The sequence below is a fragment of the Phaenicophaeus curvirostris genome, chromosome 1, assembly GCF_032191515.1.
Source record: "Phaenicophaeus curvirostris isolate KB17595 chromosome 1, BPBGC_Pcur_1.0, whole genome shotgun sequence".
NCBI lineage: Eukaryota > Metazoa > Chordata > Aves > Cuculiformes > Cuculidae > Phaenicophaeus > Phaenicophaeus curvirostris.
This window is the reverse complement of record NC_091392.1, coordinates 40429530-40499383: the sequence shown is the minus strand read 5'-3', so window position 1 is coordinate 40499383 and position 69854 is coordinate 40429530. Positions and strand designations below refer to the sequence as shown.

At 44.8% G+C, this 69854-nt stretch overlaps 3 protein-coding genes and 2 long non-coding RNA genes across 7 annotated transcripts; 4 read left to right on the top strand and 1 right to left on the bottom strand.

Moving 5' to 3' along the window:
* The first annotated feature begins 5116 nt into the window (after positions 1 to 5116).
* Positions 5117 to 20807, top strand: GSG1 (germ cell associated 1). 3 transcript variants are annotated; one of them, XM_069854954.1, is made up of 8 exons: positions 5117 to 5209; positions 6442 to 6538; positions 7259 to 8202; positions 12618 to 12936; positions 15509 to 15556; positions 18477 to 18629; positions 18753 to 18864; positions 19952 to 20807. In XM_069854954.1, exons 4-8 carry the CDS (start codon positions 12618 to 12620, stop codon positions 20265 to 20267), a joined length of 948 nt encoding a protein of 315 aa, XP_069711055.1. In that variant the 5' UTR covers positions 5117 to 5209; positions 6442 to 6538; positions 7259 to 8202; the 3' UTR covers positions 20268 to 20807. The 3 variants fall into 3 exon arrangements, with proteins under 3 accessions (XP_069711055.1, XP_069711063.1, XP_069711069.1); XM_069854962.1 differs by lacking the exons at positions 5117 to 5209; positions 6442 to 6538 and adding an exon at positions 6972 to 7170; XM_069854968.1 differs by lacking the exons at positions 5117 to 5209; positions 6442 to 6538; positions 7259 to 8202 and adding an exon at positions 10296 to 10455.
* Positions 20808 to 23840: 3033 nt separating this feature from the next.
* Positions 23841 to 44077, bottom strand: FAM234B (family with sequence similarity 234 member B). Its single transcript, XM_069854810.1, has 13 exons — positions 43994 to 44077; positions 37134 to 37526; positions 36117 to 36215; positions 34775 to 34963; positions 33160 to 33290; positions 32307 to 32454; positions 31934 to 32075; positions 31097 to 31240; positions 27157 to 27238; positions 26881 to 27036; positions 26366 to 26483; positions 24991 to 25217; positions 23841 to 24587 (listed from the first exon to the last, which is right to left on the bottom strand). The coding sequence occupies exons 1-13, from the start codon at positions 44028 to 44030 to the stop codon at positions 24582 to 24584; spliced, it is 1872 nt and encodes a 623-aa protein (XP_069710911.1). The 5' UTR covers positions 44031 to 44077; the 3' UTR covers positions 23841 to 24581.
* LOC138719759 (uncharacterized) lies at positions 31741 to 42381 on the top strand. The gene is made up of 3 exons (XR_011337288.1): positions 31741 to 31876; positions 41142 to 41238; positions 41939 to 42381. It is a non-coding gene; the product is annotated as an uncharacterized lncRNA (long non-coding RNA).
* A 7080-nt stretch (positions 44078 to 51157) lies between the features above and the next one.
* LOC138719231 (uncharacterized) lies at positions 51158 to 63927 on the top strand. The gene is made up of 4 exons (XR_011337196.1): positions 51158 to 51569; positions 57530 to 57662; positions 58056 to 58185; positions 59968 to 63927. It is a non-coding gene; the product is annotated as an uncharacterized lncRNA (long non-coding RNA).
* A 658-nt stretch (positions 63928 to 64585) lies between these two features.
* On the top strand, positions 64586 to 69615 carry HEBP1 (heme binding protein 1). Its single transcript, XM_069854299.1, has 4 exons — positions 64586 to 64739; positions 64900 to 65038; positions 67729 to 67909; positions 69175 to 69615. The coding sequence occupies exons 1-4, from the start codon at positions 64662 to 64664 to the stop codon at positions 69344 to 69346; spliced, it is 570 nt and encodes a 189-aa protein (XP_069710400.1). The 5' UTR covers positions 64586 to 64661; the 3' UTR covers positions 69347 to 69615.
* Positions 69616 to 69854: the final 239 nt, after the last annotated feature.

The following is a 69854-nucleotide window of genomic DNA, read 5'->3' as shown; positions in this document are numbered from 1 at the left end:
ATTCTCCATTATCACTACTAGGAGCCCTAAGCTCTGCGGAAAGCACTTGATTAAATCTGCCTCCAGGAGAGGAGATGGAAGCAGCACTCTGTGCTCCCTGATGCTCTCTTCTGTAGGAAGTTTCAGTGCCTACACATAACTTAGTAACTGAGATGGGCTGTGGGGCCTCAGAAGAAGAGACAGAAGCTTTCTGGGGGTGGATATAGGCATTCCAAGCCATGGCTGTTTACCAAGAAGTGATGGAATAAGCTGGCTGAGAACCTGCAGTCATCAGGTCACTTCCCCTAGATGTAACTTTTGGTTATATACTAGTGAGCTGGTTTTTGAGTCAGGGCCCTGGTGAAAGCCTTGGTGGGAGGAAGTGGAGAAGGAATAGTGCAGGAATTTTTCCACTAGGAAATACAATAAAGAGGACCTGATTAGAGGCATAACTCCTCTGACATCCCTGCTTCCATTTGACAGGATACATCCCCAAGACTGCAACATTTGGTACAGTAGGACAGAGGGTCTTTCCTAGAGCTGATTGAAGATTGCTCAAGAGAGGCTGGACTTCAGACACCCATTAGCAGAGCCCTGGGGCATCCTTAGAATTGCAACACAGACAGACTTACCAGGAGTGATAAAGGGCTATAGCACAGGCCAGTGACCTGCTTTGAGTCCATGAAAGGGAAGTGGGTCTGACCTGTGACTGCATCCCGTCATGAACTGAAATGGTAGGGATTGTGAAAGTTGGAATTTTGAAAGTCAGGACTGTGGTGCGTTAGTAAAGCTGCATATGAGGCTTCAGGACTGAAGGGAGTAATTAAGGATGTTTGTTGTGTCCAGCACTCAATTAATGAAAGACTGACAGACCAGCTCTGCAATCTCTGTTTTAATCCAACCTTTTGAAAGCTAATTTCAAACAAAAGCAAACCAGAAAACTCTTGCTTTAAAAGAAAGGAGGAGGAGTGAGAAGCCCATAATCAAATATTCTGCTAACTCAAAACTCCTTTGGTAATAATTAACAGGGAAACTCATGCAGAGAGCTAGAGGTGAGCCTTCCCACTTCTTACCCAGTGCTGAAGACCAACCATGAGTGACTGCAGCATGCTTAAGTAGGGTTACAGCTCTTCCAAAGCCACTGTCTCTACCATTGACCTAACCCTTAATTCTCACCCACGGTCATAGCTTACTTTCCACACGCATCAGCCTGGTGGGGGCAGCCACTACGAGCTGTGTTGTCTCCAGCCAGTCTTTCTAGTTTCACAACCTCTGAGAGGCTGCAGGCTTTTTTTTTTTTTCATGTGTATGTCATCCAGGAAATACACACACTTTTTTCACTCCAGCCCCATCTTTTGCCTGGGTCAGTGACTCTGTAACTCGTGTGAAGGAATTTCAAGCAAAGCGAACTACTAACAAATTTAAAAAAGAACGAATTATAGAAATTAGAGATGGGAAAATCTTGCTAGCTCATCCAGTCCATCTTCTCACATTCTAGCCCAGCGTAGTTCCTTTGAGATTCTTGCCTATAGTACATTTTCCAGTGAATTATTCAGTCTGATTGTGTGTGATTTAAGCAATGGGCATCCTTTACTTCCCGTGAGAGACTGTTCCACAGATGACTACTTTTCACTCTTTGAAAGATGTTTCTGGAGTTTTCTTTCCATTCCAACTGACCTAATTTCTCTAAGCTCTGCCTGGGGTAACACATCAGCCGAATATTCTCCTTCCTTCATGCTCAGCCTGTTCAGGTGATGGCAAATAATTCTTCAGTCAAGCTGTTTAGCCACAATGCTTAATACTCAGTTGTAAAGCTCAGCAATTATAATCCTTGGCTACCTGGGAAAGACTAATGTTTAGATCAGCATGTTAAAATATGTGCAGAACACAGAAGGCATTGCTAGAAGTGTTGCTTCTGTATTATAACAGTCACTTGACACATCCCATCACAAAGTTTGGCTTTGGTTGCTTTTGACTATGCCAAACTTGGAGCCAACAACTTCTAGCTCATGTTTGCATCTCATGTTTTATTGAGTTCTTTTTGTTTGCCTTTTTAAAAAAAAAAATATAAAACCAGTCAAAACCACTTAGCTGCTTCTGAGAGCAAGGCTGGCAGGGGACTATTCTGTTTTATCCACATTTTAAAAAAAAAAACTTGATGAATTTTTCTTTCAAGAACCCATCCTCTGAGCAATGTCTTGCTGTGAAATAAGTCACAATTTTTTTTGTCATGAGCATGCCTTTTGCCATCTGTGACAAATTTTCCTGAGTTTGTCTAAATAACGAGCTTTTGAGTAACTGCAGCTTGAGCCTGCTCAGAAAAAAATAATGTAGGCCAGTAAGAATGGTTGTTGTTCGTTATTGTTTTTTTAGCTGTGGGCCTGATGGTAGCACATGATTTCAGTATTAGGGTTACAATGTACTTGCACAAATGGCCCTGGCTACGGCTCCAAGGAGTCACCTGCCCTCACATGTCCCAGGATGGTGTCACCGCTCTTAGACATGTCCTGCTCATGGCCAGGGCCAACCTAGGGAACTGGTGTCCCCTCTCCATATGTGGGACCAGGATTGCTCAGGCGAGCAGAAACCTGGCTGTGAGGAAACGGGGAGGGGAGGGGAGGGGAGGGGAGGGGAGGGGAGGGGAGGGGAGGGGAGGGGAGGGGAGGGGAGGGGAGGGGAGGGGAGGGGAGGGGAGGGGAGGGGAGGGGAGGGGAGGGGAGGGGAGGGGAGGGGAGGGGAGGGGAGGGGAGGGAGGGGAGGGGAGGGGAGGGGAGGGGAGGGGAGGGGAGGGGAGGGGAGGGGAGGGGAGGGGAGGGGAGGAGAGGAGAGGAGAGGAGAGGAGAGGAGAGGAGAGGAGAGGAGAGGAGAGGAGAGGAGAGGAGAGGAGAGGAGAGGAGAGGAGAGGAGAGGAGAGGAGAGGAGAGGAGAGGAGAGGAGAGGAGAGGAGAGGAGAGGAGAGAGGAGAGGAGAGGAGAGGAGAGGAGAGGAGAGGAGAGGAGAGGAGAGGAGAGGAGAGGAGAGGAGAGGAGAGGAGAGGAGAGGAGAGGAGAGGAGAGGAGAGGAGAGGAGAGGAGAGGAGAGGAGAGGAGAGGAGAGGAGAGGAGAGGAGAGGAGAGGAGAGGAGAGGAGAGGAGAGGAGAGGAGAGGAGAGGAGAGGAGAGGAGAGGAGAGGAGAGGAGAGGAGAGGAGAGGAGAGGAGAGGAGAGGAGAGGAGAGGAGAGGAGAGGAGAGGAGAGGAGAGGAGAGGAGAGGAGAGGAGAGGAGAGGAGAGGAGAGGAGAGAGGAGAGGAGAGGAGCATCAACAAAAACAACAGAGGAGAGGAAGACGTCCAAGTTCTCTGCCAGCTGTCTCGAAAATATTTCTTATTTACATTTCCACTGATGGAGGCCCTCCCTTCCCCCAGGACATGTAGGGAAGCCTAGTCCTTGGCCATGGCACCACCTCATGCCCATGGTGGTGACAGCCACCTGTTGCCTAGGCATTGCTAGATCCTGTCCTGGGGAGGGGGCCTCCAAGGTGCAAGGCCAAGGGCCCAAATTTGTGTCACCACTGCCCTGTCCCCTCCCTGGCACACAAGGAGTCCCACCTTCTGCCCATCAGAGTGTGCAAAGACACAGGGGGGAGCCCAAAAAAAGGCACTCAATAGCAGAACTGTCCATGAAGCCACAGCTCCAAAATCATAGAATCATAGAATTGTTTGGGTTGGAAGGGACCTTAAAGATCATCCAGTTCCAACCACTCTGCCATGGGCAGGTTCACATCCCACCAGCCCAGGCTGCCCAAGGCCCCATCCAACCTGGCCTTGAACACCTCTAGGGATGGGGCAGCCACAGCTTCCCTGTGCAACCTGTTCCAGTGCCTCACCATTCTCATTGTGAAGAAATACCTCCTTATGTCTAGTGCAGTCCCTCCTCAGCTTTCTTGTAGTCCCTTCAGGTACTGGAAGGTTGCTATAATGTCTCTTTGGAGCCTTCTCTTCTCCCGGCTGAACAACCCCACTCTCTCAGCCTGTCCCCGTATGCCATGAAAGAGTGGAAAAGGATCTAAAATACTCATTAAATCTGGGATAAGAGGAGATGCCCACACTCATTGATAATTACCAGGATATCCAGAAGGACAAAAGGTGCAATTGTGATATCTAGCACCATTGTTTTTAAAGTACCCACTGTAACATAACCTCTCTGCTCAGTGCTGTAAAGAAAGCTAGTTTTATTATTCCTTTTAGATCAGCATATTAGACCTTGGCTGCTCTGACCTGTGCTTGCTGCCTTCTCTGTTCTGTCAGGGAAGCCAACCTGAGAAACTTGCTTCTGCCTTCTGGCCACCCTGGTTGCTATACCTCCTGCCATGCTGCCTCTTTATTCATAAATCCTTCTCCCTCCCAGATTTCTCCCCCACCCCTTTTTTTTTCTTGCCAAAGCAAGGAGTTTTTAATAGCTAAAGAACGAAAACACCTCCCACACCTCACCTCAAAAAAACTAACTCTCTGTCTTACTCAAACTCTTTTTGATTTCCAAACCTCTCCTGCTAGCTTAGAGTCTTCCTTTGAAGACTGATCCCTCAAATACTAGCATGTGAGTATAACTTTAGTAAACCATGTAGTTTCAATGGCCTCAAGGGGACAATCCACATGAGTAAATAATTCAGATGTGGGATGGAGACCATGGCATTTAGCAGAGACAGAAAGGTTTTCTGTTGGGTATTGTGGTGTGGTTGAAATCAAGATATTACAAGAGAATATAATGACTTCAATGAGGATGGAGTGCTTACTGCCTTGCAGAAAATTTTAACAGTAGGCTTGAAGGTCTTTAGGGTGCCTAGGTCATATTGATGCAGGTGGATTGACTAAATAATCTTAGAAAACTTGCTCTAGCTCTGTCTATTCTGATTCACCATAGGCAAATGTAGGAAAAGATAAGTCAAAGCAAAGAACAATTGCTTCAACTTACTCATTTCCATACGTGAAACCAAACTGCAGTGTGCTTCAGGTTTTTTGCTGTTTCAAATGTGTTTGCTTTAAAACTGTTATTAAATGTGTTTCTTTGTCTCCAAGATCACCTGCATATGTGATGTACCCTTTGCACAGATTAATTTTAGATGCTTGAGTTTTGTCATTATCAAAAGAGTGTCTCTTCCCACTGGCTTTGTGCTGATTCCAACATCAATAAGGATCAGCTGTGCTGTAGATTTGCATCTGTGGGAATGACACTGAAGACCCAGCTTTATAATGTAAGGAAACAAGAACTATTTTTGTGCTATCAGTCCAGCCATGGCAATGTGGAGTTCAGCACAGCTCAGTCCGCTTTGTTTCTGGATTGATATTTGCACTCTGATTTGTGCTCCATACTACTGGAGTGAAATTGCTAGCAACACCCAATTAAAACAAGCACTGAATGTTTACTCCCCATCACTGCCATTGCTTTGACTGCAGCTTAAATGCACCACTAATGACTTGGCCGATGGGAGGGGAAAATTATGTGTCAGAGCCAAGTACAGGACCAAGAATTTGGGCCATCAGCCAGCTTGTTAGATCACACTGTGTTCCTCTAATGAAATGCATTTATTTGACTCTTACAATAACATTTTTAGGAAATCATTTACTGGCTATTTATTTGTGTGTTGAAGCAACCTAATGAGGTTGGAAAACTAAAGCAAACACTATACTTATGAATCAAGAGCAAAATTTTAAGAATGAGGTTAATTAACCATTAGAATAGCTTTTCTAAGCATATGATGAGTTTTACATTATATTCTGTTGCACAGTCAATACTAGTTAATTGTATAAAATACGTGCTATAGCTCCAGCAGGAGCGCTGTGTACCACTAGAAATGATTGTCTGAATTTCTTTGAATTCTGTTAAACCCAAGACAAGACTGTTGTAGTGGTCCCTCTTGATAAAAAAAAAACAACCCATGAGTCTGACAACCATTGTGTCTGGGTGTTTATGATTCTGTGGAGTAACAGACTGACATTCCATAAGTGGTAGATTTAAAACTGGCAACAATTTTCATAAAGGAGACTACCAAATTACAAAGATACATACTGCAGGAATGGATGCTTTGCCAATCCTGCGGGTGATATAATGTACTGTGATGAATTAGCAAGCTCCGAAAGAAATAACCCATCAATAAAATTACAAATGTGGTACATTTCACGGCATCTAGACAGATCTCAAGAAATTTCTTGGCCACTACATGTTCAATCAGAGAGAAAGAAATAGTGGGGAGAGTCCACAATGACCTTGTAGTATTTCACTGGATGCCTCAGAAAAGCAGATGGGGATAGTGAGCAGTGGATAATGTAAGCGTTTACCTGTTTGAGGGGTTGTATGGCTACTCTCCTGGATTGAGTCCTCTTCAATAGCCTTACATATCTATATAAAAATTTGTCTTTTTTCTTGTCTGCTTACATTTTACAGTTGACTAAATTTCATAAATAACATTTTTTTCTGTGTGCTCAGGTGAACATCCTAGAGTTGCCAGAACTGAAGTAAAAAGCAACCTACTTTAAATAGTCTTATGTTTCCTACTGAGAAAATGAGGCATCTAGAATCTCTAGTGAGTACTCAAAGTCTGTGTTGCTGCATTTGATTTTTTTTTCTTTTCATGCCCGCTTTCTATGTACTTTTTGAATGGTTGATAACCATAAAGATTAGGAAAAAATCCAGTCAAGTAAGATTTGTTTTGAGAAGAAAGTAGGAAAAAAAAAAGGAGTAGGGGAGGGAGAAAAATTGGTTAGGTCCATACTGTTGGCAAGCTTGTTTGTTTGTCTTTAAGATGCATTTACTTATTCCAATTCAATCTTTATTTCTGTTCTGCCACAGACTTGATGTCTAGCAGTGTAAGCTGTTCATGTTTAAAAACAGAATTCACCTTTAAAAGTGCTTAGGCTAGAAAAAAATATGCCTGGTGAGGTCATTTGCAGAGCAACAGTTAATGCATCATGCAAACAGCTAAATAAAGGTTACAATCTGAGTGGAATTATTCAGAGCTCAGGAGAAATCTGGCATTTACAGTCTGTCACTGGGTTTGAGAAGTCTGGCTCTCTCAGTGTTATTGCCACTCAGAGACATCCTGCTTTCTGTGTGGCAGTAAGGGCGGAGACTGCTGTGCTGGATGGTCTTCCTGTAAAACCAGCAAAAATAGGAGCGGTGGGAAGTGTCATGTGCAAGGAATGTGTGGAATGAGAGGTGAGTATGAGGCCATCTTTGTCCAGGTTTCACAGAGCAATGTTATGGGTGTAAATAGCCACTCTTCCTCCTCTCTTTTCCTCTTCAGGTCAGCTGAAGAGCCAATGTCAGGACAGTATATGATCGCTGATATCCCTGGGGAGGAGGGCTGCATGGAGGGCTATGAAGAACCGTGTGCCTCTTGAGACCTGCCAGTTAAGTATTGCAGTTTTAGTGCCCTATCTGGTAAGGGCTTCTCGCTCTTCTTTTCCACCAACTCCCTGGGAGATGAGAGTGTCACTTTGGGGCAGGATACACCCAAAGTATATATGTGATACAGCCAGGATAAAAATACATCACTTTTATAAAGGTCTGGACTTTCTTAGAGTTGGCAGTCTCCATAGAAGCGTTTTGTGTTAGGTTGTGTTTTGCATTTTGTTTCCTTGTTTTGTTTCTATAAGCCAAGAACTTGTCTGATTGTGCAGGAAATCAACTGCTATCAGCATTCACTTCAATGGGCAAGCTTTAAATGAGTCACCAGGGATTGGCTGCTGCTGAGTTCAAAGAGAAAGAGACATCCAAAACCTCTAGCCAAGCCAAGTTATGGTGGGAAATATCAGATACAAAGACGAGAAAACTGGAAGGCACAGTAGGGTGAAAGACAGATACGGTTTGGTTTTCCTGTCCATAATTGGTCAGATTAAGGTGAGGTTGAAATGGAGATTAAAAAAAAAAAAAAAAAAGAAAACCAACATAAAATTTTGCTAAGGGGTGTTTGTTGATCATCAGGAAATGTGCTCTGGTGCTGATGTTCTATGAGCTGTGTGCAATAATCTGGGGATGGAAACACATTGAGAAAGTTAATTTGGCACTTGACAAAATATTGGAAAATATATTAGAAACAAGGACTCCATGTAGAGCAGAAGGTGGAGCAAATGTCCTGCTAAGCTCGTGCATTCATTCTTCTTTTTTTCCTTTCTCAAATGATTTCAGAAGTCTCTCCAGGCTCAGATAACTCAAAGAGAAGGACCCGCCTCCCATACCACAGGCAAGGTAAAGAGGTTGCGTTCACAAAAATGGGAAAAATGAGGAAGATAGAAGGGAAAAAAAAAATAAAGAGAAGGAACAGAAGTCTAAGCTTGGGTGTTACTTCCACCCCAGCAAACATGTGAGCAGCAGAGACTCCCAAAAAGAAGACTAGAGAAAGATTGCCATCTTCTGGAAGGATAAATATCTGCCATTACTCAGAATACTAAATCTAATATAAGCTTACTTTTGAAACTATGCATTTTTTTGATAAATTTATTTTTCAGCCTGAATTCTTATCCATATAAATCCCATTCAGTCTCATTTCATCAATACATATGTTGTCATTCCAGCTTTAGAAACTGACAAAGCGTCCTGGATTTTAATGAGATTCTCATCAAGCTTTAAATTAAGAATACATTAACATTAAAGATTATCGGTAGAGAGATGGACTTTACCTATTCTTGAGCCTGAAAACCAGGTGTTTTTTTTTTTTTAACTGAACCTTTAGAAGCCAAACTTAAGGTGTCCAGGTGAGGAGAGATTGAACAACGTAAAAAAAAAAAATAATTACCTCTCCTTTTAAACAGCATCAGCTCTTATTCTACCTACTTCAGTAAATTAAGTACATCTGTGTCAAACAGAACCTTTTTATTAATCAAAAAGCCTGCAGGCAGTCCATGGAACACAGAAACATTTGGCATTGCTTTCAGTTAGCCCATCTTAGAAATGATTATCTATAATAGAGGAGCTTATGCAGTGACTAGGATTAATATAGCTGCAGAGCTACCGACTGTTCTGCTCAGGGCAAGAAGGGTCGGGAGCCCATGATAGCACAGCCCACGCACGGGACCGTGAACCTACCAACTCCGTCTGCTGCCTGCACTGTGCAGGGGCTGTCACAGGCTGGGCTGTCACCCAGAGCTATTTGTACACCTGCCTCCCAGCCTCTGGGCTCTGGTGTTGGAAGCGGAGGATGAGAGCAGAGGGACCACTGATTTCTTCTGTTCTGGCAGAGCAGTAGGGCAGGCATGCAGGGAATCCACCTTGCTTTCTCCCAGCAGTGGTGGCAGCCTCACATTCTGGGCACTGGGCAAAGCCTGTGTGGGGAAGTCAGGGTGTGTATTTTTGGGATGCTCATCTCCCTTGCAGTGTGATTCAATGCAGCACTGCTCCATGACCCCTAGTGACTGTTAATTCTTGTGAGAGGTGATGCCATCCTTACTTTTCAATGTTCTGATACTAAACAAGGTCTATCAACACCTTCAGGTATTTTGAGAGCCATTAAACTTTCAGGACAAGAGCTCAGATGAGGTTTTGGGTGAGTGTGAATCTTTCTGTCTCTCCTTACTAGTCTCCCAAATTAATCTGATGTGAGGCTTCTGGGAGCTGGGATTCCCGGTGAACTTCCTGCTTTGGTAAAACTGCAGGGGTAAAAAAAACTGTAGGGGTAAAACCCCTACAAGGAACAGATACAATCTTCCCGCAGCCTCTGTCCTTTGAGTACTGGGCTTCTTTCGCTCCACTGTTTCACATACTTCTGTCATGGTGGTGATCCCTTCATGCCAGTCCGCCTTTCAGCAGGCTTCTGCTAAGGGGCTGCTTTTGTCACTAAAATCTGGAGAGGCTTGGACTGGCATCTCTTCAGGGTCTGAATTCCTCAGACCTCAGAGCAGATGCAGTGACACAAACTTTCCTCTCCCAATTTTTTTCCTCTCCCCTTTCTGCGACTGGCAGGTCTGGGCAGGAATACATTCCAGGGATGAGAAGCCTTTGCCATTCTGCTGAGACAGTGCACAGTGCAAGGGGTGACTTGACACCAAGGGTACTGGTAGTTTCTTTACTAAGGTCACTCATCCTCTGAAGCACCAGCCAGAGAGATGCCAGCTCACTCCACAGAAGCTCCTGAACAGCCACCACATGGAGATGGCAGGGATCTTTCTGTGTTTTACAGAAACTTTCTACTCAGTCAATACAGGTCACTCGTCTGCACTTAATCCCAGTGCACAGCACCAATCACTTCCCATATAATCTCCCAGAACAGCTGTGCTGTGATTGCATTGTGGATTACAAAATGACCATTTTCCACAAAACAGCTGCTGGCTGGAAGGATAGAATTTAATGATCAGTGGAGGAGGAGGGGAGGAGACGAAGAAAGGGGGTTAGAAGCAATTGGGTTTCTTGGAGGATCTAGATATAAGCAAAACAGCAGACAAAGCGTGAGTCCCATTTCTGTATTGCTCCTCCAAATTAACTGGACTTCAAGGACTTGCTGGCAAGGTAAATTCAACTTTCTTTACTTTTGTGGCTATCTAGATACCCTAGTCAGTTGTTGTCAGTAAGTGCTAGGCTTTTGTGGAGGGAAACTTTTCTGACAATGTTCTCATGAAAGAGTAGTACATATTTTTTTCTCAATCTTTATGTCTTCTGCATCCTTGATCCAGTTCCTTCATCTGACTCATTTATTTCTTATACTTTTTTGCCTTTTTCATTATCACTTGTTCTGAAATTATATGGTCTTTTGACTGCTATCACAAATCAATTGCAAAGAATATTTTCCCCCCTATTGAAGATTTAAACTAGAAGAATTATTTTTGTCAATGGACAAAGAAAGTGGAAAGATTTTTTTTTCAAATAAAAGTATGAGCAGACCGAAACCTGATGACAGAAAATCTTAAAATCAAGCACTGATAAAAAACTGAAAAACTTTGTGTGCTGAAGGTTTCTATTTTCAGATGAAAAATCATGGTTCTGAGGACAGCAATTTTATCTGTAATTTCCTTTTCAGTCATAAGCCAAATTTTTCACTGTAAAAAACTTTCAGTAAGGAATTAGCCACCAACCTTAGACAGAAACTTTCACATAATTACTTGTTCTGAGTAGGTATCTGATCTGTGAAAATGGTGCTATCCAGCATGCCTTCAGATCATGGAAGTTATGAGTTATGATATCACTAAGATTTTACTATCTCCAGAGTGCATCATCTCTATTGCTGAAAGAAAGAAATGCTCTGGCGAAGAGATAAAAGAAGCCAGAGCATAAAACAATACAAGATTTTTTCAGGAACTGGGTATTTTCTTGCCTTTAATGAGGATGTTTTAGATCAGGTACTGTTTTCTCAGTGATGAGATGGTAATGAAGCCCTGCTTTTCAAGAGGAGCTTCAACACCATCTTTATTCACCATGTTTCTGAGCTTGCTGATTAGCAGAACAATTGCTTCTAACTGCACCACTTTGAGCTGTGGTGCAGTTACAAACAATACAAAACTGAGTCTCGTATCATTTATTTTTAGTAGTGTCCACAACATGCTGGGCCTTTCTCACACATTCAGTGTTGGGTGAGTCAATCAAAGTTATGTCAAGAGGACTGGCGGTGGGCAATGTCTATACAAACTGAATCTATTCGCGGGCAAATAGACTTCGAGAGTCATAAATAGGAAAAGGTGGGAGTATCTGGATGAAGTTGTGCCAAACATAGGGAGTGCCATGTGGGAAGAGGCATACGTTGATTACATGAACGTTGATGTGTGGGTAGATGACATCTAATCAATCCATAGAGTGATAAGTTGGGGTTCTCAGAAGTCAGTGCAGGGTTTTGCAGGAAACATAAAATCTTACGCTTCCCTCTGAGTGAGAAAGACCACAAGACCCTGGTATACAAACTGCTTTCTGAATCACTTTTTCTGATGAGATGAAACTGGGAAGAGTGTTTGTGGCAATGTTTGCTCTTGAAAAAAAAACCCTTTGTCACTTTGTGTGTGAGCAGAGACACTGTCAACCCACCATCCTACCAAATTTCTGATGTGCAGAACAGTGTTCTCTCAGGTGGGAAGTGCTGCTATGGGACTTGAACTTGAGCTGCCAAGTCTGGTTAGCTGGATGTCCCTCATGAGCAGGTCATTGCTTTGATGTGTCACCTTCAGCAAGCCAGAAACCTTTTCCTGCCCTTCACAACTGTGAAATGAATACACTCCCTACCCCCATATGTAGAGTAATAAACTGCTTGGGAAAGTGTTTTGGGGCACTTGGCAACAAGAATTCACATTTAGGTGGACAGACCATCCATCATGTCCCACCTAAAGGCAATTACATGGCATCTGTCAGTTAACAATTTTCCCCTGCCATCTCTGAGATGGAGTGAATATGATACCCCTTTCATTTTGCTCATGTGCTCACACACCCTGATGAGCTCAGCCTTGATAAGACTTCTCTTCCCTAGAACGGATAATGAGTGAACTTTGAAATGGTTGAAATTGACCTATTGCTTCACCACCCTGGCTTCCAGGAAATGGTTCTTTTATGCTGGGTGAGCAGCTGGGATGTTGTGAGGAGGATGGAATGCTCATATTGCCTCTTCACAGGTGCACACTGGGAAAAGCTGAAATTCATAAGGGTAGGTGAGACCAGTGGCTGGTGTGACAGTCCTCATTTGTGTGTTGTAGATGGAGCTGCTGAAGGGACTGCCATGGCGCCGTGCTTTCCTGGCTGTCATCCTGAACCTGCTGGCTCTCACCCTCTCCACAACTGCCTTGCTTGGAAGCTACTGGTGCACTGGGACCCAGAAAGTGCCCAAGCCTTTGTGTGGGAAGAGCAAAGACACCAAATGCATCGGTGTCCCCATGCCACATGATGCAGGTGCTAGCAATGTTTCATCCCAGGATGTGGTGCACTACAGCTGGGAGACCGGGGATGATCGCTTTGCCTTCAGATACTTCCACACAGGGATGTGGCTTTCCTGCGAAGAGAGCATGGAGGGGCCAGGTAGTGTCTTGCTCAGGCAGCCACAACTTCTTGCCTTGTACTTACTCCACAGGATTTTAGAAATGAAAGACAGGAGGCTGACAACATTTGGGAGAAAAGCCTTCTCCATTTTCCTAGGTGGCATTGGCCCTGTGCGTTGCTGTGGTCATCTCCGTACTTCATTGAGATGTTTATAGATGGGGGCAAGGGAGAATGATTGTCTGTAGTGTGCCCTTTGGTCTGGAATAGGGGCTGTGGAGTGCAAGTGGTGATAGCGGTGGCAGTGACTTTGTGATGGCATTGTTCATCCTGATATGAACTGGAGTGAGACACCTTTCCTTTTTCTCTGTATCTTCATTCCTTCACACAGCTTACTTCATGCTCTTGAGGACACATTTGTGCATGACCCCTTAGAAATCTAAGTGGGGTTGTTTTATGCAGCGTTGTCAATTTATAGTTATTGCCGTGAAGACTGCAGTAGTTGATGTTCTCTTTAAGTCACCAAAATCAGAGGTTTTGTGAATTGAACAGGGACCAGGCTTTTCTTATAAAATCAAATAATAAAAAAAAAATGAGAAAAAGGCAAGTACTGCTTTATAGATACAGACAAAAACCTAGAGGATATGAACTCAGAAGGGCTAAAGCTAGGAGGAAAATTGACTTAAGGATTAGAGCTGCAGTATTCTAATTATTTTAGTTGGTTTTGTCATATTGTGACAGGTTTCATTTGTGATTTTTGACTAGCATCTAGGACTGGCACTGTAAGACCTGGAGTGCCAGTGGCTGGTCATACAATCTCTGCTAGACCACTTTGGTGCTGCCTTTCACCCTTGAGTTGCTCCTGCCCAGCCCTGATGAACTCCTTCTGCTGAAAACTGTGCCATGCCAGTACAGGTGAATGCTCTGCAGTGCACAGATGCTCTTTATAGCCTGCCACACACATCAAGGATTAGAACTGACCTGGAATGTGACCAATAGGGAGATCTGTATCTAAAGATACAGTGATGAAAGTCACTTTCATCAGGTCCACTCCCCTGAGCCCACTGCCCTCCCTTCAGGTCCCCCAAGCACAAACATCTCATCTTCTTTAACTAAGCCATTGTTCTAGAATAGCATTTCTAATTTTCTTATCTATTGCTGTCAGAGTTTGAAAATAAAGAACTGGTGAATAAAAGCAGACAGAAGGGGGTGGGAGCAGGAAGGAATATGTTCAAAACTCTCATGTCCTAATGGGAGGTCTGGTTTGTTATGAGCATTTCCAGACATGCTGTGAAAGGAGATGTGTTTATCTGGGACTGGTTTGGGTTGGGGTGTGTTTCCATGGTGCTTGTGGAAATGGGACTACATCCCTTGATAGCTTTCTCTGAAAGAATTGTCTAGCCACCAGGCAGTCCTGAAGTAACCCTGATGCCTAAAGTAATGCAGAGAGCATGTTACATCTGGATTGCGACAGAGCACAGGGTAGAGCACATAGTCAGTCTCAGTCTCCTGCTTCGTGTAAATTAGATACAACCCACACAGCACTGTGGGTTTCTGAAGCAAGAGCACAGACAATGGCAGCAATGAAAATAGGCTACTATGAGCAAAATGAGTTTGAGCTGAGCTGGAGAAAGTATTTCATTACTCAGGATAATCTCAGTGTCAGTTTAGATGAGCCATTTCTGAATAACCTCATTAAAGATTTGGGTGAAGTAGCAAACCATAAGTTAATGAGGACTGCAGATGGCACTGAACTGGGTAGCATCCTGAGAGCTGTGGATGACAGAAGTAATACAGGAGATTGGAAGAGATTAGAACTGGGGATATAAGTTAAGAAAATGAGATTCTTAGATGAAAAGTGGTAGGCTGATACTTCTGGGAGAAAGTACTGTGCTAAGTAGAAAAGAGGACCCTCAAGTGCAGTATGCATTAAGAGACTTAAAAATAAAAATGAAGGACCCTCAGCTGAGGCAATAGTTTGCATCTGGCCAACATAAAAAGCCAAAGCAAATATGAACACCATTTGTCCAAACGGCATGCCTAAAATGTGAGGACAGAAGACCGTATTTCTGTGTGAGTCTTTGCCATAGAAGAGGGACTCATATCTCAGTCATGCAGTATTTCACTTGCGAAGACTTTTTTTTTGCTTTCTTCTTTGGGAAGCAGTGTTAGAACTGCTCTGCTGAGAATGGAGTGGGAATTCACATACTCAGCAGAAGTCGTGGGTCTGTAGTCTGTTAAAAGCTCTGCCTTTAATGGGCCAGACCAGCAGTTTGTTGTGAATGACTAGCAACAGATTTTTATGTTCACCAGAGGCTTGTAAGATTTACAAATTGCTCAAGGTTTTTTTGGGGTTTTGGGGTATTTTTTTGTTTGTTTTTTTTCTGGAAAGGCCACTTTTAGTTTTCCAGAAAGACATTGCCTTCCCCTATTTTACCTCAGTGAAGGTCTGAAAACTTGGTAATAAAGAGAGCAGATGTGAAAAGCTATGACAAGTAGACTCAGGGATGACTGGAACTATGAAATGAAAAGAGAGTGAGAGGAAGATATTTTCTTTCCCCCTATATACCATGCCTTGTTTTGAAAACTAATGCCTTCGTTTTTTTTGTTTCAGAAGAGAAATGCCGTAGTTTTATTGAGCTTTCACCACCAGCAGAGAGAGGTAAGAGCAAATCCCCATACCTCACTGTAGCTGCCCAGTGCACCTCCTTAGGATGGGGGACCTGCATCATTTCAGCCTGTATGAGGACAGCAGGGTGGGTTCCCAAAGAGCAAAGCATGAAGTTCTGGCCCAATGGTTGCTAAAAGAGCAAAGTTTTCCTCCCAGATGTTTGCTTAAACCACTGCCATCTGTGAGGTTAGTGCTGGAAACCTCAGCCCCCCTCCTATATGAATGGGGATTCGTCTCATCTAATAGATTGCCCAGTCTGAGCTTGTCATCCTGCTGTAGTCAGTGGGAGGGGTATGGATGCCACCTGAGGGCAGTCCCTCACACATATGCTGCATATTGACCCAGTGCTTCAATTCTGGGGTCTCGTGTGATGATACTGGAGCTGAATCATCTCTTACTTCTTGGTAAATGATCAGGGCATCTGAAAGTTAAACTTTCAGGGTGAAGTCCTTGCCTCATCAAACAGAAAACTTCATCTGGGTTGGAGAGCTCACCTGTCTTATCATTGTTAGATGTTTCAAATTATCCTGGCAATAACTTTAATATGTCTGGAAATATGTGTGTTCCAAAGAGCCAGGTATGAAATCCTGGCCTTGTGATTGGTAAAAGAGCAAAGACTTCCTCCGTGATGTTTTCTTAAATCACTGCTATCTGTGAGGATGCATATGTACACATGCAACGGAGATTTTACTTACTAAAAGCTTTTCAATTGGTGTGGGCTTGTTAATTATTCCCTGAGATTAAGGATGGAGTCAAGGTGTTTTAGAGGATGTTCATATGTGAAGACAAAGTCCTGGGCTGCAGAGCCTGCGTCAATGTTCAAGCCATGAGAGTCAGGGCTGGAACAAATGTTGGGGAATCACAACAGCTAGCAGGAAGATGAGTACTTTTGGGGAGGTCATCTTCCTTTTCTGCCATATTTCTCCTGTTTTAAAAACACTGGCAAAGACTACTGACCTGCTTTTATAAGGCAATGTGTATTCCCAGGTGTGGGGTTTGGTGTGAGTAGTGTGCACTGGCATTGCTGCACCCAGATTAACCTGCATCACTCTTGGCAAAACAGCAAGAGGAAAACCCTCCCCTGCTCGTTCTTTTGGGAAACAATATTCACACAATTCAAATAGTGCTTGTGTTACAAGATCATTTTGAAGTCTTGCAGACCTTCAGGGTGTACTTCACAATGGAGGACATAAATGCCATTGTCATAAAATTAATGACTTAACTGTATTTACTGAATGACACTTGCATTTACCACAAGTGCTCACTTCACAGCGAGTAGCAACACATTCTAATTCTTTCTCACCTTCTTGTGCTTCATTCCCTGCCCAGGCCTCTGACTCTGTTGCTTCCAATGTCTTCCTTATACAGTTTTCCTAAAGAAAGGATGTTTATGCAACCAGATTATCTATCTTTGTAAATCTTTCTTGTCTGTCCTCCCCCTCCCTCCCTCCTTACCTAATTGAAGTCCTACAAAGATAGAAAGGCCATGTTCTGTAAGACACTGACCTTCTACGAATGAATTGGAAGATCACTGTGATCTTAAGTGTGACACTCACAGTGACACTGTGGTCTTAAGCGTGACGCTCACAGTGACACTGTGGTCTTAACAGCTCCATCACCCACTTTCGCTGCTGATTGTATATAGCAACATTTAAAGATGACTTTGGCCTCCAGCATAGCTGCCATTATATAGTTGGGCCAGCGCTGGAGAAGGTCGTGAGGCTGCTGATTGGAGGCTGGGCTGGCTGAGTTGGGTGTGTGCAAAGCAGCCACACATTACACAGGCAGCATTACAAGACCAGGTTACACAGCATGTGTAGTGAGCCTGGACTTCTAGGGAAAGCGACACAGAGACCTCTGTGCATTGTGCCTGCAGCCTCCAGCACATTTTGGGCAGTCTGACCTTTAATTAACGTCTCCTTGATGGTGCTGTAGTGAGTAAGCTAACTCCTTTAAGCAGCTTATCAATTCCTGTTAAAGATCTGGGTGATTCTATGGCACTAATTATGTTGAGGAATCAAGCCAGTGCCATATAAATAAGTGTTTTCTTCACACTCCTTTTCCCCAGTTGAATGTCTCCTCTATAGCCATTAATAGTTGCTAACAGGGGAGTTCACAGTGCTGCTTCATTTATCAAGTTAATCCTTCTTCCTCAGTGAATCCTGTGCTCCTCCACAGCCTGGCATTAGGCTGCCTTTTCTCATTCTCCTGCAAGTCCTATGGTACAGTGAGCCCAGCTGAGGACTATGGTATCACTTAAGTCCCACTGATAATCCCAGCATAAAAGTACCTATACTCTGTTCAAGCAGAAGGGTGAGTGGTGAGTGTTATTCAGATATGCGCCCCAAGGAGTACAGGTCTGCAAGGGGCCTCCTGAATTCCTGAAGTGAAGTACCAGCCACTGCTGCAGAAAAAACATGCAGTTCTCTTCTTAACCACTTGAATCCCAGGTTAAAAGTCATTTGCTTCCATTGTTGTAATTAGAAACCTGCTCTAAATGTCAATATATTAATGGGTAACAACCTTCTAACATCCATCTCAGATATGTTTGTGGCCACTCTATGATCACTAGGTCTTGTAATAATACTTAACAGCTCTCACCCTGTCTTTTTTCCCATGACTTCCTCCTTGTTTTCTAATGCTGGCTTGTTTACCGACACCCAATTTAGTCCCTCTCAGCTTTTGCAGAGCTAGACTAGCCAAGCCATCTCCTGCAACAGACTCTCTTGTCTACTTAGCATCATTTGAGCCCTTGGTCACAGGCTGAGAGGATTGCTTTTGAGTGTTTGTCGGTTTCGTTCTTTCCCTTCTTTCCAAAGGACATCCTTTTGGGATTGGGTTGGGAAGAGGGAGAGCTCCCCTTTGAACAAGCCATCCTGTATTGATGCGAGGAGTCTCTGGTTTCTGGCAGGAATCCTGTGGCTGTCACTGGGATCGGAGATGCTGTACATCAGCTTGCTGCTCATCAGCTTCATCCTCCTGATGGTGGAGATGCTGCATACTGGCAATCCGGTCTGTGGGCTGAAGCTCAATGCCTTTGCTGCTGTCTCCTCAGTGTTGTCAGGTAAGTGTATTACTGCAGGCTTGAAATTACAGCAGCAGGAGAGCCTCCTCTCCCACACAGGCTGAAGTATGCAGCTCTGGCTCCTGCTGTAACTTCCTTGCTTCACTGTATTCTTGTGTCCAGGTCTCCTTGGGATGGTGGCACACATGATGTATACTCAAGTCTTCCAGGCAACGGTTAATTTGGGACCAGAGGACTGGAGACCACACACATGGGACTACGGCTGGGCATTCTAGTATGTGAGCTCTGAAACCATCTTTACCTCCCTATCCTTTTGAGCTTCAGCCATGCTATACCCTGCCAAAACCTACCTCCTCCCTTCTCCACCTTGTTTCCAAAGACAGATGTACCATGGTTCTCCTTCTACTAATCTCCCGCCTTTGCCTCATACCCTGCTTTAACAAATATTTGCTGAGTTACTTAAATGAGTAGTTTCCAAGGACTAGCAAAACAATACAGTCACACCTAAACAAATGCCTTCAACCCTGCTGACTAATCAGGTTTGCCCCTATACTGGTTTTCCCTGTTTGATCTCAGCTCTTTCCTGTGCACAGAGGCCAGCGTCACACCTGTGATGATGCTCTCAAACATGCCATGTTTTTCTGCAATTTAAATAAATTGCATGCCGATTTGGCATTTTCACTAATTAGCGTCCAAAGGGCCTATTCCTGTTGCATCAAGCCTAGAACATACTTAAAGATGTGTACACTGTAGCCAAGAAGAACAGCTGCAAAAAACCCAGGTGGCTCAGGGTTCTTTAAAGACTAAAGATGCCAGATGCAGCTGATACGCCCTAACTGACTTGAAAAACAGTTGGATGAGCCTTGCAAGCACCCATGGAAAATGCATGCTCAACTTGTGATGCTCTACTAGCAATGACCACATTGATTCTTCAGACTTAAACACTCCAGTACCATGTGCCCGCTATGGACCTCAAATGTCCGCATGACCATCTGGTTATGCTCAAGTAGACACATCTCTGTCCAGGAAGACACTTAGCAGCCCTGCAATAAAGAACTTGGAAATAAGCTGCACTGTCCTGCTCTGACCAGTTACAGACTCTCCTGCTATCCCTTTTATTTTTCTGTTATCCCTCCCTTCCCTTGACAAGGATGATCAGTATTTACCCCAGTGATCTAAGAAGGATCCTGTGGTGGAATAACCCCTAAGAAGTGTAACGTTATGAGCCTTAGTCTTTCTAGGTCATGTCCATGCCCAGCAGCTTCTGCTTGGCAAATCAGGGTGCATCATGGTACATGCAGTTCAGTTCCCAACCTACTTTGCTTCCCACAGCATGTGCTATTCTTGTGTTTCACCTGTAGCATGGCCTGGGCCTCCTTCACCTGCTGCATGGCCTCTGCTGTCACCACTCTCAACACCTACACCAAGACGGTGCTGGAGTTCAAAAGGAACCACATCAAGGGCTATGACGGGAGCTTCAAGGACCAGCCTCAGCACCACCAATGCTTCATACAGCAGCAAATAAGCAGCTACTATGAGCCCCAAGGCAAGCCCTTCCATTCCGTCTCTGAGGCAGTCGAATTCTACTCCAAGCTGCGGCAGAAAGTGCTACAGCAGGAACCAGAGCTGGATCTGGATGAAGTCTTGGGACAGACGATTGCGGAGGATCACTGTTAGGGATGAGCGTGCAGAGGCAGAGCAATAGGGTTTGAGAGGCACAAGAGCTCTGAACCAAACACTAGCACCACTGTTAGCAAGTCCTTTGGGAGCTCTTTCTTCCTTTATGGTTCAGGGAGCGAGAAGAAAAGGTGGGCACTGGGCCAGGACAATGGCAGTGCCAACTATAAGTGGGTCCTCCCTGATTGCAGTTTGATGAGTGTCCTCAGCTAGAAAGGGTGAAATTGGAAGGACACATTATTGGTGCCAGCTGTCTCCAAGCACTTTCAGAAAGAGTTGAAGCACGTCTCCTAATCCCAGGAGTATTGTACCTGGGAATAGTCAGTGCCACCCAGCTGGCAAACTGCAGTGCTGGGCCTCTTTAGGTGGTGTCACATTGACTTTCCAGCAACCCCCCTGCTTCAGTTCTATGGTGAAGGGCATCTATGCTCACACCGATCGGCTGTAATCCTCTCTGAATGCCCTATTTATTCTTCATTTCCAGGCCCAACCTCCTCTTCTCCCTGCCCTCAGATTAAAAGTGCTGCTGCAGTTGGAAGTGTGGGGGGAGTAGAGGGGTTGCTTTCAGACATCTCTCTCCTCCTCTTTCCTATCTGTAACAACTCCCACATGCTCCCTTCTTGCCTTTTCTCCCAAAACGACCCATTCTGAGGTACTCTCCTGCCTATTTCTTTCTACTGTGCTTCTCCATAACCTTTAAGGATCCTGGGCTCAGCTTCTGCTTTTGTTTCTCTTCATCTGTTCCCTTTTCCCCATTGTAAAAATATCACAAACAATCCCCAAATCAAGCAAAGTCAAAGTCTCTCATATGTGAGACTGGTTCACATGACACACTGATGCTGTACACAGTATTTATTTGTTCCACTGCAGTTCACAGTCCAAATACATTTTCCAAACAATATACAGACAGACTCTTTATTCACAGTGGGACGTGTGTGTGTGCAGGCAGGGTGAATTCACATTACGGAGGAGCTAACATTGCACTTCAATATCAGTTCTCTCAGGAAGAACCCCAGGAGAATAACTACTTCACGTAACAGCCGCTTCACCTTTCCCAGCAAGGTGGTGGCTAGACAGGAGGGAAGAAGCACTCGTGTTTAATCCTCATACATTACTGGTCCTCACACTTTCAGTTCCTATTACACAGCTCTATGAACTGACTATATATTAAAAACACTAACCCCTGTCTGGAGGAAAATGCCAGGCCTAGAGCCATTGCTACAGTTCTGCTAATATATACAAAGCTATTTACACAAAATTACCATTAAACATATATAAACTGTTCACAGGCTCTGACGTTAAGAAAGCAGGGCCCAAGGACCAGCCTTGGGGCTTGCAGCTAATCCCAAAGGGCTATCCTGGGAGGTTTATAAAGAGATGCAGGGATGGAGGAGAGGATGATATAGCAAGGAGAGGTGTCAAGCGCCCAGGAGAGCAAACTCATGGAAGATGTGTCCATCTGGAGAGAAGGTCGAAGTCCTGCCATCACTTCACCACTCACAGGGAAGTTCAAGGAGGCTGGGAGGGCACGTGCCAGCAAGAGGACAGAAGAGTCCTTTGCAATCCTTACCTCAGCCTGGTTCTGCCTAGTGTCAAGGGTCAGACCTAGAAAGGCACACTGGGGAAACAGTTCCTATGTTGTTGCCCCGCACTACAAGGAGCACCTATAAGGTTGGTTTTTATATGGTTGTTTCCATTAGAAGAAAAATCATGCAGGTACTCTGCAACTACAACACAAGAGACTGATGGCAGACACAGAAGCACAGTTCAATGCCCTAATCATAATGTGAGCAAACGTGCCCTAGGGGCTGGCAAGAGAATGGTTAAGTTAAGCTCAGAGTAAGTGTAAAACACACAGAAAAGCCTTCTAGTTCTGTCTCTGCCTCAGCCTCTGAATCCTGAAGTAGTGGTGTGAGAATCAGCTTTGCTGTGACTGGATCTAGTGTGATCTTTACAATGCCAGAGGGGATCTGCTGGGAACATATCCCAAAGGGTTATCATGCATTTGCAGTGGGTGACTCAGCCCATTGGACTGTGGTGTGATGTTAGTGACCCTTTGGGTTCATAAAAAGCTTAGAGATGGACAGAAAGACGACATGAACCTTTCACTTCTACATTACCTACATGAACCTGCCCTGAACGTTTGGGTTTGGGAAAAGAAATGAGATGCATCCCAGAGTCCTGAGGAAATTGGCCAATGCAGTTGCCAAGTCACTTTCCGTGATATTTGAAAAGTCATGGCAGTCACACAAAGTCCATGGTGACTGAAAGAAAGGCAACATCGTGACCATCTTTAAAAAGGGTAGAAAGGAGGACCCTGGGAACTACTGACCTGTCAGCCTCACCTCTGTGCCTGGGAAGATCATGGAACAGATGCTCCTAAAAGCTTTGCTAAAGCACAAGTAGGACAGGGAGGTGATTTGAGACAGCCAACACGGCTTTAGCAAGGGCAAGTCCTGCCTGACCAACCTAGTGGCTTTCTATGATGGAGTGACATCAGTGGACAAGGGAAAAGCAATGCATGTGATCTACCTGGACTTTTGTAAAGCCTTTCACACAGTCCCCCACATCCTTCTCACTAAATTGTAGAAATACGAATTTGATGGGTGGACTGTTCAGTGGATAAGGAATTGGTTGGATGGTCACATCCAGGGGGTAGTAGCCAATGGCTCGATGTCCAGATAGAGAACAGTGATGAGTGGTGTCCCTCAGGGGTCTGTTGTCAATTATACAGACAGTGGGATTGAGTGCACCCTTAGCAAGTTTGCAGATAACACCAGGCTGAGTGTTGCGGTTGTCATACCAGGAGGATGGGATATCATCCAGAGGGACCTGGACAAGCTGGAGAAGTGGGGCTGTGTGAACTTCATAAGGTGCAACAAGGCCAAGTGCAAGGCCCTGCACCTGAGTTGGGACAATCCTCAGTTTTAATATAGGCTGGGGATGAAGGGATTGAGAGCAGCCCTGCGGAGGACTTGGGAGTGCTGAGGGATGAAAAGCTCAACAAGAGACAGCAATGTGTGCTCGCAGCCCAGAAGGCCAATTGTATCTTGGGCTGCATCAAAAGAGGTGTGGCCAGCAGGTCAAGGGAGGTTATTCTGCCACTCTACTTGGCTCTTGCGAGACCTCACCTGGAGCACTGCATTCAGTTCTGGAGTGCTAAGTACAGGGACGACATGGAGATGTTGGAGCACATTGAGAGGAGGGCCACAAAAATGATCAGAGGGCTGAAGCACCTCACCTAGGAGGACAGACTGAGAGAGTTGGGGTTGTTCAGCCTGGAGAAGAGAAGGCTGTGGGGAGATCTTGTAGTGGCCTTCCAGTATTTAAAGAAGGTCTACAGGAAAGATGGGGACAGACTTTTTACCCAGGACTGTTGTGACAGGACAAGGAGTAATGGTTTTAAACTAAGGGAGGGTAGATTTAGACTGGATATAAGGAAGAAATTGTTTACAATGAGGGTAGTGAAACACGGGAACAGACTGCCCAGGGAAATAGTGTGGGCTCCATCCCTGGAAACATTTGAGGTCAGGGTGGATGGGGCTCTGAGCAATCTGATTTAATTATAGATGTCCAAGGGGAGTTGGACTAGATGATCTTTAAGATTCCTTCCAACCCAAAGTATTCTATGATTCTAAGAAATATACAAGTGCAAGGGTGACCATCTTTCTCTAGATCAGAAAATTCAGCCACAGAGCTAGTTTGTTTGTGAGTTTGGGGACTGAATGGAGAAGATGGCTGAGAGCACAGGAAAGACTGTAGACAAGGCTAGCACTGCAGGAGCCAGACAGAGGCTTCTCTCCAAAAATTTAAACATTAAAGCAGGCGGTGTCCTTCAGCCACACCATTTGCCTTGAATCACCATGGCCCACCCTAGGCCCAGAACTTGTTAAGTCTAACAATAATGTTAGGACAGGAATAATGTTTGGACGTAAAAAGGAGCGTCCTAAATCTCATTCATAAATTAAACATATAAAAAATATACATATATTGCATAAATTGATACATATATATATATGCATGTGTATATATATATGTATATAAGTTCTTAATTCACATTTCTGTGTTACCTGGAAGGAAGCATGCAAGAATGACATGTGGAGGGGCAGATGCTGAACAAAGCTCCTCTGGTACAGGATATGTCTGCCTAGAACAAACCTGCCTCCAGCAGCATTCCCCAGACAGCCGAAGAAAGGAGAAGTGCTTTTAACCCTCATTTCCTCTACACAGCAGTTTTCCTGAAGATCCACACAGAAGCTTCCTGTATTCCCCATACAGGCCACAGGTTTAACCAAAATCTGAGAAACCACCAGGCTAGAGCTGGAGACAAAAAGGCAAACAAAAGCTGAAGTCAAAACCCATTAACATCCAGTCTGGTACAGAAAAGTGGTAATTCATAGGTCAGCAACTGAACCTGGGCACCACTATATGGAGGACCCTTGTTTGCCCATGTCAAAAGTGATTTCTGCTCTACCTCCCTGTTTCCTGTGAGTCTGTCAGTCCCTTGTGATGACTACATCTTTTTTAATAAGATCCCCCACCTTGTCCAACTGCCAAAGTACAGCTGGGCTTCACAATCTGTCTAGCTTATGCCTAAAGCGGCAGACAATCGTCTTACAACCAGTCTCTCTGCATCCCAAAGAGTTCCAAACTGTGTCTGCAGGAAAGTGATCAGATGTTTTCAAAGGCCTGGATTTCATTAGGGATTCCTCCATAATCTTACCTTCTGAGGAAGGTCAACAAATTTCAACCGGGCAAGAAATCGCCTCACTTCTCCACGGCTGATTTTGGGAGCGGTAGCATCCTTTAGCCACACCATTCGACCTTGACTCATCATGGCCCACTTCAGGCCCAGCTTGCTGACCGAAAGAAATCCTGGCTGCTTTTCTGAGGTTGCAGTTGTTGTCACAGTGATGTGAAATGCATCCTTCTGGAGATCGTTAATTCCAACTGGTTCATCAGAAAAGGGAGAGAAAATATTGGTGAGGAGTAAGTGATCATGTTGCTTCCAAAAGAAGTCTTATAGTTTTTTTTCAGTCAAACCACCAAGGCTATATTCAGTCTGACTTTACAATTGCATGCACCTTAGTTAATCAGGCAAAACAATTTTAAGTTAAAAGTTTTCCATGGAAATAAACTGAAATTTAGACCAGAAATGGAAGGGGTTTGCTCCAGGCAATGTTTTTGAACTTGCCATAGGAGATGCACGTATTACAATAATGTAGTTCACTTTCAGAGAGCTGTCCTTCCTATGCCTGCTAGCAGGTATTGTTTTACCTCTATTGAAGGGGAAATTGGTAAAGCAGGGGCAAGTCAGCTCACTTCACTCACTGCAGAATGATCTGTACAGACCTCAGAAAGCCCAGTTTCTAATAAACTCCTCTAAAAATGATACTCTATTTATTCTTGACTGAGTTGTGGTTTTGCTACAAATCCAATTAGATGTATCAGTATGTAGCAGCTTTTCTATACTTCCTGGCCTACTGGACTCAGCACTTGATGAACCCATCTGTTGTCTCACATCCTGCCATGCTCAACAGGCTGACTCTTGGTTGAACTGCTTCAGAAAGAGCAAGGAAACCCAACAGGGACTGTACAACCTTGTACAGGTGTTAAATCCAGATCTACTTTCCCTGAAAACACAGATTTAAATATTTCAGATTCCCCCTTGCAAAAAATAAAGAGTAAGAAGCAGCACAACTGCTATCGCAGAGAGAAGATAGCCAACAAAGGCAGAAGTGTATCTGAGGTGACAGAGGAAAGTTTCATAGCGATTCTTCACACACAATCTTACATCATAAATAGCTTCATGGAATGCCAGGGAACTTCTCTAGTGCAAAACATGCAAGAAATCAAACTGAGACCCTTCCCTGCTTAAGCATATGCAACAAATTTGGTGAGTCTTCTACTCGCAAAGCAGAAGTTGGACAGGATCATCCTTCCAAAGGAAGATGAAACTTATTTCCCGTTGCTGGCCTATATGTGGTGGACCTCAGACGCTACCTTTAAAGACAACACTACACCCCATTACTTCTCACAGCAATCTTTCCCTCCACATTTCTTTAAGCCTAGGTAGTTTCTCCTCCACTGGTACTCACTTGCTGAAGCAATGACTTTGTCTGTTGCATTGGTGAGGTCTAAAAGGACTGTAGGAAATACAGGATGGAGGAGATAGAGGTGGTGCAGCCCTGGGCGCTCAGGTCTGGGATCAGGATGCTGTTGGAATGAAGGACAGACAAAAACATTACAGCTGGCTAGCAAACAGGGGACTAGCTTTGCTGAAGAAATAAAGAAATTTTCTGGCACTGCACTGTCTTTACATGAATCAAATAATCAAAATCTCTATGGTTTTACAGAGATGATATCCTGCAAAGTTTTTTCCCTATACCAGAATTTGCTTCACAACTTCTGTTTGATAAGGTTGAGATCTGTCTCCCACAAAAACTCCTGTGTTCAGGCTTAGAGAAGTCAGAGTGTCAAAGCAAGAGGAAAAGATCTCTCTGACAGGCTTCTTCTGTGGCAGGTATAACGTTCAATTATATTAGGAATAAAAGACAGAGACTGCATGTGCCTCACAGAGAAACCCCAAAGTGAAGAAAGGATGTGTGCTCACCAGACTTTGTAACACAGGCTGTGCTTCATCAGCCCAGAAGAGAAAAACAGACTTCTTGTCCACAGTCATGACTGACAGTGCATCAAGTTGTTGCTTCTGCCATGGGAGTTCCTGGTTCCAAACAGGGAGGCCTGATTTGCCGTCTATCACTACCACCTCAAGGCAAGGGAGAGATCTAGCATTAACAGGTGTGCAGGTGTGAGTGGGAATAACTGATCCTTTCTACCCAGCCTCCCTCATTCCTATGCTGATACTCCTTGCCTTCACTTGTTTTACCTTTTTGTTCCCATCTCCAGTCTGTGCTTGCAGCATGAAGTCCAGAGTTTGGTCAGCACCAAAGTAACCTGGTACAGGCTGGCTGTAAATTTGGAAAAAGAAACACTCAGCCTCATGGTAGCAAAAACAGGAATTTCAGATGGAGTCAGCACAGTTGCTCTCATCCCCCATTCTGCCTCTTCAAAAGGCAGGATTTACCATGATAAGTAAGATCTTTCATCTACTCAGAACTGTTCTGTCTGGGAGCAACCATTTGTCCGTGGATCAGAAAAGTGAAAAATGATCCAGCAGCCTATGGTGCTTGATAGACTTTCTTCAGAGTCATCTGCGTAGGGTGCATTCCTTGCTGGACTGTGTATACATCTGTTTATCACCCTGTGACATGACTCCATATTATTCTTTCCTTAGCATGAGAACCCATACACTTTTGCTATCGTCATAAAAAGTTACCCAGCCCTTTCAAAATGCATCAGCAGATTTGACCTCCTGTTGAAAGTCTGTTTCCCAGGCTGCTTTAGCTGTGTGAAATGGCTCTGAATATTCTCACCATTAATGTCAGCCCACAATTCTTTGTTTTCTTACTGCTAGTAGCTTAACAAGCTTTTTTATAACATTCAGCAATTTAAATGAAGTCTCTTCCTTCTGGGTGACACAACACTATTACTTGAGTATCTGTCATTATAACTCTTTTCTAACCCTCTTGCTTCCTAACGCTTTTGACTTTCTGAGTTTTATCTCTGTCTCCTTTAAATTCACCACAGCTAGACAGAAGGTTCTGAATAAGCACAAACGATTCCTCAGAATACACAACAATCAGAAAATTCACAGCAAGATAGGATCATCGGAACACGTCCTCCCTCCTCTTGTTTTTGACAGATTGCTGTATTTCATCCAATCAACCAAGTATTAGTAGGCTGAGTTTGATCAGATTCATCAGCCATAAGGCTTGTGACAGAAATACAAAGATGAGATAAATTCATCAATTCTTGTAACAGTCAGTTCTAATGATTAATCTCACCCAAAGAAACATGCCTGCATTTTCATTTTCCTGCACATGGATGGCTTTTGCTCCAAGGCACTTGGTTGTGCTATAGCAAGATTAAAATGCCTGTTAGCTCCCATTACTTACACATGCTTATGAATTCTCTTTGATCATATAAACCCACTGACTTAAAACTTTCATGTTAAAGCATTTTTTCCAGCCCTTTTCTCCATTTTCTTCCAGTTTCCCATTTGAAATGTGCATACCAGAATGGCTCCTGAATGGCAATGCCACAGTACAGGAGTGGTTTGACTATTTATACTTAGTGTATCAAACAATGTCATTTGCTTTACAGACACCTCTGACAACCAGAACTAGTGCTTTCAAGGCAGTATCACAGAAATATAGCTTGAAAGCTTTCCAGTAGCAACAGGAAGTAGAAGATAGTTCTATCCTAGGGGCATAAACTTAAAACCTTTTCTAAGCTGCCTCTTCTCGTGTCCCTTCTGGGTCATATTCAGTGGTAGATCCCACAAACTGAATGAAGGCAGGCATATGTATTTTAGATGCTACCAATCAAAGGCAAAATCCCCAAGGCATTTTCTCAAATGGACCAGAAGGGCAATAATCGTTCCTGCCCAACAGTAATCCCCACAGCAACATGCTATTAATCCTCTCTCATCTGAAATATCCATTTACAACACAATTTTCAACTGCTTACTCAATTTTGTGGTCTCTGAACTTTGCCCTTGTTTTATGACTACTGATTCTCTCTTTATAGTTTTCCAGGGATCTTGCCAAAAGCTGTCAGGAAAAACAGCACATCTGCAGCAGCCAGGCTGTGTTTTCTTAGAGGCTGTTCCCAAAGGGCTGGACTGAGTCTTCCTGGATAGAGTGGTGTGCTTGGGGAATGTTTACCCAGGAAAAGGGGGTCTGTAAGCTTTGTCTGATGAGGAACAAGGTTTGGATTTGACTGCCTGGTGACATCCCTTAGCTGAAGTTGTCCCCCAGCCTGTGTTGCTTATGCAGAATTTACTCTAAGTCCTAAAATAACGACCCTCTTAAATAAATGCTTGTCTACAATATAGTCAGTCCACCAGATAACATCTCATTTAACTCCAAGAAAGCATGCAGTCCAGGACTTTGGCACAGTAGCCATAAACGAGAATAGCTTTTATTATTTCTCAGTGCTTGTCTGGCAGCTCCTCTACATGTGTGGTACTCTGTCCCTTGGAAAGTCACAAAACCAGAAAAACCAGGGCTGGAGTGCAGCAACTTGGAATACCAGTTGCCCAGAGAGGTTGTGGAGTCTCCATCCTTGGAGGTATTTAAAACATAACAGCACACAGTTGGTCCATTAAGAAATTTCCTGTGTACAATGGGTTTTACAGCATCTATGAACTGGCTTTGTTTAGTCAGTATACACTTACCCTTTGAACTAGACCCCAGACATATCCAGAAGTCTGCAGACTCTGGGCCAAAACCACCTTTAGCTCATCTCCTTTCCCCATACCAAATCAACAAGTCATAAGCCATTCCCAAGGCCATTGCTTATATCACCCAACAGCCCTCAAAAATATGGACATAATCTGAATATCAAACCTAGTTGAATACTGGTTTTTTTGTTCACTTAATGAAGTTCCAATGCCTTCTTCCTACAGATGCTCTTGACAGTCAGGTAACACTCAGAGGATCACTGCTTTCTCTCCTCTAGATAGCAGAGCAAGCAATTTGTTTCTCACATAATTTCCTTCACCTGTGCCCAACTGCCCTATGCAAATATTTAATACTGGGCAAGGTGAAATTGCTGGTTATTAACAACCCAAGAGATCTGGCAAATTACTTAATTTCCATGTGTGAAATTAAAGGATGAGCAGTATTATTTTAAGGTTTACATTTAATACAGATGGTGTGCTGGCAGCCATCAGAGTGACCATTTTCAGCTTTCAAGGAACATGAACATCTGTGGGCCATACTCAGACACCTTCTCTAAATACTTAACATCACTAATGCAACTGCTCCTCTCCACTGAGCTGGCAAGTGGTAGCCCTGGATAGCAGATGGGCTGAATCACCCACCAGTAAGCCTCTGAATTCCAATGGCACACTAGGCATGACATCAGTATTGGGTACTTGAATCAAGCCCTTATTTGTGATCGCTCACAAGCATGCAGCTCAGGTTTCCAGCATTCTGTTTCTTGCTCTTCTCTCCCCTGCCCTTCTCACTTGCTCAGCAATGCATTTACACCTCCAGCTCTTAGATTTCTTTGCAGACACAGAATCATAGAATCACCAGGTTGGAAAAGACCCACAGGATCATCGAGTCAAACCATTCCTATCAAACACTAAACCATGCCCCTCAGCACCTCATCCACCCGTCTTTTAAACACCTTCAGGGAAGATGACTCAACCACCTCCCTGGGTAGCCTGTTCTACTGCCCAATGACCCTTTCTGTGAAAAATTTTTTACTGATGTCAAGCCTGAACCTCCCCTGCTGGAGCTTGAGGCCATTCCCTCTTGTCCTGTCCCCTGTCACTTGGGAGAAGAGGCCAGCTCCCTCTTCTCTACAACCTCCTTTCAGGTAGTTGTAGAGAACAATGAGGTCTCTCCTCAGCCTCCTCTTCTCCCGGCTAAACAACCTCAGCTCTCTCAGCCGCTCCTCATAAGGCCTGTTCTCCAGCCCCTTCACCAGCTTTGTTGCTCTTCTCTGGACTCACTCCAGAGCCTCAACATCCTTCTTGTGGTGAGGGGCCCAGAACTGAACACGGTATTCAAGCTGCGGTCTCACCAGTGCCAAGTACAGAGGGAGAATAACTTCCCTGGATCTGCTGGTCATACCGGTTCTGATACATGGAGAATTCTTCTCAATTGCTTTCTATGGAGCACATGTACTTAAAAGTGAAAGGCTGGAAATGACACAGGAAGAAACAGGAGAGAAAAATGTTTCCAGTATGTAACCTGCTGATGTTCTGCAGTTCCAGGGTCCAGCGAGGCTCCAGGTCCTGTCCTCGCAGGAGGATCAAGCCATCTTTGGTTGTGATGAGCAGGCTGCTGCAGTTTGTGTCAGGTGCTTTCATTATCTGCAGGAAGTCAACACCCCCACTGGGACAAATGGAAAGCAGAGAGGAGATTCTGAGGCTTGTATCTGCACATCTCAGCATTATCTGCCTGTCCACATGGCAGTTCCTTCTACTTAAGGTTTGAACTGTTCTTGGAGAAGCCCATCTTTTCCCTAGTGATGGAGCTTGGATTCCTTTGGGGGTTCCTCAGTTAAGTGGGCGAAATTCAGGTGTGTGCTCTTCTAAACATCTTCAGTTATTATAAAAATCATGGACTGTATAGGTTCACAATTGTTCCCGCTGTTTACCCTTATCCAGGCTGACCTTTTCTGCAGTTTCGCAGTAAAGGTGCTGAGAAACACAACACTGTATACAGACCCAGCTTCCCAAAGGGACTCCAGGCCCACAATACTGTACACAGACCAAGCTTCCTAAAAGGACCCTATTAGCCACAAATATCTTTTTTTTTTCCTAACTCCAGGTATGCATAGAGGGTGGAAGAAAGAAACAAGGAGCAGGAGAAGCAAAGGACTCCCTTTTACCATACTCTGCACTTCTTTTGCTAGGACAACCACAGGAGAAGGGGAAAACAATGGGTTCTCCAGAGTACTGTTATCAACTGGGCAATGAAAAGAAGGATAGTATTAAAGTAGGGAAGACCATCTCTAGGAATACTGAGGTGAGTACCCTCCCCTTCCTCTCCCAGCAGAAGCAAGATGACAAGTCCATCTCTTACCTGTAAATGTCAATGAGCTCTGACAGGTTGACAGATCTGCGTTTTTCCCACTCCGGTTCCTCCTGCTGCAGCATTTCAGGAAAGCTGTCCCGGTTTCTGGCTTGGGTAAAGATATCCCTCAAGGCAACTGCTTGAACATTACCTGCCAGGAAGAGTAAAGATGAAGGGCCCTGCCTGCAAAAGTTAACTCCCTACTCCCTAGTCCTTGCACTTTTCCACACCATGGCAGTGAGACTCGTTCCCATGCCCTCTACACCTAGCTTTTACAGTAGAAGGCACAGTAGAAATATCCCAGGGATGCTCTGGGCTATTTTAAGTAAAATGAATGTTTTCTCAGTCAGGTGAAATGCTGGAGAGGCAAGTTGCTTCTTACCAAAACCAAACAGGATGTAGATGGCTCCCCGGCTGGTGATGTGAACCTGGGGGCCAATCACTTTCCCTTCTCCATTGGTGCTGTACTCCACAGGCCCACCCAAAGCAGTCCCAGTCCTTCCAGACACCAAGATGAAAAACATATCAGGCTGCAAAGAGAGAAACGCAGAGATCTTTAGCAGTGCTTTCGTGCCCTTGTGCTCTCAGAATCTCTCCTGATCCCCACAGCATGAAGCTCCACTGTTCTTTGACCCCACAGCAAGGTCTTGCTAGTGGTCTCTTTCTCGTTGCTCAGTCTGGCTTTGTGGGAGTCTTACATTCATGCTTTTCTCTTGACTGCAAAGGCATCAAAGATGGAAGGGACTTAAACCTGAACTCCTCTAACAACATTAATGCTGGAATTGTGGAGATGCATGAATACAGAGGAAATCTGCTTCTTATTGAATCACACAGGTATTTATTTCTTTTGGATAATCTGAATGCTCCGTTCTCCAGAGATCTAACTCAACATGGCTTCCTACACTGTTGCTAAATACTTACTTCAAACCAAGCATTCACTAAACAGAAACACATAATTCTGAAGTCTCAGTCAGGGGTAAATAATTACCCTTCTGTTCCTTCACAACTAACCAGAAATGCAGGTACTGTCATTACTGCTGGACCTCACTAGTCTGACCTACTGAAGAAAAGGGGTGTTTTTCAAGGAAATCTAAAGAGAAAAAAAAAGGGGGGGGGGGGAAGAGATGGAGGAGAGAACTCTTGCAGCTCCTGTTCCAGCCTTTCCACACCAGGCTCCCTGTTCTTCCTCTAGAGAGTCAAGGTACTTTCAGATATCAAGCAGGGACATGCCGTACCTCTGTGTCTTTGAGGGCCAGAACAACAATGTCCCTAATCCCATCTCCATCTACATCCGGAAGAGTTGCAGCCGGTGCAGCCAGGATTCCATTTGCAAGGTGGATGGAGTTCAGGGTCCAGATGGTCTTCCCTGTGGGAAGAACATGATGAAAGAGACCTGCAGCACTTGTGGAACCAGTGGTCATCCCCAGAAGGTCTCATGAACCCTCCTTGAAGGAGGAAGTAAAAGAGATTATTTCCACCATTATCTGAGAAGAGTAAAGTCTACAAACTGGGGCAAGCTGAAAAGTGAAGCAAAGTTCTTCCCTAGCATTCTTCAGACTGCCTTTGAGTCATGCCTCAAGTCCTGCTGTGTTACCTTCTTAGCACCTCTCTAGAAAGACCTGAGCCCAAAACACTTCCTGAAATAACAGAGAATATTTGAGGTTTAGTTTTTTGAGAACCTAAATGAGTGCTGCTCTGCAGGACAGCAGTTGTTTTCCTCAGCCAGCAGTAAAGTCTGTAGGTAGATGCCAGGAAAGAAAACAGATGGGCAGTTCTGATATTCAAAGTGCAAATCCGTGTCAGTTAAATTCCCAGCAGCAAATAGCCACTCCAGCACGGCATGCTCACTCTACTTCAGGGTATGTCAGCAGACGTGATGTCAAATGGTTCAGCAGGCCAGCATGGACCCAGCAGGAAACTCAGTAAAATCTCACTTGCAAGCTGGCAAATAACCCTAACAAAAAGACAAAATGAAATTCAGTGCTTTTAATTCTCTATGATTCTTTTGCCAACACTTCTGCTTTTTCAGAGTTTAAGAATGCTTTGCGGCTGCTGTGTAGAATAAGGTTTGTCCCTGCATGACAAAGGAAATCAGATGCCAGACATAAAAACAATTGTGTACATTAGTAACACTAGTACTGTTGGCAGAGGAGGCAGCCTACAGTCCATGCAAACATGTGGAAGTAATCTAGTCCCTAAAAACATTTGAAAGGTAAGTGCCGCTGGTCATTGACTAGATCTGTCACTGAAACCCAAAGTTTCTTTTATCTCTCCATTCTCTGTCCTGATTCCAAACCCATCCCTATACCTATCTATGAATATTTCTGCCAGTGAATTAATGTGGTGGAACAAACAGCAATCAGAGAATGGAGTTGCACATGACCGAGTGATTAAAAACGCAATATTCATTCACATCTAATTGATTCTTTTATGGGCCTGATTTCTCTGGAAGGCTTACTGGCTCTAGCATATGTCATTATATAACTTCTCCAAGAATGGTGCTCAGCTTTTTAGTGCTGTTGGGTAGATGCTAAGTTGTGCTAACAGCTCAATGCTGATAAAAACAGGCCTTACATACACATTATGCCACGGGGATGCTACAGGATAAGATTAACACTTTTAAATGTTCTGAGCTGGTGGGATGAAGATGCTGCCACAGAACAGCAATGGTACGGATTCTCTCTTACACTGTGTAACAAGAAACACATTAATGCTTTGACCTTTCCTGAGTGTCACAAGATAACACCTACCATAAAGTACCAGCACTGTATCATTCATGCTTATTAATCCCTTAAAAAAAACTAGAAAAAAGTTGTAGCATATTTCTAATATGCTGGTATTTGACTCTACCTGTGGAGGCACTGAGAAGGCTGAGGAATTTTGACGTTCCTGTAACAAGGCAGACGGGCTCTGCAGGTGCCCCCAGTGACAGTCCTTTGCACTGTATACTCCGAGTCTCCTCTGGAAGCTGGATGGACCACAGGGTGCTGCCATTCATACCAGAAAGGGCCACCACAGTTATGGAGGGCCTAGAGACACCTGGAAGAGGCAGGAATGAGAGAGTGAAATCCGTTGGCATCAGAGGCTTTGGTCTTTGCACCTGAGTTCCAGCTCTAGCTCCCGAATCCGAGTGGCTCAAGCCAGCCACATTCACACTGCCTGAAAGCAAAGGTCAAACCCTACCCCAAGGCTGAGTTTATCTGTTTGCAGAGCCTAAAGGCTATCTCCAGACAAGCTGGGCTGTCAGCCAGCAGCACAGACAATCATAGAGGCTGGACCTGAGCTCACAGCAAGAAATGTGGTCAGCTAGACACAGAGGACCCAAGATTCCGGGGAAAATCTTCTCGGTTGTGCTGACTTGCTGGTGTGAAACACTTTGTTGTCAAATCAGACTGATCAGACAAATTGCAGACAAATCAGACTGATTAAAAATCCCCTTTCTCAAAGACACTGAGGGGAAGCCTTAAGAGTTTGCCAACTCATGTGAAAGTCTTGAATAGTCTGTAATTCTGAGGCAGCAGAAGGTGACTGGTAATCTGAGAGCTTTTTCCATTGTTTTTCAAATGAGCTTTATTTTTGTGAAAAACAGACAGAACGCAACCAATTGGTGTAACTGGAGGGTCTTTTCCTAATTCACTGGTTAGTACAAAATAATTGTGAGAAAAGGTGCTCTATGCTATTTCAATTGACATTTGTTCCCATTCCAAATCTGAGCAACTTTTAGCTCAGCTTGTCCTCCGACATAGATGTGGTTAGTGTAATCTCCACCCGGTATGCTCATATCACAATTTAAAATGAGCTCCTACACATATCAAGATAACAGTCCCAGTTGACTCCTGTCTTACTTGCAAAATAACACAGGCAGGCCACTGGCTAAAAGCAAGTCTGAGCCCACTCTCTACATCAAACCAAATATGCACAAACACTGGACAAAGAGATGGACTTGCCTCAGGATGATATGTGGGAAAACAGATGACATTGACCCAGCAGGTATGGAGGCGTAGGATGCAATGAAAATTATGGATAGCATGACAAAGCACAGCCGCAGTATACCTGCAATTTTAAGGAACTCTGAAAAGAGGAATGCAGTGGATTTGCAGTGGCAGGAACTCCTGACATGTATAAGACAAACATACAGAAGTCCATACTGATGTGTATGGAAAGAGCAATGGGAAGAAGCTGCTCTGCTTACCGATGACGCTAGCGTTCATCAAGGCGGTGAAGACAACGAGGATGTCAGGGAGCCCATCACCGTTCACATCACACAGCTCCAGTGGGGACAACACACCACCTGTAACAGGCACAGAGAATCACCAAACTGTTGTGAAAAGGTCACCCAGCCACCACGCAGGGAGGAGGGCTGGTCCACAAAAAGAGACTCATGGACAGCTGAGCCTCACATAATCTGCTAGACCTAATGCCAGGCAGTTCCCACCACAGAAAGGTCTTTAATTGCATGGAAAAGCAGAAAGGTAGCATCGAGGTCAAAGAAAGGAAAGGGAAAAATGGAGGAGCTGACAAAGATTTCTGCTTCCCATTTTCTGAGGTTATGTGGGAGCCACATATCCTATGAAAGGCCTAGATTTGGAAATCAAGGGCAGAATACAAGGAGGGAGAGACATATCTAGATCTGGCAGAAATTATTTCACAAACCACTGTTACTTTACTGCAGAGCCAGAATGGAAGACACTTCAGAAACATTACCAGTGGCTGTATAGGATAACAAAAGTTCCTGAACATTGATTTTAGGATTCAAGCAGGGCAAGAAGACAAAAGAAATAAGGTTAGTTAAGCCAGCTAGAAGACATATAGACTTCTCTCCTCCCAAACACACCCACATTTCAGAGGTGCTGGTAAAACCCAGGGTGTAGAGAGGGACGTGCTATGTTTTAAAGTGAGCTGGGCCATCTCCATCTGGAATAGAGAGCACCATCTGGACAAAAAGGCAGGATGGGAGAAGAGTCAAAATGCTTTTCAGTGTTGACAAAAAGATTTTGTGGTACTGTTATCTAATGAGGCCAGATTTCACAAGCCTTAGCTTGAAAAGTGAGCAGGACACAGCCACGTGTCTGTTACCTCGGAACATCTGCAGTGGTGAGGAAGGGCCTCTGCTCTGAGATGGCTCTCCCAGATAGGTCTCTCCCGCCGATGCCCAGCCTGGGAGCTGCCACCTCCCCCATGCCAGATGCCGTTCTTGGGTCTTTCTCACCTGCTCCCTGACCTAGGTTGCGGTTCCAGGTGTTATGCAAGTCCCTAGGGGGACAGGGAATTAGAAATGCGCACACCAACACAAGAATCATCGAGATCACCACAGTGAGCAAAAAGATCACTGTGCGCAGGTATGGCATGAGGGAGGGAGCAGCCTTCTGCTCCAAACTCCCAGCCGTCTCGGCAGGATAACCCTCGGGCGTGCTCTCTGACGTGTGCTGCTTTGTCATCCCAACCTCCACATCAGAGTCAGGGTCCTGCACCTCGTCAGGGGGGCTCTTCCCATTCTTGACCCCCCCGTTCTTCTGGATGTTGAGTACCAGGTCATCTTCACTTTCATCACTGTCAGCCTGAGTGAGGGGATCGTATTCCCCAAGGTCTGGGCTCTTCTTTCCTGAGGAAAGAGATGGAGAGAGACAATAACGCACAAGATCCTCACTTTTGCAGAATCACAGTGGACAAAAGGCTGCAGTGGAGAGCAATACAGAAGGCAGGACAGTGCGATCTGGATTTTACATGGAGTGAGAGATGTGAGAAAATGACAGGGTCTCTCCATGATTCAGAGTAGCAGCTGAAGGAAAAAAGATACCAACAGTTTATTTACCCAAGATAAAGGTGTGTATATATTTTATACATATACATATACACACACACACGTATGTGTATACAGAATTCACAGATGATTCAATTTTAATGCTTTCCTGTTTGGTGATAAGACACACTGATATCAAGTCATGCTTAATGCTTTGAGTACTCGAACTGCAACACCCTCTCAACTTCAAACTCTGAACTCCTTCAGCATTTGCCAACCTCTGATCCCGATACAGCCTCTCTTCACTTGTAGACTGTGGTTTCTGAGGGGGTCTCCCTCTGCAACTCATTTCTCCCCTGCTCCTCCTGCCCAGTCCAAGCAGCACAGCTGTATTCTAGCATGCCACGTCTGCTGCCCTGCTTCACGATGGATAGAACAGATAAAGCACCACACACTGTTTCTCTGCAGTGCTGGTAAAACTGAGTATCGACTCTCCGAAGATGACAGCAGTATGATTTTGCCCTTTTCGGCCACTAAAGTGCTGGTGTCTGAAGGGACCACAGCTGCTTTTCTGCCTTCTCTGCATGGCTCAGCAAGAGGGAGTGCTTCAGCCCCTGCAGCAGAAAACCACAGTGCTTCTGCTCTGTTCCGGCTCCCACCAGAACCAACAGCTTGCGCTTGGCCTTGCCAAGATAGATAACTTAGTACTGATGCCTTCAGGTGGTGGTACAAGAAAGTATCTCAGCTTAAGGTGTCTCTCTGACAGATGCCTAGCACATGGATGACTTCTCCCCCAAGCCCTGGAGAGCCACAGGGAGTGTGAGGAGGGCAGGTGCAGAGCTCAGTTGTACACACTGGCGTAAGGCCAGGGCCATCTGTTTATGGGGACAGGCAAGATAACGCAGACTCACTGCCCTGAGCTACGAGTGAAGGATCACGTCTCAGGGAGCTCCTGTGTGCCACCAGGCTGGGCATGGAGCCATGGCCGCTGCTCTGATGATTGCAGGGCCTCAGTCTATTTCTCTCTCTCTCCTAATCCAAGTTGCGATTTTGCTATCCCAGATATCTGCTTCATTTCCCTTTGCCTAAATCTGACCTGAGACAGAAGCTAAATTGTGCCCAAAGATGCTTGAAGTGATACATGCAAGGCATAAAGAATAAGCAAAAATACGTGAGCCATAACCACTCTCAGACACTAAGATGATAGGAAGGCTTTAAAGAGCGGAAATTTAAGGGCTTTCATGATTATTCTTAACGCATAAGATAATATGCCTCACTTCTGGTTCTCAGGTTAGTCAGACTCTGTTACAGTCATACTGTAATATCTACTTAGTACAACACACATATTTTACATCATCTAGACTCTGTTTTGCAGCACATGCATCTCATTTCTTTCTTATTTCTCACCTCACAAAAGGACCTTCACTTCCCTTTCCTGTTCCACTTACAAATGCTATTCAGTGTCAATTTTAAAATTTAAGAAAAAGTGTCAGCCCCACTAGAGGCCAAATGCCCCACACTAAGTAAGGCAGTCAGAACAACCCACCCACACTGATCAGAGGGAAAGAAAGATATCCAACAAGATCACATATCTAAATCAAACTCTTCCTTCCTGAATTAGGGGCTTCTACAAAAGACTCATGTCAAAACAATCTGGTGTGCATACATTCCAAAAAAGCTGTTCCTTGTGGAGGTAGAGCACCCAGCTAAAAGATACTACATCCCTATGAGATGTATCCCTGCGTGACACTATTGTTTCACATAGATCTGTCCTAAACATGTGTTCAAATTATGGACTTTTCAGGAAGTCTTAATAACTTTGACTTCCCAGGCTAAATACCATTTACTCTTGGGCTAGCAGCACTCTTACCACTCTGACCTGGCTTGAACTGGCACATCTGGATCTGTAGTGAGAAGCTGAAAATACCCTGCCAGTGAGTCCTTTCTGGAGTTTCTTGTTTTTGCTGAGTACTCTTTCAGCAACTTGCCATCACAACCTAGTGTATAGGCATCTGGGAAATTTCCACTGTGCTGTCCCTGCAATTTCTGAGCAGAGGATTGTGTGCCAATGAGGTCAGCGGCCTTCGTGCTGCTCACAGGTTGGAGCCAAAGTCAAACAGCAAAGTTAACCAGACTGTTCTTGGTTTTGGAAACTGGTGTGCTTTGAGTAAAACAACTCAACAGCATAATTCCACTTCAGTTATACTGTGATTTGTTTAATTATTTTAATTCCAGACAGTCAACTCAGAAGACTAGAACTTTCTGTTCATTCTTGAGGGAACTAAAAGCATTGACAGGAATGAGCTTTACCTGGAATAATTTTGTTCTGCATCTCTAGGAGACAGAAAGGACCTTGAAACTATGACTTACACACTCCTTCAACTAGCAGGGACTGAGACTTGGGCAACATTGACAGTGGTGTCAACCACAGACAATCTGTAACAGTAACACCTTTCCTGCTGACAACCACTGATCGGAGGCTAGAAAACAGCTACTGCACAGTAATGACTTACAGTTTTTGGTTATCTGTGCAGGAAAGGATCTGTTGAGTCATACGAAAGCTATAAAGCAGAGAGCTGCTCAGTCTTACTTCATGTCTAAGCCTGACCAGGAACCAGAAACTGGTATTCCTGTCTTTCCTCAAAATGCTAGCTGGCACTCTCACAAGGCACAGCCAGTCAGTAAGGTCAGGCATAAAATGCCCTGCTGATTATTTATTTATTTTTTTTTAGGCCAAAAGGAGAGAAGACATTGCCCTTAAACAACAGTTGTGGGAGCTCTCACTAACACGTGGGAAACTCAATTGCGTATCTAATATCAGAAGATTCAAATGCACATCTCCCACTGTTTATAGAGAGGCCTAACAATTGATCCGTAGGTATTTTGGGAATGCACCTGGAGGACTGGCGAGTTCTATAACTCATGATTTGCCTGGCTGGACAGAGAGAAGAAGGAACTTAACATTTCACCTGAGTTTTATGTAGCAAGGCGGGATACCATACCTGGTTTCCACTAATCATTCCAAAACAGTTTTTCAATAGAAAAGCATAAATATAGAGACATAAACAGCAGTAAAGAATGTGTGAAAATAAGGGTAGTCTCACACCATTTAGAGAATTATGTTTTATTAAGAAGTGTTCCAGAAGTCAAATTCTTTCCTTTCTGGTCAACAAGGCTCGAGCTGGGGGAAGAGAAAGCTGAAACTACCTCTGTTGCAAGTGGTCAGCTGTCAAAAAATCCAGTACTCCCACACAGTTTTCAGCTTTCTATCATGGAAGTAGAAATGCTAAGACCCCAGCTGGTCCTCGGTCAAATTCTTACCATATCTCCTGCAATTACAGTCACTATGTAACCTTCACGATAAACTAGTCCCTGTGCTAAAGACAACAGACTCCAGACCCACCTTGAGCAGTTCTGTAGCCTTGTGTATGTAATAGATCTTTATAACTTAGATCTTGTTATTTGTCTTTTGTATAGTGTCTCTAACTGTATATAAAGCCTGCATCCACTTCAGAGAGATGGAGTTCACATCAGTGAAGTCAGTTTCCTTGCTGCTCTATGCTCTTTCCTACATGTATAGTAAATAAACTGTTCCTGCTCTGATCTGCTCTAAATTGCACACTGTTTCCTCCACAGCATCAGTGATAAAACAGAGGCTCCTAGTCTGTGGCTTGTGGTAACAATCAATCTGAGGAACCAGTGTTTGTGGTCTGTGGCTACGTTACTGGTTGTACCATCCTTATTTGGTTTTTTTGCAGCTACTGAAAGAAAAAGCAAATACTGAAGAGGGAGATTTTCAAAGGCAGAAGAAAGAGAAAATGTCACCAACTTATCAACTTGCACGGGCAGATGGACTCTAAGCTGTGCTTTATGACTTTGAAAACCTCCTGCACATTTGCCTAATAGTACTTTTCACACAGGTAGTTTTTGCAGCTATCACAGGAGAACGTGACCTCTTCTAAGAAAATGAGTCATGCAATCATGATTTGGAAAAGAGGCATCTGTGAGGTGATCTATATTGGAATCAGGTCCCACTCATAATCAAATACTCATTTCTAGTGCTGACGGCTTGAAAGATAATAATTGTAACCTTTTTTTCTGGTTTTGACTTACTAGAAAGGCTTTTCTTTGCACTAACTTTGGAGTGAAAAGAACAAGTCTTGGATTTAATATAATGAGTACAATTTTTAGTGCGTTATTTCAATGATGACATATTGGTTCCACTATCCTTTGTACTTGCTTCATGCACTGTTTATTTTTCCTTTTTTACCCAGCTGGCAATTGGCAGCCACCAGTCATTGGGTACTGCAGACATATCTCTAAGCCTATGGGGAGATAAGTTGGCATGCATTGATGCAATTAACTTAATGAGATACAGCAGGGAAAAAACAGCTATTGCAGTGGCTTTCTGCTTTCTCATTGTTGTTGAAAGCTGCATTCTTCAAGAGTTAACCACACAAACAAGGTATGATATATGCAATTTAACCAATGGACTGATACAAAACCAGTTTTCTTAACTGCAGTTGCAAGACCTGTGCTCTTTCCCAAATCAGTGCCTCCCGGCTGCAGATATCAAACCAATCATGTCCGTTCCAGAGGTCCCAGAAGAGATCTGTACAGTTCCTCAGTTCTCACACCACAATACACACACTTAAACACACAAGTTTGCACTTTTCCTAAATCAACTTCATGTAAAATGTATTCCTTTCCATTTAGACAACTAAGAACAAACTGATTTGCAACCAAAAAAAATTTTAATCACACCTGGCTGGCACTATATAAAGTAAAAAATAATTATTCCTGGTATGGGTTACTTAAATCATAGAATCACTCAGGTTGAAAAAGACTTCTAAGATCATCAAGTTCAACTGCCAGCTCAACACCACCCTGTCGACTAAACTACGTCACAAAGTGCCATGTCTACATGTTTTTTGAACACTTTTCTGAAAGGAGACTTCACCACTTTCCTGGGCAGCCTGTTCCAGTGCTTCACCACTCTTTTGGTAAAGAAATTTTTTCTAATATCCAGTCTAAACCTCCCCTGGTACAACTTGAGGCCATTAGTGGGAAGGGCCCTGAAGACATTACTGTGACCTTCGTGGACTAACAGGGGAGGAAAGTATGACCTGACCACTGCAGGACCATTGTGGTGCAAAGTGATGGGGAGGAGTCCTCCCCCAGCAGCACACAGCTGGCTCCTGTCTCTGCCCCATGGCTGTGCTGGTGGCAAAACATGCTTAGGATGGGCAATAAGGCACTTTCCCATTGGGTTAATGCAGCCAGGTGCATTGGCTCCAGTCCATCCAACAGTAACAAACATGCTTTCAAGATCTGTTTTCGCAATGTATTTTCATTCCCTTCTAATCTCCTTTCTAAAGAGAATGGTTGTTGAACTGCAGCTCACTGGTTTATCTTCGAAAGATCTAGTTTCCCCAACACAATAGTCCCTTATGTTTAAATATCCTTTCATCTCGCTGAAGATCTCTGGCTGGAAGGGCATGTGGAGGTGGCAGGCAGCCTTTAAACATTTACCTGGGTAATTGCTGTGGCACTCACCGAACTCATAGAATCAGAGAACAGCTTGGGTTGGAAGGGACCTTTACAGGTCATCTATTCCAACACCCCTGCAGGGAGCAGGGGCATCTTTAAAGGCTTGTGGTGATAGGACAAGGGGGAATGGGTGCAAACTGGAGAGGGGCAGATTTAGATTAGACTTTAGGAAGAATTTCTTCACCATGAGAGTGGTGAGACACAAGAGAGGTTGGGGATGCCCCACCCCTGGAAGTTTTTAAGGCCAGGTTGGATGGGGCCTTATGTAACCTGATATAGCGGGATGTCCCTGCCCATGGCAGGGGGGTTGGAACTAGATGATCCTTCATGTCCCTTCCAACCCTAACTATTCTATGATTCTGTGATTCGATGATCTCCAACTCCATCAGGTTACTCAGATCCCCATCCAACTCGATCCTGAATGTTTCCAGGGATGGAGGACCTATCAGCTCTCTGGCCAACCCGTCCCAGTGTTTCACCCCTCCTCGCCCGGCGTTTGACGGTAAAACCCGCCAGGGGCGGCTCCTGGCAGGTGCGCGACGCCCCGTCCCCTCCAGCCCTCTCCCCGCCGCGGGTTTCGCGGGCAGAAGCCGCTGCCCCCTCCCCAAAGCCACCGGGCAGCGCCGGGTCTCCCCCTCGAAACGTCACCGCATCACCATGGCAACGCATCCCACCGCCCCGGGCAGCGGCAATCGCCTCCCCCCCGCCTCGCAGCACAGCGGGACGCGGCCGCCCCGGCTCGGCGCTCCCTCCCTGCCGCGGGTACAGAACCCCCTTACCCGGCAGCTTCAGCGCCCGGGACAGCACCGTAGCCATGCTGGAGAGGCGCAGTGCCCCTGCGCGGCACCGCTCCCTCACCGCCCCTTCCCAACGCCTGCCGGGAATTGTAGTTCTGCGGCGCGGGAGCTCCCTCCATCCCTCCCTCCCCATTCCCCGCCCCGGGGCCGGGGGCTGCCGCGCTCCTCACTCAGCGCGGGGCGTATCTTTATCCAGGATCTGGGTGCAGGGATTGAGTGCACCCTCAGTAAATCCGCGGGTGACGCTAAGCTTCCTGCGGTCCTGGCTGGCTGGAGAAGTCCCACTGGACTGCAGGCTGGCTGATGTTGTGCCCATCTACAAGAAGGGTCGCAGGGAGGATCCAGGGAACTACAGGCCTGTCAGTCTGACCTCAGTGCCGGGGAAAGTCATGGAGCAGGTGATCTTGAGTGCTATCATGAAGCACATGCAAGAGAACCGGGTGATCAGGCCCAGTCAACACTGTTGGTCAGAATGAAATTCTCTAAGAGCCCTTTTTGGAGTTTTAGAAAGTAATCATTCTTTATTCAGTGCTGGGTATGTGGGGGATTAGCTCTGCCTAAGGCATGTACACCCAGATACCAGTACTAGAGCTTTTTATCTCCTTATTACATGCATATGTATCTTATTTCTTGGAAAAGCTTTACATATTCACTCTGTTTCTTGGAACTAATCTTAATAATGGCATACTCGTTACGCTTAGCATTTCCTCATTGCTGGCCGGAGAGGTAGCAGATGCCCCATCCCTGGAAACATTCAAGGTCAGGTTGGATGATGCTCTGAGCAACTGGATCTAGTTGAAGATGTCCCTGCTCACTGCATGGGGGTTGGACTCAGTGACCTTCACGGTCCCTTCCAATCCAAACCAGTCTATTATTCTATGGTTCTACAACTTGATTCTCTCTGGTTGTGTTCAGGAATCTCTTCAAGGTATCATTTTTGTTGAACTCACCTATCGAGCATTCATAGTTAAGGTGATGTTGTGCCACACAACCCGCCTTCAGAACTGATCTTCTCCAGACTGCTGATTCTGGTTTTCTAGTCACAAAGTTCTCCTTTCTTTTAATTTATGCAACACAAGCATATGAGGATACACATTACTCTAAGCAATCATTATTATATATGGATACGAGTCTATACAGACTATAAAAAACAAAGCTCTTCACTGGTTCCATCACCCTTCATTTCCTCCTTGTTATTTTATAGGGCCAGAGACCAGCAGGGTGATGGGTTCTTGTGGCTGTGAGCTGTGACCATGCACGGTCCATGTTTGTACAGCCACCACTGTGTGCTGGGCACAGGCTTGTGTGAAAATACAGTTGTTATCTAAAGTGGTTTACACAGAAAGTGCCAGTCCTTGAAGTTATTCTTGGTATAAATATATATGTTCATTCTTGGGAAGGTTTTGGTTGGAAGAAATTGTATTTGTTGATTTTATTTTATTTTGAAACTTTGGTGGTTTTTTTTTGCTTAATTACAGTGCAAAAGACTGCTAGGACATTTTCCAAAGCTGTCCTCAATCTTCACCACAGTCTTCTGAGGTATGTGAACAAGTGAATTTTCCCTTTCCCATGATGAGGAAGTTAAGTGAGGAGGCATTTGTGGCTTCACCCAAGCCACAAGGTTCTGCTTCCTGCTTCTCAGGTTCATGCATGGGCCATCTAACACCACTCTTCTTCAAGCCATAATTTGTGTGAGAAGTCTCAAGGCTGACAGGCTGACTCCTCATCAAAGAAAGAGAAAGGACTATTGGCTACATACATCAAAAGGGAGCCCGATCGGCTAAAAACCACATTATGTTTCCCCAGCATCTGTTTCTGTTTTCCTCTGTTTTGGACACTGTTCCTGTGAATAATATACTTACCCTTTACTGTCCACGTCTGTCCTGAAACTCTTTAAATAATAATAAAGAAGGAGCAGAAGGGAGACACCAAGTGGTCCAGCTGGTGAAGAGATTTTTTTTTTTTTCAAATACGAACTGCAAAGAGAGTAGTTCTAATCCAAAACCTTTTGGCACCAGAGGGATTTTTTCCATTGATGTCATCTGGCTTCAGATCAGGACCTTCCTGAGAACACAGCACTTAGGGGGCAGTCCCAGGTGGCACACTCTGGAGAAGCCATCAGGATAGTTCTTTTCTTCTCCTTCTAGGTCTTTCTGGATAGAGTCCTTCTGTTTGTATGCCATTTGCCCTCCTCCACTTTTTGATTTAAGAACACTGATGATCCTGTATCTATGTAAATATTTACAGGAGAGATCCTGGATCTTTTTCGGGTCTCAGCAAAGCCTGTGGTATGCAAGGACAAGAGCTGTCTGGCACAGTGGCTCTTTCTAAGAAAATGCTTCTGGCACCAATTAGAGCTGGGAGCAAAGGTAAGGCAGAAAGCAGCCAGAAGCGAGAACTGGAAAATCTGGTGTCCTCATTTCTGATCTTCTGACATATGGCACACACACATACACTGCAAAAGCCCATAGTTTACACTGCTTGTACATTTGTGGTACAGCATAGCCCACTCTTAATTTAATGCATCCCCACAGAAATGGCTCTAAGCCCTGAGATCTCTGAGGCTAATGGATAGAAAGGACAAGTGATTTGTGGTGAAAACTGGTGCTTTTGAGGAACATATGACTAAGCAAAGTGTTCAGAGGGTGTAATGATTTGCAAAGTAGGAGAAATGAAGTTTTCCCATTTTACATTGTGAATATAAGCTGATTTGCATATAAATTGGACCTGTCAAGTGTACTAATATCAATCAAAAAGCTGTGAAAATAAAACTGAAGTAGCAAATAAATCATTCATTTATGTGAATGTTGCTGTTCATTTTATTTATTTTTTCCAAAGCAGTTTGAAAAAGTCAGATGCTGAAAAATTATATTCTTGGGGTTAAGCCTGGAAGTCTGAGAATTTTGGGTTGGCAGCGTGGTTATTTAGAAAAATGTTATAAGCCAAAAAGCATGAAAATCACACCCTCCAGCCCCTTATCAGTGTTAAGTCTGTGCAAGCCCCCTCTGCTCACACTGGCACCTGAAGAATGAAGAGAAGAAGAGGGTAGATACTAAGGACATGTGTTATGCCCAAGGAGAGGCAGCATCTGCTGCAAAATCCTGCAAACTGCCCCGCACCAAGCATACGTGCCCTTGGGATTTACTCTCTTCCCTTTAACTAGTTGGGTCTGACAATGTTGGGGTTGATGCAGGCTATAAAGTGCTGTGTAGGCTCTCAGTGCCAGACCTGTGTCTCCCACTGTTCTTTGTGGTTTCGTCTGACAGCTTTGCTTCCCCATGTGAGCTTGTGGTGATGCCATGGACGGTCTGAGTCTTCCTGTTGATGCCTATGCCTAGAGCAGTGACTTGCAGACAGCCCTTGCTTTCATCCCAGCTGGGCAAGGGAGGAAACCTCGTACAGCAGAGACTTTTCACAGAATCACAGAATCACAGAATAACCAGGTTGGAAGAGACCCACCGGATCATCGAGTCCAACCGTTCCTATCAAACACTAAACCATTCTCCTTAGCACCTCGTCCACCCGTGCCTTAAACACCTCCAGGGAAGGTGAATCAACCACCTCCCTGGGCAGCCTGTTCCAGTGCCCAATGACCCTTTCTGTAAAGAATTTTTTCCTAACATCCAGCCTAAACCTCCCCTGGCGGAGCTTGAGGCCATTCCCTCTTGTCCTGTCCCCCGTCACTTGGGAGAAGAGGCCAGCACCCTCCTCTCTACAACCACCTTTCAGGTAGTTGTAGAGAGCAATGAGGTCTCCCCTCAGCCTCCTCTTCTCCAGGCTAAACAACCCCAGCTCTCTCAGCCGCTCCTCATAAGGCCTGTTCTCCAGCGCCTTCACCAGCTTCATTGCTCTTCTCTGGACTCACTCCAGAGCCTCAACATCCTTCTTGTGGTGAGGGGCCCAGAACTGAACACAGTATTCAAGGAGCGGTCTCACCAGTGCCGAGTACAGAGGGAGGATAACCTCCCTGGACCTGCTGGTCACGCCGTTTCTGATACAAGCCAAGATGCCATTGGCCTTCTTGGCCACCTGGGCACACTGCTGCCTCATATTCAGTCGCTGTCAACCAACACCCCCAGGTCCCTCTCCTCCAGGCAGCTTTCTAGACAGACTTCTCCTAGTCTGTAGCACTGCATAGGGTTGTTGTGCCCCAAGTGCAGGACCCGGCACTTGGCCTTGTTAAACCTCATGCCATTTGACTCAGCCCAGCGGTCCAGCCTGTTCAGATCCCTTTGCAGAGCTTCTCTACCCTCCAGCAGATCGACACTTCCACCCAGCTTAGTGTCGTCCGCAAACTTGCTAAGGGTGCACTCGATGCCTTCATCCAGGTCATTGATAAAGACATTGAACAGGGCTGGACCCAGCACTGAGCCCTGGGGAACCCCACTTGTCACTTTTCATTCACTGGTCTGCAGCAGTCTAAAGCGGTCATGCAGTGGTACCAGAGAGGAGAGCAACACTTCATAGGTGATCAGTTCTTGCCTTCATTTTATGTGAGAGACAAGTGGATGCAGCTGCTTGGGTGAGACTTCAAAGCGGTGGTTGTTTGCACAGGGGCAGGTGGGATAATGGGTGCAGCAGTGCTGGAGGTGACCAGCCCTGTAAGCAAGGCTGGGGAGAGAGAAGGTGTTTCAGGCAGGCTGCTTTCTGACTGGTGTGCAGGGCTGAGACATGACAGGGTCCAGCATTGGCTGGAACAGCTGCAAAGATAAATGCTTTTAGAAATTGCACAGGAGCATCTGTGGTACTTCAGAGCTTTATTGAAATCCCTGTTGGCTCACATGTGGATTTTTAAAAGGTCTCCAGTTCTACAGCTGTTAACATCTTGGATCTAGCCTACCCTTTGGTTCCTGGAGGCTGTCAGGAATTTCTCTGCAACTCCATCTCACTCACTGTGCCCAGTTTTTGCACTCTGCGGGTATTTCAGCTCAGTGCATGCACAGCAGCCAGAGCCAGACACAAGCAGCAGCACTGAGTTGGTCCTCACAGCTGCTGCTCTCCTACATGGTCCAGGGCACAAATACCCTACAAGACACAGGGGATTACAGGGAGGTTTTGAGCCCCTTTTGCTCTCAGCTTGCTAAATCACCACCTACCCAAAGGCTGCAGGCTGAATTAGGATCTGGGGAGATAAGCACGAAAGTTTCTGCAGAAGTTCTTGATTTTGCACTCTTGGAGTTCTTAAATGTCCTGAGAGACTCACAGGCAGACATGTGCAATAGTCTGTTTGCACATCACATCACAAGCAAGCTTCATGCTGAGGCTACTTAAGTTTAGAAAACTGACTACAAGCAGCTTTCCTCGTGCACAAGAGCAGATCTAACACCCTGCACTTGCTTACAACACAGTCTCAGTGATGTGACAACAACAAAAAATATGGAATTTTCTCATTAGTTGGTTGATTTACAGTTCCAAGTCTCTGCTTAGTGTGGTACAGTGATGACGTGGGTGCGAGGTGTCCTTATCTGAATGCAGCCACGGTGATGACTGTAGGCTGGACAGTGCTCCTTTCACATCACTGGGGATGTGGATGGTATCAGGCAGGAGACAAGGAAGGGAAGTGCTACAGCTCCCTCTCCAGTCCTGACTCTCCTGATAATCCTGGAGGAGGCACAGGGAATGGGGAATTTCTGTGATACGTGCTCCTGCCTGCTGAGAGCTGTGCTGAGGTAACACACTGCCAGCATGAGACTGGGACATCGGGCATACACAACCACCCTTTCACCAGCACAGACTGGATTTGGAGTGGGGTTTTGGCAGTGTGTTGCAGTGCCTGTGTAGGTTTCCCCATAAAGTTCCCTCAGCTGGTGTCTCTGTGCCGTGCTGTGGACAGCTTCTTGCTCAGAGCATTCCGCTATCCAGTGTCTCCATCCCACGCTGACCCTCAGCAGCTCATTTCCTCTTTTCAGGGCAAGGCAACAGCAGCATAACAGGACTGTGTTTGCCACATGCTGAATGACGAACAGCTGGAGACAGATGATTGTTTGGGTTATTTGCCTGTTGCCTAGACATTTTGTTTGCTTGTTTGAGCCCTGAAAAAATAGGTTTCCAGTTCCTCCGGAGGCTGGTCTGTGTTAAGCCTGTATATTGTGGGCTGTTTTTGAATACTGATGTTTTATAACTTTGCAAATGAGTGTCCTGCTGCTTCATTGGCAAGGCTCCATAAAGAAGGCAGTCTTCTCAGAAAGTTTCCTGCCACAGAGCCAGCAGGACTAGAGGAGCAGGAGCAGCCAAAACTCAGGGATATTTGCTTCTGGTGTCAGAGAAGCAGATACCCCTGAGTGTGGTCCCAGTTTGCCCTCTCTCTTGAGTAACTTTAAGTGCCTGACTAGGTGATAACGCTGGCTGATGTTTATGGACTGTCTTAGAAGGACACCAGGCAGCTTTGCTCCTGATCGCTCCCTACCTTGGGTAAACCAATATCACTCTGTTACCATCATTATACTGTGTAACTGCTCCATCTATAACACTTGCACTGTTCTCTGACTCCTTACTTCTGGATGTTTGCTTTCATTCTGAGTGGCTGGACAGTTGTTTGCCCTGTGAGAAAAGCATCTTTTTTTCCTCACTGCTGAATGCATACATTTTGACTACAGAAAACGGAGTTAAATAAGAATAGGCTGGTCAGGAAACAGAGAGGGTGTTGCTGCCAGCTGATACTATAAAAGTAATATCAGGAAGAATGCAGATTTGGCCAAGGCACTCACAAGCCGTGCCATGGGTCTAGTCATGAGCCTTGGATGTGCAGCAATTGTGCAGCTTCAGGCTGTGGTGGCTGCACATCCTCTCAAATCACAGGAAAATGTCAGTCTGACACATACATGGGACCAGAATCAGGGGCCCACCTCCTGTTTCACAAAAAAATCTTCCCTTTAACACCTTGGGTTCCTTCAGAAATCTCTTTATTGAATACTGGCCAGATCTGAGCCTGTTTAATTTGGCAAGCACAGATCTGTGGGAGGGGACAGGGGAAAAAAAAATAACAACACTGCAGCCGATTCATCCTCCTTGTTTATTCTAACAGAAATAGAATTGGCAAAGCACATCAGGAATGAACTAATCAGCAGAGAATTAATTGGCATGTTTGTTAAAAGGCAGAAACAACACGGTGAACAAATTCATGGCTGGATGGCCGGAGGGTTCAAGCAGCCAGAGAGAAGCACTGCATAGTGGAAACTGTGACTAGTAAGAGAAGTCTTACAGCTGTGCCGGAGAGCCAGTGGTTGAAAGCTGCCCAAAAGAACTGTGGGCAAAGATATATGGGTGTCCTTGCAGATGAAGCTGCTTTCCAGAGGGGCTCCATCACCCAGGCTTTCCTTCTCATAAGGCTGCCATGTGTGGGGGAGATGGCTAGCTTGTGGGAGTGGGAGGGAGGGGTGAGAGAGGTACAGCTGGAGGAGGCTCCACGCAAAGACTGTGGAAATGAAAGAGCAGGGAAATGAAGAGGGACACGTCACTCATTGTGAGCTGAAATGCAGAGAGGGTGGTGAGGAGAAGAAGAACAAGGAGGCAGAGCTTTGGAAGCCTTGTCACAGAAGGACTGGCCTCAAGAGCACAGGTAACACTTGTATGCACTTCTCTGTCTTCTTTCTCAGTAATGTTTTGTTTCTTCCTCTGGAGGACACACATCCATGCACCTTGGAAAGAACTTGTTGTGTTGAGGGACTAAAAAACTTCTGTGGGAAGAGCCAAGAGAGGTGGGAATGTGTGCAGACTGGCATGGACTTGGAGGCTGGAAGATTGCTGCCTGCAGTTCCAGAAAACTAGGGAGTGCAAAGTGAAAGGAGGAAGCTAAAAGGAAGAGTGAACAAATCCTTAGAGGCAGCAAGACAGGCAGATGTGGAGAGTGCAAGGGCTGTGGATGCCTATCCAGGGAGAGAGAGGAAGGTTCTTAAGAGGGAGCACCAAGCTCTAAATGTGAGAGAGAGATGGGCATAAGACATATTCTGGAGAAGCAGGTACATCTGGAGAAGAGGTAGAAGGTGTATATTGCCTCATCAAAACAAAAAGTACTTTACTAATGTTATGATTTGTAGTAGATATGTACTTTGCACCTGGATGGCTCTCTTTGTTTCCTTCTGTAACATCAGTATGCCTGCCTGCTGGCAATAGCATCACCCTAGCTGTCAGTCATCGGGGCTGTCAATCAAATCCCTTTGATTAGCAGGATTGTCAGGCTATTTGAGGGACTCAGATGTTCCTTGCTTTAACACAACATTCAGATAGAAAATCAGCAGTGTAACTCTTAATTGTATGTAAAAGTACTAATTAACTCAAATATGTTGCCAAACTTGAAAAAGTTAAGAGGCTGTTACTTCTACATAACCCAAGGCTTGCTGTGCACATGTATGAACATATAGCATCATACCCACATGCATATAAACTGAAGAATAATACATTACAATAGATATTTAACAAGAGCTTTTGAAAAAGATGATATTCTAGCTGTACCTCTGTGTCTGGGTTAATATTGTGGGATCTATTTTTTTTAAAGTGCTTTTTCTTGATCTTTCCATCATTACATAATACTACAAGCATATGCTAATGTTTATATTGCCCTGATATTTTTCCCTTTTTTTTTTTTTTGCTTGAAGAGCTAGCAAATACCATACACTTTGCAAGTAGAGCTTGCAAATTCTTTGATTGTTTCAGACTCACAGTCTTGGCAGCTTTCTCCAATAAAAGTCTTTTCAGGACTCCAGCCTGGGAGTTCTGGCAGAACTGGCACTAACTTAGAAATCGTGTGCAGCTACTCTCTGTTTTTTAAATGTGAAGTTGTTTGGTTTATAGCACCTAAACCTTTTGACTTGATACATAAACTGAAACATTTGTGTGTGTGTAAGTAATATAACCTTAAAATATTCTTAAAATATTTCATTTGGAAATAAAGAAAAATTTCAACATTATGCAAAAAATAACTTTATTGTCTATTAAGAACCTTTACAAAACTGAAAATCTTAGTCTGAATGTAACTCAAAAGCATATTGGGAAAATTATGAGTAGAATGGGTCTCAAATGAAAACCACAAAGCTAATTCACTTGCAGTACAATATCGCAACAAAACTTCCTTCATTTTATTTATCACCACAGTGATAACTAACTGATCAACAAAATCCTCCTCTCAAAGAAAGCATGGGCTTGAGCTAACACACAAGGTTGCTCATGCATGGCACCAGGCGAGTGTATGTGTTTAGAGCAGTCAGAAGTGCAGGAAAAGGTTTCAAGCCCTCTTGATAAACAAGGGGCAGGCAAGCTTTGAATCATAATGCAACAACTCACATGTCTGCAAAAGGAACAGTGTGTTCTCCTCAGGCTTCAGGGGAGAGGAGGTTCTCTGAAATGAAGCTGTGTTTGGCCCTGGGAGAGGATAACCCAGGCAATTCCCCCATGTCCTAGCACACCACACAACCCATGAGTGGTAGTGAACTCAAGTCATCACTTGTTTTCCCTTAGTTTGTCAAAATCTGGGGTAGGTACCAGTGAAATCTCAATACTCTTTTGTCATTCTCTACTGCATGAAATGGATTATACTGGAGCAGCAAGAAACTGAAAGGGTGAACAAGAGAGGGACAGAGAGGGAAGTTTAAATCCTGGCAGAGCTCCTTTGCTTTAGGGCAGGGATTCAGGCTTGGATGGCACACATGCTGATCCCAGCAGGTCTGTGCTCAGAGTATTGAGCTAGCAGACTTTTTTTATCATGTCTGAGTGAGTTACCAAGAGGTTAAATGAAGAAAAAAAATATTGTTTAATAATGAGACAAATATGTCTGTCTTCATTGCTTGCAGATGAAGGAACTGTCTGGTGAATCACTGAGCCTACCCTGCAGTAAGGGCAGAATATGATATCATTTTCTGACAGAGAGCATGTCACATTATTGTAATTAGCAGTAACAATAACAAAACTACTATGTTGTTATCATTATTCTCTAGATTTATGAAAGAGCTTTCATCTAAGAATGTGAGAGTTTTCCCTTCTCATCAATCTGTGTCCTACCCTGACAGTATTTTCCAGTGCAACACTGCAACAGATCCAAAGACATATTTGCAATGGACTTGAGTTCTGTTTCCTATTACAGATGACTCTGCAGACTTTTTCTGCTAGAAAACTTGCTAGTGAATATATATTTACCTTCTACAATTCCATCAAAGACGCAGAAAATCGCTCAATCTCTGTGTAAGTGTTTCTGTGTAAGGTATGGAAATCCGTTTCAAAGATTATTATAACAGACATTTACTATTATAATAAATTACAACAGGCCCTCAGGAGTGCAGGGAGCAAAGCTACAAGGAAACTGGTCTGTAAGGAGACCTGCAAACAGACCGTGTGGGTTTTGTGATTCATTTGGACGCCCGATGTTCTAAAAAGTTTGAGATCAAGGAAGGTGGTTTTTCAGTGTCAGATCGAATTTATCACTACTCTTCTTTCACAAATACAGAAAGATCAAAGTATCTCAGCCTTGGGGTATTGAAACAGCTGGAAGGTGGAAAGAGTAAGGAATGGACAATCTCTTCAGGATGTTTTAAAATGAACTGTCTCCTTGATGTTGGCAGCATTTTCAAATAGTTTGCAATTAGAGATGTTGGTGCCTGGTAAGTCCTTTTCCATCAGGGAAAATTAAAAAGGCGTGTGCAGTATAAAGTCATCAAAAGAAAGAGAAAAATAAGAGGTCTAGAGGCTGCAGTATTCATCTGGAAATGCAGAGAGGCAGATAAGCTGTAGCGTCAGTACAAATAGTTTCAAGAAGGTCCATAAAGACTTTTTCTTTATGTCCCACAGTGTTATCATTAAATCTTTTCCAACCTTCATTTTGGCAGTTCTGAGTTGGGGAGAAGAATCATGGAATCATAGAATAGTTTGGGTTGAAAGGGACCTTAAATATCATCCAGTTTCAACCTCCCTGCCATGGGCAGGGACATCCCACTAGATCAGGCTGCGCAAGGCCCCATCCAGCCTGATCTTGAACACCTCCAGGGATGGGACACCCACATCTTCCCTGGGCAACCTGTACCGTGCCTCACCACTCTCATGGTGAAGAAATTCCTCCTTATGTCTAGCTTGAATCTGCTGCTTTCCAGTTTATACCCATTGCCCCTTGTCCTATCACTACAAACCTTTGTGAACAGTCCCTCCTCAGCTTTCTTGTAGCCCCTTCAGGTATGGAAAGGTCACTATAAGATCTCCTCGGAGCCTTCTCTTTTTCAGGCTGAACAACCCCAACTCTCTCAGCCTGTCCTCATATGGAAGGTGCTCCAGCCCTTCGATCATCTTTGTAGCCCTCCTCTAGATCTGTTCCAACAGTTCCAGATCCTTCTTAAGTTGAGGATTCCAGAACTGGACACAATACTCCAGATGAGGTCTCACAAGAGAGGAAAAGACGGGTAGAATCACCTTCTCTGACCAACTGGCCACGCTTCTTTTGATGCAGCCCAGGATATGGTTGGCCTTCTGGGCTGTGAGCGCACATTGCCAGCTCACGTCAAGCTTCTCATCAACCAGCACCCCCAAATCCTTCTGTGCAGGGCTGCTCTCAATCACATCATCCCCTATGCTGTACTGAAATTGGGGATTATCCCAACCCAGGTGCAGGACCTTGCACTTGGCCTGTTGAACCTCATGAGGTTCTCACAGCCCCACTTCTACAGCTTGTCCAAGTCCCTTTGGATGACATCCCATCCTTTAGAAGAGGTGTATATATATGCAAGGTAGGAAGAAGGTAATTTATTTTTTTCCTGTAAATGAATACTGCAATTAGAAGAAGAATACTGAGTACAAAATATATCCTGACAGGTGGAAAGTAGTATTTTTAAAGTAGCATGACATTTTCCATCAGTATGGCTATATTCATACTGCTATTTAAAATATATGGGCAAATAAATTCAGTTGCAATTAAAATACACTAGTAATTGAATGCAAGAAAGGCACAAAGTAAAAGAATTTATTTTTGTATTGCTTTATTTGCTAGAGCTTCTAGTATGTTTTGAGGTGGTTGAGTTCTTCCCAGATGGTTAGGAGATGAGGGTTATATGATATTCAAAAAGCAATTTAATGCCCTCATATTTTGCAGCTAGGTTTTAGACTTTTGATGCATGTACATGAACAGGGGAATAATTTGGATTTTCTGAACATGCTTGTTTCTCACATGAGCCCCTCCATCACTGTGAAAATAGATGACTGAAATTATCACGAAACCCCCCCAACTTGGCAATGTTTTTTTTTCTGTTTGCTATGTGAAATATGTGCATAATTGGTATTTCCAACCAGTTTCTACCAGAACAGCTGTTCATGACATTTTTAAAAAATAAAAATATCAGATTCAACACTGAGGGACTACTTAATTAAGATGAAATAACAAATTAGCATGAGTAAGCTATGGACAGACTGACCTATTCTCTTACATTTAGAGATGGCATTTGTCCAGGAAGGATTGTAGCTTAGGGTTGACTTCCATTGGCTTGGAAATGGTGGTAAACTCAAAAGAAAACAAGGAGCTTAGATAAATGCTCACATCAGAAAATATCTTGCCTGCTCTGCAGAATTGTTCAGGAGGATCTGCTCCGCTGACACCAGGGCAAGGTGGAGACAATATTGAACCATAGAATCATAGAATAATTTGGGTTGGAAGGGACCTTAAAGATCATCCAGTTCCAACCCCCCTGCCATGGGCAATGACACCTCCCACTAGATAAGGCTGCCCAAGGCCTCATCTAGCCTGGTCTTAAACACCTCCAGGGATGAGGCATCCACAATTTCCCCGGGCAACGTCTTCCAGGGCCTCACCACTCTCATGGTGAAGAAATTCTTTCTTATGTCTAGTCTAAATCTGCCCCTCTCCAGTTTCTACCCATTGCCCCTCATCCTACCACTACAAACCTTTGTAAACAGTCCCGCTCCAGCTTTCTTGTAGCCCCTTCAGGTATTGAAAGGTCACTATAAGGTCTCCTCAGAGTCTTCTCTTCTCCAGGCTGAACAACTCCAACTCCCTCAGTCTGTCCTCGTATGGGAGGTGCTCCAGCCCTCCGATCATGTGGAGTGCAGCTGCCTTTGAGGCTGCTTCACTGGGCAGCATTTCAGTTATTGCTACTGATTTCATTCTTGCCTCTATTAAATCTTTGATGAATTGCTTCTCTGGATTGAACTTCACTTTCCCCAATTACAAAGTGGGGATGCAGGTCTTTCTGTACCTTGTAGTACCTTCTCCTGACATTAATAGAACATTTATAACTAAAAGGTGCTATTCCAAGATGACATAAGAAGCAAAGCTACTTTTCTGGCTGCTGCCAGCTGTTGAAGTGTCTCTGTATCATTAAACGGCTAAATAAAAAGTAGGGAGGCTTGTACATGTGAAAAAGAACAGTCCCTATGCTTCTGCAAAAGCTGGGCCGAGCAACTTTGACAACATTTTAAAGAAACATATCATCTGAAAGAAATTTGGTTTTGTGGTGACAGGTGGGAGGTGTAGAAAGAGAGGAAAGAGAGAAATAAAGCAGTTAGCAAGATTTTTTTGTCTTCATGGAGCAGGGGGAAGTCAAGATCCTACGAAGAGCCATCATGGTGACTCTTCCTCTTTTCCTCTTCTTCGTCCTCTTCCCCTGCACTAAATCCCAGGAGGACTTGCTGGACCAGCATCAGAAATGGAACTACAGAGAAGGCGGTAAGAGGTGGTGGTAGTCAATTAGCCTGGGAGGCATTCAGTAACTCAGAGCCTATTTTGTCCTTGGAGTGAGACACAGTGCTCACTCATGAATACACTTTCTTGATTCCTGTGTGGCTCCTGACATTTCTGGAGACAAAAATGGCTTTAGATATAATCATCTGGGGTATCCAGTGATAGCAGAAAACTTAGGCATCTGGAGGCAGAGAATTTCACTGTGCAGGGGGAGCTATCTGCTTTATAATTTAGATTCTCAATACGTTTAGTATTGGACATGTCATTGAAACTCAGTGCAGGGGATGGGGAATGGAATCAAACTTAGACCACTGGCTCATGTTTTCTTGTTCTGTCTTATTTAATTTCCTCTCTTCCATGGGCATCCTGCTAACCTAGCTGACAAGGTCAACATAGAAGGTGTTAACAGCATTACTCAAACACTTGAGAAATGGGGAAATGGCATCTTCTGGCAAATGAAGCACACCCTGCTGAACAATCCTAATGATTTACTGCCTGAGTTCTCCAGGTAATTCCATTCATCTGGAGGTGGGATTCAGTCCTTTCCTGGGTGACCTTCCCTGAGTGGGGTTCACTTTCTCTACCATTCAGATTGCTCAAGTGTGAGGAGATGGATTCCACTGTCTTGGTATCTGTTCTACTAGCAGCTCTGTCTGTCCTTGTAAACTGAATATTCTGCTGATTATTCATTGTGAAATATTCGCAGTTGCTACTACTGCATTATAAGAATTATCTTAAAGAAACCTCAGTCCTGCGAGAACAAGCTGGAAAAATGAATTGTTACAAAACCAAACATGGATTTGCCACAAAGCAGGGAGAAGAAGCTGATTTGACCTGTGATGTTTTTTATTTCAGTCTCTAACACCCATATCTGAGAAAGCTATTTACTAGTCCATGTTCTCATGTTTTCCCCTGTGCATTGCAGGAAATACTAACAATTGAGCACACTCACAAAATTTGCTTCCATCTCATGTTTCCAGAAACAGAGTGGGGAAGGCAATAAAAGGGAGAGAGGAGAAGGGAATTTGTGTAATTACTGGAAACCTGATATCACTTAGATCAGAATCGTTTGTTAAGCAAGAGGCCTCCTTCTTTAAATCGGCTTTCTCTTTAGGAAAAAAGAAAAAAAATATCTTTCCACAACTGCTACACATTGAACTAGTTTTAAAAAAAAAGGCTAGAAGAATAAAATGGCACTAGTCAGAGGGTCATGAAATACCTGTATAAATAAGGATTTCAGGAGGATATAGCTGATTATATGTTGGTCTTCGGCATCATGTGGATTTCTCCCTGGCTGCACAGCAGCTGCTGTTATTAGCATAGAATTCATCGCAACTTTCCCACTGTCAGTGCTGAAATTTATTGGAACCTAAGATTGTCAGGGCCAATGTTAAGTGTTGTATTTGGAAAGCTCTAACTTTAGTTCAGGGAGATGTAATGAGACTTTTCAGGCATGTTTCCTGCATAGGGTTTTGTGTTAAAGCTTTGCGTGCAAGGGCACAGGCTGGTTCATCAGAAATATTGAGGATGACAGTAATCCATGGGAATCACTGCCCCAGCCTCCGTGCCTGCTACTGGTTAAGAGTGAGGCTCATTAATAGTAATTAATATTAGGTAAGATTAGAATGATCATCAGAGCTTTATAACACCCAAAGGAAGACTGAGAGGAAGTACTTCAAAAGAAGAGTCAGGGTTACCTCTAGGCACGCTGGTGCATCAGTGCAGCCCTTACCTTGCCAAATCCTGGTGTAAAACCTAGTTCTTCCACTCTCTCAGCTCAGGCGTAGGCACAGCCTGGAGTGCCCTGTGGGCTGTGCAATCACAGCTGCACCATGGCATGCAGCAGCCAGCCCTTCATTGGTAAGTCCTCATAAGTGACCCTGCAACTCACTGCTCTCTTCTTCTCTACCACTACTGGTTACAGCTACATAGAATGGTTTCCATCTTCCACTCCCCCTTAAAGGAGGAGTGTTACGAAGTGCTTCTGGGACATCATAAATCAGCTGTCATTCTGCAATGAGCCAGGTGTGCTTTGGGGGCAATGTAAAGAGCTTGTCACCAGCTGGTCCTAAAGTTCTTAGTTTCCTGGGCTCAGACAGGGGCATCTCAGATGAATTCCTACCACCCAAGGGGTAGGGTGGTTTTAACAACATCTTTTAATAGCTGCTTGCAACTCTTTCATCATGAAGGGCCCTTCCCCACCAAGAAGTCCAAGGCCATGGGAAATTATTTTGCATGCTTAGGATCACTTCCCACACTGAGTTCTTCTTCTGTGTTACTCTCTCTGTAGTCTCCGCCCTGTTTCTGCAGCTGTGGACAATCTCGTGAGGGAAGTCCAGTCCATAAGGAAAAGGTTGGAAGAACTGAACGAACGGCTCAATGTCATCAGCAGAACTGTCCTTCCCATGAGAATGAATGCTCTGCAGAGCCAAAGACGTGGAAATACTCACCTACGGAGACTTCCATTGCATAGGAGAAGGTTGTACGGTCACAGGAGACCTCAGAGGAATTAATTCTCTACCAGGAAAAAAAAAAATCTTTGTTATTTTCAGCTGCTTAAGCCTTTCTCAGTGGGATGCTGCTAGAAGTAAAGCACATACAAGTCACCTTTACTAAGGAGACCAGAATTTCTGCATTTTGCTGCTCTTTTAAGCCTAAGTCAGTAGGTGAACTCTGACCTTATTCTTCAATGATGGCTGTTTTGTGTCCTGTGCAAAATGAGTTGACAAGCTCAGTCTACTTGAGCGTGAATACCTTCAGGCTATGCACTTATTCTTTCTACATAGCAAAGAAAGGTCTTTCTATGAAGATCAGATGAATTTCTTTCTCTGTCCTGTTTTACAGCACTACATCTGAAACAGCTGTGGAATTTGATGTTCAAAAGTGCTGAACACCTGATGAATGCAGAAAGATAGGAGTAGTGCTTGGCACTTCCATCCAGGCAGGGAGGGGAAGAAGAAGCAGCTATGTTTTAAAATACAGCCTCAACCTTTTCTCCATCTGATCAAAGAATGCCCCATTGACATATTCAGAAAGTTGATAGGGTTGGATAACCTTGATCTGTGCATCATGCTTCAATCCTGAAGATGTGGTAGACTCTAGGGACCACATCTGAACATCTGTCTTTGTTGAAGAGCTTTTTTTCTTTTTAGCCACCTGGAACTGGGCACTCAAAACCTTGTTATTCAGCAGATGTGTTCAGAATTTCCAGCACTGTGAAAGACATCACATGACTTCTGCCAAGACCCTTGGAAACCAGGAGATGTTTTTCAAAACAATTTAAATACCTAATGGCATAGATAGATGTCTAGAAGGATTTTCCAAAATAGCTTAAGAGACAGTTCAGTCCCCAGAATCACAGGTAATAATTGAATTGGTGTCTAATTCAGAGACTATCTTCTCCACATACAAACACAGACCTCCAGACACTTCCCAGTGGATAAGAAGCTCAACATGAGCTAGCAGTGTCTGCTTACAGCCCAGAAAGCCATGTGTATTCTGGGCTGCATCAAAAGAACTGTGATCAGCAGATCAAGGGAGGTGATGGTCCCCCTCTACTTTGGTCTCATGAGACATCATCTGGAGTACCGCATTCAGTTCTGGAGTCCTTAGCATTGGAAGAACATGAATCTGCCGGAGCAAGTCCAGAGGAGGACCCTAAAGGTGGTCAGAGGGATGGAGTGCCTCACCTATGAGAGCAGGCTGAGAGACTTGGGGTTGTTTAGGCTAGAGAAGAGAAGGCTCCAGGGAGACCTGTATAAAGTCCAGGTAGCATCCTTCCAGTACTTTCAAAGGGGGCCTAAAAGAAAGCTGGGCAAGGGGCTTTTTATCAGGGAGTGCAGTGATAGGATGAGAGGTGATGGTTTTTAATCTGAAAGAGGGTAGATTTAGATTAGATATTACGAATCATTTTTTTACTGTGTAGTGGAAGGTGTCCCTGCCCATGGCAAGGGCGTTGGAACTGGATTATCTTTCAGGTCCCTTACAAGCCAAACCATGCTCTGATTCTATGATTAAAATCTGTAGAAAAAGAACAACTATGCACCAAGGACTTTGCTACATCAGGGAGTAACCAGAATACCTTGCATTCAGTTTGTCTCTGCCTATGGCTTCCAGACAATAAAACTGGTGATAAAAACTAGTGCAGAAATCAAATTATGGACAGTGTTGCAGCCAACTGCATATCTGAAATCTGTTGCAACATAGGCAGGAGAGTCAGAGGGGAAAGCAAAATATTTTTTTAAAGGTCTGGATGAAGCAATTTACGAGAAAAAAAAATAAAGAACGGATTATGTCTAAATGTTTGTGGGAGAGGCTGGCACCATGGTTGTTTTGCAAACACTCTCCAGTCATAAACAGCGAGGATGCAGACTAGGTATTTAAGGATTAAGGATTCTCAAGGCCTGAGAAGAAGTAGTTCAGTGACACTACAATAACCTCCAAAGGGAAAGGGGAAAAACTAGTTTCATATGAAATCTTTCAGAATGAACACAATGAGGAAGAGGGAACACAGTGAGCATTTTGGCTGCTACTTGGAAGTTAAGTAGGGGAGCTATGAGAAGTATTTGAGACAATCTGACAAGTATTTCCCAGATATAAATTCTCTGAGTTCAGGTTTCTCAGAAACTAACAAAACCCTAACTTGGAAGGTCTCTCTTTGGCTTTTAATTGCGAATTTGAAACACTGCTTAGCTAGACAAGGGGAAAATCAAGCCTGTGAAAAGGTTGATAAAAAGATATAATTCAGTTGTGAAGTTGTCACTATAATTTCTCAGAAAGTGTAGAGTATCTTGATCTCAGGATATGTATTTGCCTAAATTACAATGAGTAACAGGAAAGAAAGGCTCCGTCCTTGTTATTCTGCACTCGGAGCTGCTAGGCTGCGCAGTAGCATCTGCTACATGCTTGCACAGGCTGCTTGTCCCTCTAGGGGATGCTTTACACACTTTGCTTGGAAGTGTAGGGACTGCTGGCTACTTTGGCCTCTACGGAGGAAGAATGCAACATCAATGTCAGCTCTCATGCTCATATTTTAGACGTGCATTTTATCAGGCAACCTGAAATTTCATAAAATCAATTGGGGACTACTTGAAACAGAAAGATGAGACCACCATCAATCTCAGTCACAGACAGCTAGAGGTGGGAGGCCAGAGCAGATCACTGCATGGTTTTACTTTTTATCTAGATGTCTACCTCCAGCTTCTGCCAGAGACATACCATCGGGGAAGATGGACTTCTGGTCTGACCCAGTCCATGTATTCCTACAAAGATAAATGCAAGTCGGTATTTTTGGCAAAACTCATCAGCTCAAGGGAGAAACTCACCGTTTGTTTTAAAGACAACAATTAAGCTGCAGCACACAATGTATACTACAATTTTGCCATTTCTTACATAAAGATGAATAAACCAAATAATATAAGTGGTTAATAAATAACTAGATTTGTGACTTCATCGCCACTGGTAGCAGCCCCTGTCATTCAGTCTGTGAAAGTTCATGCCAGGGTCCAGCCCTGCTCCCTGGCCTGAACATAGCCTGTTCGATCAGATGACCACAGCCAGCTGCTTTAACTTCATTGCTTCTGCACCACCTCTCTCTATAGATGGAAATGCTTTAATGGAACATTTCTTTTATCATTTCCTCTTTTGCTTTTTAAGAATATAGTAAAGGTTAGCCACTTCCAAGCCACTCATCTGCTCCTGGAGGAGACAGAAGTCCAGTCGAACAGGCACCTCAAGGTGCCTCTGCCTCATCTGTCTGCAGAGCCTGGTCTGATATATGTCTTCCCAAGTATTTGATTTCTGCCTTTCCTGCTCTTTTCTTAAACAATCCTGGGCAAGGCACTTTCTCTACCTGGCACTTGTCCACGGCTTATACAAATAAACCCCATTTGTGACCATGAAGGATCTAAGTCCTCCATGATCATAAATATACTAATCTATATAAGACATCTAAGCCTCCTGTTGTGTTCATTTATGTGTGTTTCTGGGAAGGGACTTGGCAAGGGTTTTAAACAGAGTTGACCAGTTGGACTGTGAACACATCCAGAAATCAGGGTTGGGAGAGCAAATATCATCAGCGGTTTCTGAGACCTACTCCTTACTTACAGCTTACAAGCCCTGGAGGGCTGCCTGAAATTGTGTCTTAAAAAGCAGCTGTGATCCTCCTCTTAGGTCTGTTTATTAATAAAAAATAATAATACACTTTATAATTTGCAGTTTCAGGAGAGCTGTGCCTCTTCACATTATAAATTACACACATATGTCGGTACTTCTCCCTTGTATTTTATTTGCTTTAATTTTCCCCTCTCTCCCAGCTGAATACCACCTACTCCTGCACTGTATTACACTTTCATAGAATAGTTTGGGTTGAAGGGACCTCAAAGATTACCTAGTTCCAACCCCCTGTGATTGGCAGGGACACCTCCCACTTCATCACACTTCTCAGCATCCTTCATCCCTTCACCCTCAGGGCAGGTGGCTTTTGGCTTCCACAGCCCAAGTCACAGAACCATAGAATCGTTTGGTTGGAAAAGACTTTTGAGATCATCGACTCCAACCTTACCTGTCTGCTACTAAACCACATCCCCGAGCACCTCATCCACCCATCTTTTAAACAGCTCCAGGGATGGGGACTCAACCCTCTCTCTGGGCAGCCCATTCCAGTTCCTGGTAACCCTTCCAGGGCAGAATTTTTTCCTAATCTAAACCTCCCCTGGCACAACTTGAGGCCGCTTGCTCTTGTCCTGTCGCTTTCTACTTGGGAGAAGAGGCCAGCGCCCGCCTCTCTACAACCTCCTCTCAGGCAGCTGTAGAGAGCGACAGGGCCCTCCCCCAGCCTCCTCTTCTCCAGACTAAGCCCCGCCAGCCCCCCCGCCGGCGGCCCCTGGGCGCCCCCTGGGGGCGGTGCTCGCGCTGCAGGCGGCTGGGCGCCCGCCGGCACCTCCCACTGTGCCCGAGCCGAGCGGAGCCGAGCCGAGCGGCAGCATGCTGGGCATGATCAAGAACTCCCTGCTGAGCACGGTGGAGGCCTGGCCCTACCGGGTGCTGAGCAAGGGGGAGAAAGTAGGTGGCGGGGCGGGCGGCCGGGCTCGGTTCCCCCGGGAGAAGGCGCTGTGAGCGGGGAGCGAGCGGCCTCCGGGCAGCGCTTTCCTCCCAGCCCAGCTGGGACAGCTGGCATCTGCTCCATCTCCTTCCCCATCTCCTTCCCCATCTCCTTCCCCAGGAGCAGCTCAGCTACGAGGAGAGGGAGTGCGAGGGCGGGCGGTTCGCGGCGGTGGAGCTGGCAGGGAAGCCGTTCGACGAAGCCTCGAAGGAAGGGGCGGTCAAGCTTCTAAAGTACGTCGGGGGAGCCAACGACCAGGGTAGGAGACTCTCCCTGCCCCACGGGGCTTGGTGGGTGTTTGTGGTTGACCACTGCTAGCAGAGACTTGGTGAATGGAGTTAACTCCAGTTGGAGGCCTGTCACAAGTGGTGTCCCCCAGGGCTCAGTGCTGGGTCCAGCCCTGTTCAATGTCTTTATCAATGGAGGGTAGGGAGGCTCTGCAAAGGGATCTGAACAGGCTGGAGCGCTGGGCTGAGACCAATGGCATGAGGTTTAACAAGGCCAAATGCCAGGTCTTGCACACAACAACCTTATGCAGGCTACAGGCTTGGGAAAGAGTGGCTAGAGAGCTGCCTGGAGGCCAAGGACCTGGGGGTTTTGGTTAACATCCAACAAAACATGAGCCAGCAGTGTGCCCAGGTAGCCAAGAAGGCCATTGGCATCTTGGCTTGTATCAGAAACGGCGTGACCAGCAGGTCCAGGGAGGTTATTCTCCCTCTGTACTCAGCACTGGTGAGACCGCTCCTCGAATCCTGTGTTCAGTTCTGGGCCCCTCACCACAAGAAGGATGTTGAGGCTCTGGAGCGAGTCCAGAGAAGAGCAACCAAGCTGGTGAAGGGGCTGGAGAACAAGTCTTACGAGGAGCGGCTGATGGAACTGGGGTTGTTTAGCCTGGAGAAGTGGAGGCTGAGGGGAGACCTTATTGTTCTTTACAACTGCCTGAAAGGAGATTGTAGAGAGGAGGGTGATGGCCTTTTCTCGCAAGTGACAGGTGATAGGACAAGAGGGAATGGCCTCAGGCTGCACCAGGGGAGATTCAGACTGGATATCAGGAAAAAAAAAATCACAGAAAGGGTCATCGGGCACTGGTAGAGCCTGCCCAGGGAGGTGGTTAAGTCACCATCCCTGGAGGTGTTTAAAAGAGGGATAGACGAGGTGCTCAGGGACATGGTTTAGTGTTTGATAGGAATGGTTGGACTTGATGAACCGAGAGGTCTTTTCCATCCTGGTGATTCTATGATTCTATGAATGTTTGTGGTTGACCACTGCTAGCAGAGGCTTGGTGAAAACTTTATGGATGGAGGCGATGGTACTGTGGACTTGTGGCTCCCAGCACCCAGGGTCTGTGATGTCACGTTATGAGCTGGCTGGATATAACCCATCTCTGTTGCAGGGTAAAATGCCAGAGGAATGGGTTACCTTGCATCTGAGGTAGCGTGAGGACAGGCACATGTATACTTATCATATCTCCTTGGGTGAGTGGTAGCTGGTGAAATCCAGGGTTTGTGCGGGAATTTAATTCTGTGATGTGCCGATGTAGGCAGTGAAATAGCTTTTATGACTTGGATGTTTTATCATATACTCTGGCTGCTTCTGTTCACGAAAGGGTAATAAAGAACAAGGGCGTGTAGTGATAGGACAAGAGGGGATGGCTTTAAACTGAAAGGGGGAAGATTTAGGCTAGACGTTAGGACGAAATTCTTCACGATGAGGGTGGTGAGGCACTGGCACAGGTTGCCCAGGGAAGTTGTGGATGCCCACTCCCTGAAAATGTTCAAGGCCAGGTTGGATGGGGCCTTGAGCAGCCTGGTCTGGTGGAATGTGTCCCTGCCCATGGCAGGGGGCTTGGAACTGGATGATCTTTAAGGTCCCTTCCAACCCAAACCATTCCAAGATACTGAGATTCTAACAAGCTTGGTTTTTAATGGTTCTTCATAATGTTTTGTAGTGGTATTTCCAGAAGATTGCTTCTGATTCTCAACTCACTGAAGAATGCACATTAGTGATTGTAACAGGATGAGAGAACCACAGAGTAGTTCTCAGGCATACATATTTGCTTTCATACCTTTCTCAGGTATTTGGTAGAGGGAGTTGTATAGTTTGTATGGGCATAGGAGCTGGATGCAGAAGGAAATGGCATTTAGAGCAGCCTGCTTTGGAAAGGTGATGATCAGTGTTGCCATAGGAGAAGAGATACCCTCTATAACATAGCACAGAGAAGATATGGTATTAAAGCGTACAAATAAAAGAGAATGATGTTTTGATCTCAGCTATTTCTGTGACTGCCTGATTTTGAGGGTTGGACATACCCTACTGCTGAAAGAAGAGGGAATAAAAGTGTTCTTTAGTGCCATGTGGTACTTCTCAGCAGTAATGAGAAGAAAAGAAGCACGCTTTTCCTAAAAAAGGGAGCAGCATGGGTAGTCCTGCTGAAATGAATGGCTCTGAATTTTGGGGCACTGGAACTTGTAGGATACCTGGAAGCATTTAGAAGAGTTTAGGAGAAAGCTTCTGTCACCTCATCACTAAGTGCAGATGATGATGATGATTTAATACTAATATAGGTCTGAATGTGCCACTCACCTGGAACGATAGGCCCTGTTGCATTAGAGGTGATTTGTCAGAAGAACAGTGTATCTCGCTTGTATGAGGCATATAGTTGAGAGCCACAAAGCCAGAATCATTAATGAAAAGTCATTCAGAGATCACCTGGGGCCCTTATTTCCCAGGGTCCCTGCATAGTTAGTGGAGAGAAAGGCTTGCCTCAAGCAGAAGTCTTGTGTAGTTGTTCTATGTGACCCAGAGGACCTCACTCTCTTGACTGACTATACTAGGAGCACAGGGTGAGGAGCCTTCCTAAATTAAAATTAGCCTTTGTGAATCCCCTGTTAGTGCTGTGAGTTCCTGAGAACTTGGACCCCTTCAGTAATTTCTGTGTATCTCCTTTAGGGGCTGGAATGGGCATGACTGCTCCTGTCTCCATCACTGTTTTTCCTGCTGAAGATGGCTCCTTACAGCAGAAAGTGAAGGTCTCTCTGCGGATTCCAAGCCCATTTCAAGATAACCCTCCTTGTCCTAGCGATGAAAGCATTAAGATTGAAGAGAGACAAGGGATGACCATTTATTCCACGTAAGGAACACATCCTGAATTTCCCAGTGCCTGGAGCTAAGGTCTCTAGCATGCTCTGAAGAGCAGTGTTGGTTTTACTTGGTGAATTGTTGGACAAGGGGTCCATGTGGTAGAAGGAGATGGAGAGGTCTTTCTAGTCTCAAGATGGGTGTTTTATGTGATTTCTTATCATTGATCATGCTACACTGATTTGGCATATGGATATTTTTTTTTACTGGGAAAACAAGCACAGAAGATAGCCCTGGAAAGCTTTTTGTTTCACCTGGGGATGTGAAGAGCAGGTGAAGGTGAATATGAAAGTATTGAGTATTTTCTAATGTTTGAAAACTATTGTTGTTCCCACTTTCTGGGATCAAGGTGGGTCTAACCATCAAGTATGTGCTTTGGTGTGGTTTGCAACAAACTACAGCTGTCAACTGAAGTTTCATTTAGATGGCCTTATGCCAGAGTCCATAATGGAAACAAGCAGCCATTGCATTACTTCCAATCACCTTTGAATGTCTTTGGCTGTTGGCTGACAACCTGGACTCCTGACACCCAGTTTTCAACCCCTTGGATGTTCCTCTGCCTCTTTACTGGAGCTGTTGTGGCTGACTTTAACTGTCTGGCTCGTCCCTTGACGGTGACTGCTGCTTGGCCTTTGCTGTGGGCGTAGGGCCACTTCTGCAAGAACTGGCTGTTTTGTCTCAAGCCTTGGCCCTGGGCCAGAGTTGTGTGGTGCAGGCTGATGTGGAAACAATTCCTGTTGGTGGGAGGTCAACATAAAACAGACCAATTTCATACCACCCATTTTAAATAGTGCCATGAGCTGTAATTGCTAATGTATCTATTCCCACCTTCCCTTTTTCTTGGGCTAGCTAGAGTCTGGCTTCCCTCCATGATCCGGTTTCTGTAAGATGGTTGTTGAATGTAGCTGTTGACAGCACTGGTGTAAGGACTGCGGCTGTCTGAGCAGACTGAGAGATAACCTTGTGTTCTAGGAAGCTGTTCCTCTGATATGGCATTGATTCAAAGGGCAAGGCCCTTTTGCTAATAGATATATATGGGTCTGTTTGGAGTCTGCCAGTGACTGACTGTGCCCTGGCTGTGTAACCCTTGAGATTAAATTTATCACAGGCATATAGTTCACACAAGTGCACGCTGGTAGGACCTGGATTAAAATGCATGGCTAAATATATTGTGGCTATATATTGTTCTCGCTTGCTTCCTTTCTGTGTCTTGCCAGGACTGCTCTATACCTCTCTCTCTGTTTGGTTTCTTTGCAGGCAGTTTGGTGGCTACGCCAAAGAAGTGGATTATGTGAACTATGCTTCCAAGCTGAAGTCCGCTCTGGGGAGTGAAGCTGCATACCACAAGGATTTCTACTTATGCAATGGCTATGACCCCCCTATGAAGCCTTACGGGCGACGCAATGAGGTCTGGTTTGTGAAGGAGTAATCATCTGGCTTCCCTGATAATCTCCCCATGCTGTGTTCCTGTCCTCTTCAAAATAAATCAACAATTTGGCAGAGGCAGAAAATGATCATTCCCTCCCTCCACACCTATGCCTTTGTTTTTTATTGACCAGCCATTTTAGAAGAACGCTGCAGAGCCCCCTGATGGTCCTGCTCCTTCATTCCAGACCAGGTTCTCAGTCACATAGACTCTTGTGATCTCTCAGGGGCCTACTTTTATCTCCCTTGTACTCCCAGAGTTCAATGCTGAGACAGCAGAAGTGCTTAATTAGCAAGACTGATGCCTGACAGGAATCACGTTCTAGTGCTGACAGACTCTTAGTCTCACCTGAGGCAGGCAAGGGAACATGACAAAAGTGCACACTGGACCTTTTTTATCCTCTTGAGCTTGCTACAGCTGTAAAATGATGCTTTTATCTGTGCCATTCCAAGAGCAGTCTGAGGGGGCATGGGCATTGCTACCAGCTCAGCACAGTGAAGATAAGCAGCCT

Excerpts from the sequence above, each read along its gene's own strand:
- GSG1 (XM_069854954.1), top strand. The coding sequence starts at position 12,618 with ATGGAGCTGCTGAAGGGACTGCCATGGCGCCGTGCTTTCCTGGCTGTC. Across the intron at positions 18,630-18,752 it reads TGTCTCCTCAGTGTTGTCAG|GTCTCCTTGGGATGGTGGCA; the intron begins GTAAGTGTATTA and ends TCTTGTGTCCAG. Across the intron at positions 18,865-19,951 it reads GACTACGGCTGGGCATTCTA|CATGGCCTGGGCCTCCTTCA; the intron begins GTATGTGAGCTC and ends TTTCACCTGTAG.
- FAM234B (XM_069854810.1), bottom strand. The coding sequence starts at position 44,030 with ATGGCTACGGTGCTGTCCCGGGCGCTGAAGCTGCCGG. Across the intron at positions 36,216-37,133 it reads CAACCTAGGTCAGGGAGCAG|GTGGTGTGTTGTCCCCACTG; the intron begins GTGAGAAAGACC and ends TGCCTGTTACAG. Across the intron at positions 32,455-33,159 it reads TGGCCCTCAAAGACACAGAG|CCTGATATGTTTTTCATCTT; the intron begins GTACGGCATGTC and ends CTCTCTTTGCAG.
- HEBP1 (XM_069854299.1), top strand. The coding sequence starts at position 64,662 with ATGCTGGGCATGATCAAGAACTCCCTGCTGAGCACGGTGGAGGCCTGG. Across the intron at positions 65,039-67,728 it reads CGGGGGAGCCAACGACCAGG|GGGCTGGAATGGGCATGACT; the intron begins GTAGGAGACTCT and ends TATCTCCTTTAG. Across the intron at positions 67,910-69,174 it reads GGGATGACCATTTATTCCAC|GCAGTTTGGTGGCTACGCCA; the intron begins GTAAGGAACACA and ends GTTTCTTTGCAG.